Source organism: Tinamus guttatus, unplaced genomic scaffold (assembly GCF_059628265.1).
Source record: "Tinamus guttatus ecotype Peru unplaced genomic scaffold, ASM5962826v1 Tinamus_guttatus_pri_ptg000187l, whole genome shotgun sequence".
Taxonomy (NCBI): domain Eukaryota; kingdom Metazoa; phylum Chordata; class Aves; order Tinamiformes; family Tinamidae; genus Tinamus; species Tinamus guttatus.
Genome location: NW_028288721.1, coordinates 972942 through 1044015, shown reverse-complemented (window position 1 = coordinate 1044015; position 71074 = coordinate 972942). Strand labels below are relative to the sequence as shown.

General features: G+C 52.3%; 1 pseudogene; it reads left to right on the top strand.

The window, feature by feature from the left end:
* The first annotated feature begins 33100 nt into the window (after window positions 1–33100).
* Window positions 33101–34082, top strand: LOC148594925 (olfactory receptor 4E1-like; annotated as a pseudogene).
* Window positions 34083–71074: the final 36992 nt, after the last annotated feature.

Genomic DNA, 71074 nt, shown 5'->3' with positions numbered 1-71074 from the left:
CTAGGAGAGTCATAGTTACTCTCACCATTTACCTGAACTTCTTTCAATTTCTTCCGCTTTACATTCATAATGCTGGGCAGAAATCACATTGCATCAACATCCATCATGGGCCTTCATGATGCTTTGTTTTAATTAAACAGTCAGATTCCCCTGCGCCACACCAGCTCTAAGTCCGCTGCCAGCCACCAACCAAACTGGGCCACCAACCCAGGGACCCTACTTTCCCACTTGACTGGCAGCCACGTGATCAGTGGAGCATGCCCAGCCCCAACAGACATTTTACACACACTTTGTGTCACACCTTATATTCACACAGGGCCTCCCACTTATTCTACAACTCTCACGACTCTTCACACCAGAAGAGAGTCAAGTTCAACAGCGTCTTCATTCCACACTCATTCATCCAATGCCCGTAACCATGGATGTGGTTTTCCTGGATAGTAGGGAGGGACAGTGACAAGGACTTTCATCCATGCATGCATGCCGCTAGTTAGATGAGATGGCATATGGCTATGTAATGAAACCTGATGAAGCAGGGTACCTTGCCGACCTCCTCAGAATGTCCACCTAGAGTCAAGCTCAATAGCATCTCTTCCTTCCCTGATCATTCCACCCAGCACCTTCATGGTTGTGGCATTGCAGGATAGAACATAGGGAGAGTGGGAATCATAGAATCATAGAACCATAGAATGCTTAATGTTGGAAGGGACCTCTAGAGGTCATCTAGTCCAATCCCCCTGCACACGCAGGGTCACCTAAAGCACGTGGCACAGGACTGCGTCCAAGCAGGTTTTGAAGATCTCCAGTGAAGGAGACTCCACAACCTCTCTGGGCAGCCTGTTCCGGTGCTCTGTCACCCTCACTGTAAAGAAATTTTTCCTTGAGTTCATGCGGAACTTCTGATGCTTCAGTTTGTGGCCTCCATTGGCACATCCATTCACGAACCTCCATAAATAATGAGCTGAAATTCGGATCTTAAATGAACCCTGCACAAAGCAGAGTACCTTTTCTGGTTTTCATTTGGAGGGTGAGCCTTTCCACAGGTCAAACCTAACTAAGCATGTGTCATTGGGGAACACTTTGCCCATTCCACCTTCAAGTTCCACCACAAACAGAAAGAAGGCAAAGCAAAATGGAAAGCTCATGAAGAATGAGCAAGCACCCTTTGTCTGCTCCGGGAATTTTTCTCTTCTCTTCACAAAGAAGGACTTTGTCTAAGAAAGGTGCTTCTTAAAAGGGTCCTTCTAGAACTCAACCATGCAGTTTGACACACTGAAAGTCCCATTCAAGCTCCACAGCTGATGCTCTCACAGGAGCACTTTAAACCAAGAAGTGGGGGGCACTTGGAACCAGAAATGAGAGGCCTTTGAGGTTCTCCTCAGTCATATCTCCTGCCTCATCACAGAAGTGAAAAAATGATCAGAGGAGCGGTATTTCCCCTGCAGGAGGGCTGCAGCACACATTGCACCACTCAGGCCTCCCCCTTCTTCTATGCCACTCATGTCTCTTCACAGCATCAGACTAGAGTCAAGCTCAAGAGCACCTTCTTTCCACACTCCTTTTGCCTACCCCATTCCCTTGCTTGTGGTTTCGCTGCATAGCAGGAGATGAGAGTGGGAAGCTCATTCAGCCCTGAATGCACTTCCCTCATTTGCTGGTGTCACAGCTGTGCACTTAATGAACCCGGGGAGAAGCAGGGCATCTTTTACAGGTTTGGAATGGAAGGCGGTCCTTCCAGACAGCTCAGATTCAAACAGGTATTAATCATTTGGGACCACATCTCACATCCCACCTACAGGCTCCACCACAAACACAGAGGGACTAGAGCAAAATAGAGCAGTACAGAAAACAGAGCAAGCTCCTGTTGTCTGTGTGAAGACTATTTTGCTTGCCTTCATGAAAGTCAGAGACTGCTCCAAGCGGATCACCTTCTCTGACAACGTGACCCGCCTAGTGGATGAGGGATAGGCTGTGAGCACGCTCTACTTAGACTTTAGTAAGGTCTTTGACACAGTCTCCCACTGCCTTCTCATGTAGAAGCTCCTAACTCCATAATGGGATTCATCAGAGGGGTGATGGCAGTGAAGAAGATCGACACAACTTTGCCTGCCACTAAACTCTTGGCTGGCCTGAGATAGATGAAAATGTAATGTCCTAGGAACAGTGTCACAATTGTCAAGTGAGCAGCTGAAGGGGAACTTGACAGGCCTGTAGTTTTGTTTCCCGTGCTCCTGCAGCTCTCTGCTGAGGGTAAGGGCTTTGGGCGCTGCTGCAGCAGGTGCCGCAGACCATGTTAGTTGCCAAAGCAGCTGGGGCTCTGGGGCTGTAGCCTGCAGAGGGCTGGGGGCTGTTGTAAGAGCCTGGCCCAAGGACCCTATCCTGCACAGAGTGTGCATGAGGTTTTATGCCAGCTGCATCAAGAAGCTGGAAAAAACGGCAAGCTTAATTGCAGCCCTTCGCAGTGGGAATTGTGCTGCTTTCCAGGCCTACTTCCATTGCTCTGGGAAGCCTCAGTGGCTTCCTGCTCTTGGAAGGCTAAACAAACACCTTCTCCAAAGCTTGGTCCCACCAAATTCTCCACTCCCCAGGAGAGCGTCCCGCCCCACTTCCCTGCATCCTGGTCTCTACAGAATGACTCGCATGGATATTCGAGTCATTCAAGAGCCACTCTCAAGGCTCCCTCGTGCAGCATCTGCTTATGGGGCTTATGGGCACGGTTGGGGCTGAAGAGTCAGCTTTGTAGCGGCAGGATCCTCCTGCAGCAGCAGCAGGGGCTGCTGCCTTTGCCAGCAGGCAGGAAGCTGCCTCGGAAACCTCCCAATGGGCCTGTGCTGGCTTGCAGGTCCCTTGGGCAAAGGATCCCAGCAAAGAAACTGGGAGGATGACTATTCCCGGGACCTGCTCTCGCCCCATGCGCGTCTTCCCCAGGTGAACACGTTTCCTTTGCAGCCCTTGGCTGGCGGACAGGGTGCCCTCGCAGCTGCTACTCAGCCGGGTGCACTGCCGGGGCTCAGTGCTCACAGGCACTTACGGCAAGTTCCCAAGCTTTTGAGGGACACTGCCAACCCCCCGGGGAAGTGTGCACGGAGGCAAAGCATCTGGTAAATGAGGAGTTCTCCTAGGGCAGGAAGAAGCATGAGTCCTGGAGCAAGAGGCCAGGTTCAGACAGCCCCCTGTCTTCAAACCTGCCTCGTTCTCTGCTTTCCAGGTTTCGGCTCCTGGAGAAAGGCAGCCCAGAAGCCAGGGCTGTCTCCACCGGCTCCAGCTCTGGGAAAAAGAAAGCCGAAGAGCTCAGGAGCACCAGCCCCACCAAAGGTAAGGCCAAAGCTGCCGGCCTGCGGGGCACGTTGGCTCCCTGGCCCCCCATGCTGCCTCACAGCAGCCACCTGGAAAGGGGCTGCTCAGCAGGCTCTGCTCAAGAGCTTCCTCCCTTCCTCCCTGCAGAGCAGCAGCCTGGAAAGCGCCTGCAGCAGCGCCAGGAGCTGTGTCTGCCCGCGCTGCCCAACGCAGGCACAGGCAGCAGGTGGCAAGGCCCGGCAAAGCAGCCTGCTGCCAGGTGAGAGCCTTGGCGGAAGGGAGGAGGCTCTGTGCTCCAGAGCGGGCCCCTTTGTACATGCTGGGCCTAAGGCCTCCAAAAAGCCTCCAACACACCCCACTTAAGGCTGTTCTCCTGCTGGAAGGCAAGCATGTACCACTTTGCGTGGGAGCCTACCAAGGCCTTAACTTTCCTTTCATTTTGGGGAGCCAAAAGGAAATGCCTAGTGCAGGAGTGTTTATCCAGGAAGGAGTCACTGGAGATTGCAGGGAATCCCATTCTTTCCCTTGTGGGATCAGATGCTCCCTGCCCTCAACCTCTTGCCTCCCACGGTGTCTTCTCAGCAACTTGATTAAACAAGTGGGGCACATGAAGGATCCTTTGGGGCAGAAGGAGGGGAAAGTGGAGCACCGCCCACATCCTCCATCCGCTCCTCGGACTTCCGCTGCCCATGCTGCTCCCAGGGCTGCCGCACAGGTGTGTGATGGGATGTCATGGAAAGGACCGTCAGGGCAGGCTCCCTGCAACCCCCAGTGGCCTCTCTGAGATGTGTCCTGCAATGATGCAAGTTTGGCTCTTTTTTGCGACACAAAATGCCTGCAAACCTTCTTCTGGGGTTTTTTTGATCACAGAAGAGGTTTTGTTTGGCTTTGAAGACTTAGAGGACAGGTCGGTGCCTCTTTGGTCCCTGCTCAGTTAGGGCAGGAGAGAACAGTATTCCCGCTGTGACGACAGGGGGCAAAGAGCCCGTGAGGCTCAAGAGCAGGGCCAGAAGAGATGGTGAAGGACAAAAACCCTGATGAGAGTGCATCAACTCTCCTTCCCAACCGCACAAAAGTGTGATCGGGTTGCCTTCCTGTGCCTTCACCAGGAAATGGCTCACCCTTCCGTGCAGTGCGCTCCAAAGGCGGCCTGCATCTCCGTCTTCAAAGGGAGGCAAGGGCAAGCCGCACAGAGGAGACAGCAGGCTGTGGTGGCAGAAAGGGCCCCACATCAGGAGAAGCTATGGGATGCCGTGCAGGGCCCTCTGAGAAAGGGGCATCTCCTGCCTGCCGGGCAGGCAAGGGAGCTTTGCAGGCAGCCAGGGCCCAGGAGGAGGATTCCTGCCTGCCTGGGCCAGCAGCCAAGTCAGCTGAGCCTTTCCGAGGAGGGAGATGGCTGCAGCCAGGGGAAATGGGCGAGGGGGTGGCAGCCTCTGGATCTGTGCCTGGACCAGGTGCACCCCCTGCGAGTGGGCCAGTGCCATCTCCCCTGTTCACTCCTCCCTCTGAACCTCATCTGGAAGTTTGTTCTACTTCCTCTTACAAAACAGACGCAAAGGGTCAAGAAGCCACAACACCTTGGCCAGCGCTCCTCCGCAGACAGAGGCATGCCAGCAGACAACTGAGTGTGCAGAGGCACGCGAGTTGCAAGCTGTGGCCTGGGATAATGGTGCACCTTGACCCGTCCCTGTCCCCAGATGGGCTAGCACCTGAAATCCCTCTGCTGCGGGGCACGCAGCATCCCCTATACCTACCGGGATAGACAACATCCCCTGAATTCTGCTGGTGGGGGTGTGCAGGAACTGCAGAGGGGAAAAGTGCCAAGGGTCCCCAGGGAGCAGGAGAAGGACTTTGTTCCTCCTCCTGCAGATATCAGCCGCCAGAGGCAAATGAGAACGCGAAGGTCAGCACCGCGTACAAACTGGTTCAGGACCGCTGGAAGGAAAGGGTGGAGGAAATCCAACAGAAGCAGGAGGAGGACAAGTCTCGCCGGTAAGTAACTCCCAAGGCAGGCAGGCTCCCTGCTCCTGCCAAGCCCTTTGTGCCAAGGCCCGGGGAAAAGAGGGTCTTTGTGATGGAGATGACATCATGTCCCCAAGGCCATTGTGATGGCATGGTGCCCATGGTGCTGTATTTATGCTTGGGCAGTGTCCTCGCCCTGGCCCACTCTGGATGCGTCCTCTGAGCAGAGCAGCTCCGCCCTGAGGGAGCAGCGCTTCTGTGAGTCCAGAGCAGCCAGTCTCCTGGTGCACAGCCAGGAGATGGAGAAGGAGGGGCAGGTGAACGCTTGCTCGCAGCCTGTGGACGGGCTTTCTGACACACGGGAAGATGGCAGTGAGGTGAGCGGTGGCTCTAGTGGGAGAGGCGGGCAGCAGGGATGGGAGCTGCACCGGAGAGCATGAGGGTGGTGGGGAGGAGGAGTCGGGGCAAACCAGCCCAGCAGGACCTTCTCTCATGTCGGGGTACTGCCTGCTGGACTGTCCACACAAAGCACAGCGAGCAGGACCATCCAAGGTGCTGATGGAGCCCGTGAGCCTTGCCCTGATGTTCAGAGAGCATCTGTGGGGCCAGCACAGCGGGCCTGGTTCAGCTGTGAACATCCCTTTGACAGGGGATGAGGCTTTCTGTGCCGCAGGGGCCACTTGTACCAGCACAAGCACCTCCATCGTGTTTCTCCTTGTCCGCGCAGGGAGCCGAGCAGGATCCACGTGCTGCACTGCATCACAGCGAGACCCTGGCTCCATCCCACACAAGGGACAGGTTGCGTTTGCTCCCTGCCCCACCGAGCTCACAAGACCTGGCAAACATCATTGCACAAGTACAGGGCCCATCTCCTGCCCCGTGCTGACAACCCCCTCCCCACCCTGCCTGTAGGAGCAGGGCAGTATCTTCCTAGGTGGGAGAGCACTGCTGTTGTTCAGGCCCTAGAAGGGCAGGGAATTGACGGGAGGGGAGGACGCAGACTGGGAGGAAAGGACTGCACTCACTTTCCTAATTACGACCTTTGGAAAAGGCACAGGGGTTGGACACGAAGGTGCACAGCCAGGACTCCGTGGGAGCTAAGCCTTCAGTGTCCCCAGAGCTTGTGATGTGGCCTCCACGAGGCCAAGTGTCCGCTGCGGAGGCTCCCCAAAGGGAAACAGCCTGTGCTGCGAGAGAGGATGCCCTTCACAGGGAGGAAATGGAGAAAAGCCTTTCAGTGGAGGCTTGCCTCAGCAGTAGCTACTTCGCAGAGGTGCCACCAAGCTCGGCACAAGCCAGCACTGCTGGCACCCAGGGTGCAATGGTGCCGTGGGAGGCCCCATTCAGCATCATCTGCAACCTCCAAGGACAAGCGCTGCGTGTTCGCCCTGACAACACCGCGCAGTGTCTGTCCGTGCTCTCCATCAAAACGGAGCCGCTGGAGGAGCGCAAGAGGACTTTCCTGGCATGCCCTGGACAGAGCCTGGGGCAGCTGTGAGAAAGCTTCCTCGAACCACCGTGCCCCGCAGCAACACAGCGATTGCACAGGGGTGCGCACGGCCGTAGGGGGCATTTGCTGGTGGAAAAACGAGCTCCTTTCACCAATCCCCCCCTCTCCCTTCAGCTCCACACCAGCAACTCCTTCTACAACCTGTGGCAACCGGAGGTGACGCAAGTGGAGCTCCTCAAGGATGCCAGGTCCAAGTGGGAGGTGCTGGAGAGGCTCTACACCCATGCACCCAAGAGGGAGAGTGAGATGGCAGCCAGGAAGAGAGTGCAGAGAGCATGGCACAAGGAGCAGGAGGAGTGCAGTGAGGAGGAGGTGGAGGATGACGGAGAGAGTTTCCAGTGGGAACAAATGGAGCATGAGCTGGGTCACCCCAAGCCGCAGGAGCATGTTGGGTGATAGAACAACCTGCCTCAGGTTTGCCTGCCTGCAAAAGCATTAACGAAGGAGACGATGGGAGGGAGGCAGCCAACGACGTGCAGAGCTCGCCCTCCATCCCAGCACTGCTGCAGGAAGTCGAGGCAGGAGCACCTCTTTTGGCTGCACACCTGCCTCTCGTGGGGGACAGCATGCCTCTTGTCCCATCACACAGCACCACAGCAAAGGCACACACCTCCCTGCTAACTGGAGACTCTCGGGATGCCACAGAAAACGGTGTTCTTGCTCCATCTCTTCCCACCCTGCAGGAGACACAGGTTCCTCCTGTGCCTGACGGTACTGGTAGGGAGAGCAAGAGCCCACCTCTTGAAACACAAGAGCCCAGAGACACTGCACCAGGCAGCTCTGAATTGGCTGCAGGACCTCCTCAGCACGGGAGCAAAGGACTTGTCATCAGCACTCAGCACCAAAGGGAGCTGCCCTCTGAAGAGTGCTGTGGCACTGTGGGGTGGCTCTGGAGCACTGAACCATCCCATGGTCCCCTGCCCACAGTCACCATCACCCCCAGCTCTTCAGCCCCTGGCCTGTGTGCCCTGGGCAAGACGCCTGCTGCTTTGTGCTTGCAGGCACGGCTCCAGGCCCTGCTTGCCCTGCGCTGAGCGCAGCCCTGGGGCACGGATGTGGAGTCAGGAGGGAAGGGGCAGCCCCAGCAGCAGCCCCCAAGCACAAGCATCCCCCGGCCTCCTCGGGACACACATGGGGCGGCCTCCAGTGCCCCAGGCGTGGCGTGGCCCCTGCCACAGCCCTGCTGCTGCAGCCCCAGCACCAGCCTCTTCCCTTGCACAGGCAGCTGCACAGCCCTCCCCTTGCTGCTGGCGCATACCCACAGCACACAGCCACCCCAAACCCTTCCCGCGCACAGCCAGGGGCAGCAGCGCGCTGAGAACTGCCAACTCATAGCACCTGCCTCTGGGGTTTGCTCTGCCCATGCAGGTGTCCTCTAAGCCCAAGGAGCAGGAGAAGACACCGTCTGCCCTCAAGAACACACCAGAGGCAGAGGCAGGTATGTACTAACTGCAGAGCCATTGTGGGCACGGCCAGCCCGTCCCGACACAGCGATCGGTGCTGAGGCCAGCAGCAGGATGCCCTCGGGGACCGGCTGAGCCCAGGCCAGGAGTCCTTGGGCAGCCCTTGGTGTTGGGGAACAGGCACCTGGTGCTGGCCCAGACCATGCCCCGCTGCTCTGCTTCCCCCAAGGCACCAGCGCCCTCCCTCGTGCTGCAGCTCCCGCGAGACGGCCCTCGCGCCTCCGGGCAGCGCTGCGAGCTCTGCGCAGAGCTTTCTGCTGCTGCCGCGTGTCGGCGCAGCGAGAGGAGGAGCGCAGAGATGCCTCTGCCAGGCAGCTCCCCTGACATGGGAGATGGAGGCTACCACGGAGCCACTGTGACAGACACTCCCTCCCGGCTGCTCCAGCAACGCAGGTGCATCGTGTCCCACACAGCACATCCCCATCAACAAAACCCTTGTGAGCCCTTTAGCCTGTGTTTCCGGGAGGAGAACAGCCTGTTGTCCACTCCCAGCCCCGCTGCTCTCATTTCAGTGGCTGTCCTGCGCTGTGTCCTTACAGCAGGGCTGGCACGTCCTGCCCGTGCAGCCCCAGGAGGGAAGAGCCGGAGCAGCAGCCCTGAGCACTGGTCACTGCAGAGCCGACGCCGCAAGGCCCAGCCCCGGCTGCAGCCAGGCCACAGCCACGGCCAGCGGGAACCGCTCGTAGGGCAGCAGCGACAGGGGCAGCGGGGCAGATAACCCTCCCCGAGTGCCCCTCCAGAGACCCCTCCAGCAACAGGCAGCCCATGGGGCACCAGGACACCAGGCCGGGAAGTCGCGGGATGGGTTATCAGGAATTGGGCTATGGGGGCGGGAGCGGCTGCGCTTGGGCTGCAGCCCAAACCTACAACTAAGAACGTGGGGATTGGAGGTCCCTGCTTGGAGGCGCCCACCTCAAGTGGCACCTTTATTCTGCAGAATAAACCTTTCTTTTAGCTGGGAAAATGATTCGCTGTTTAATTTGGGAAAGTACCAGAGACCTGAGCTGAGCTGAAAGAGTGAGGAGGCACCAGTAACATTTCTGTGGGGAAAGGTGTTAATTGGGTCATTCCTTCCACCATCCCGTGTGGCAGCAGCCTAATTCCTGGGGGAATTGTGGCAACCATGTCATTCCTTCCACAATCCACGTGGCAGAGGCATAATTCCTGTTGGAAAAGTGGCAGCTACAGCAAAAGCCAGCACTGCCGGCACCCAGAGTCTTGGCACCGCTTCACACTTCCCTTGGCAGCCTCACTCCAAATGGGGCTCTAGGCTTCCTCCATCTGCTAACTTCACCCTATCACCAATGCTCAACACCAGCATTTCCTCGGGAAAAGACTCATGCTTGGCCCACTTGGTGGTTCGGGTGAGAAACAGGGTTGTTGGTGTGGAGGCATCTTCCCAACGAAAGATCCAAATGCGGAACCTTCCCGCCCAGCTCCCCAGCACTGCTGGTTTCCTCATCAGCCGCTGGGCGCTCGGATCCCTCTGCTTCCAGCCAAGCTGCTTTCCCCTCCTTTCACTGAACGTTGCAGCTCCTGCGCACCCATTGCAGAGCCCGTCCCCATGGGGGCCATGTCAGCCCCCATCCGTGCCCATCTGCCCAACGCAGTGCTCTGCACTTCCCTTTCTGGTCAATGAAGTTGTTTCCAGTCGATCCCGTCCCCTAGAGCAGCCCACGCCATTGTCCACGGCCATGAGATAAGGCAGGACGCGCATTCGCACCTCAGGCCCTCTGGATGCTCCGTGCTCAGGGCCCCTTTGCTCTTTCCTGGTCTATTCCCTCTATCTCCAGCACCGTGGTGCACGAGATGCCTGAGGGACTGCGGAGCAGCGAGCCTGCCCTGGTGCCTGCAGGACCAGGACTGGCTCCTGTCACAGCCTGTCCTACATCGGGCCAACGAGCAGTACACAGGAGTTATCCCACCTACATCCCCATCCTGTTCAGCCGGGAGCCCACGTTTCCCTGCTCTAATCCCAGGAGCAGGGAGACTCGGCTTTCCCCAAACCCACCTGCTACTGCCGGACGGTTTTTCTGCCACCCTCCTTTGCAGCCTCTTCCTTCCTCCCCTTTCCCGTGTTTCCCTATTGCCCTGAAGGCCCCATTCCTGTTCCCTGGTTAGTCCAGCTGGGCTCCAGAGGGCTTGCCTCATTTTACAAACCGTTTGTACGTTTGTATGCAGCATTCTGCTGCTTGACAGATGCTTAATTAGCAGCTGCCTTTCCTGAGCTTTCCAAGCCACTTCCCTTTCGCCCATGGTTTTCCCCCCCAAAGATCCCGCTTGGAAGCAGGAGAGAGAAGAAGAAGAAACAAAAACAAAAACAAAAACAAAACAAGAAGAGGGGATCATCACTGCCCTCCCCCTCAGACAGCTTTAGGGGCCGTTTCGGCCATTTTTAGGGGCCGGTTCTCGGCTCGCGGCTGCACGGGCGCCGCCTCATGGCGAAATGGTGGCACTGCGCGTGCGCGGGGGGGCGGGGGGAGCGTGGCGGCGCAGTACGCACGCGCTGGCGGGGGGGGGTGCGGCTGCGCCTCCGCACTGCGCATGCGCGCTGCTCTCCGGGCGGGAGGGGGCGCGCGCGGCTCCTGCACACTGTGCATGCGCCGTTCTCCGCGCTGGGAGGGGGGGAGAACGCAGCTCCTGCGCACTGCGCATGCGCGCTACTTGTAGCCGCGGGAGGGGGGTGGGAGGGCGGAGGTGAGAGCTGGACAGGGAGGGAGGATTTTGGGGTGAAAAATCGGGATTTTGGGGAGGCAGGAGGGGCCTGGAAGGGGGTTTTGGGGGAAAATGTGGGGATTTGGGGGAGGGCTGAGGGATCTGGCGGTGGGTTGGAGGGAGATTGAGGGGTCTGGGGGGGAAAAATGAGGACGTGGGGCAGGGGGGTCTCAGGAGGGTCTGGGGACCTTGCGGGGGGGTCCTAGGCGAAATTGGGGGGATTTTGGTGGCCTTGGGGTGTATATTGGAGGATCTTGGAGGAGGTTTGGGGGGATATTGGAGGTCTCAGGGGGATATTGGGAGGTTTGGGGTGAATTGGGGGTATCTTGGGAGTGCATATTGTGGCTAATTGGGGGAATATTGAGGATCTTGGGGCAGGTTTGGGGGGATATTGGGGGTCCTGGGGTGTCTCGGGTGCTGAGGTGGGATTGGGGGGCAGGTTCCAGGGGAGGAGGTTGTTTTGGGGCAAAATGGGGCTGTTTTGGGATAGCACTCATCAAGGGGGAAGGCATCGGAACCTTGAGGAGGCCACTGGGGGCGGGGCCTGTGTCATGAAATGCCTCCTCCCTCAGCAGGGGCACGCCTCCCCAGGACATGGCCACAGTGAGGCCACGCCCCAAGGCCACGCCCACAGTGAGGACACGCCCACATTTCCAAACCCCCTCCCGCCCCCCCCCCCAATTGGCCGCAATGAAGCGCGGGGGGGGGGGGGTGCTGTGTGTGGCCAACTCCCCCTGCTGCTGGGGCGCCTCCCCCATTGCCTGAATCCCTCCTCCATTGACCCTCCTTGACCACATTGAGCCCCCCTGGCCCCATTGAGCCCCTTTAGCCCCCTTGACCCTCTTTGACCTCTTTGAGCCTCTGTTGGCCCCATTGACCCCCCTTGGCCTCATTGATCACTGCCCCGGGCCCCATTGAGCCCCTGTTGGCCCAGTTGACCCTTTAGGGTCCATTAAGCCCCCCCCCCCCCAATAAAACCCCTGCAATAGCCCCCCTTGACCCGCTCTTGCTCCACCTTTGGCCCTACTGACCCCCCCATTGACGTAGTTGCTCCCCCACACGAGTAGTCCCCATTGGCCCAGAGAGCCATAGCTACACAGAGAGCCATAGCTACCGAGCAGGTCCATCAACCACCCCCACCCAACTATGGAGTTCCTGCAGCGGCCGTAGCTCCTCCTCCTTACCCCCATAGGCCCCACCCTCCCACCATGTGGGCGGCCCTGTCCATCCAGCCCTTGGCATGGGGCTCCATGTTGACCAGCACCAGCCCCTCCATGGCCTTGGGACACATCAGCTATGGGGCAGGGGACAACACGGGGGTCACAGGGGGCAGCCTGACGCCCGGGAGCGCCCCGGCCCCATAGATCCTCCCACCAGCTTCCCCGCCAATGCCAATGATGCTGCAGCTGCTGCAGGGACACGCGATTGGTTGGGCCTCAAGCCCTGCCCCATAGGGCTCCCCCCAGCCCCTATAGCCCTGTGCATGCCCCATAGGGCACCCCCGACTTGCTGTAAGTGCTCCAGGACACAGGGGCCGGGCTTAGCCAGGTGCTCCAGGGACAGGGACTGGTACCTGGGGGAGGGGGTGGGGTGAGGGGGCAGGGTCAAGGGGGAATGGGAGAGGCCAAAGGAGGGTTGGGGGGTCAGTGTGGCCAATGGAGGGTGAATGGGATCAAAGAATATATAGGGCCCCCCAGGGCTGGACCGGGGGTGGCAGTGCTCACCCATGGGCCCCCCATCGGGCCAGGCCAGCAGGGCCAGGTGCCCTAGGCAGGGAGTCCCCAGGGCAGCGAAGCTCAGCGCCCCATAGGGCATCTCCAGGCACATCTCCTGCACCTTAATGAGCCCCTCATTAGTGTTAATTAGCATCTCATTAGCATTAGTTAACTCCTCTCTAGCCCTAAGGAGTCCCCAAGGGCACCAAGTTGGCCCTTGATTGTGCCCTTTGCAGAGACCCGACCCCCCAGCACCGCCTTTACCTCTTAATTACCACTTAATTATCCTCAACTACCCCTTAATTACCCCTTCATTTACCCCCAATGCCCTCCCTCTTCGCCATACTCAACCCCAAAGTGCTCCCTAATTAACCCCATTTTACCCTCATTACCCCTTAATATACCCCCCCATCGACCCCCAGTTTACCCCCATTTGCCCTAATTAACATCTCATTGCCTTAACGATGACCACCATGACCCCCCCCCCCCCCGAGCTCCTCAATTAACCCCTAAATATCCCCTCATTAACACCCCGACCTAATTAACACCCCCTAATTAACGATGCCCACCCCATCAGTTGCCCTCTCACTTCCTGCCACAGGACCCCTAATTAAACCCTTAATTAAATATTAATTAAATGTTAATTAACAAATTACCATTCGGGGTGCCCTGGGAAAGGGCCCTGGCACCAGAGCTGTCTTGTCAAATTGTCCCCCTCCCCTGCCCCCATATAAAAGAGGCGGAGCTGTGTGGTTGTGGGAGGTGGAGTCTTTATTGGGGTGGAGCTTGGGGGGGGGGGGGGGGGGGGGGGTGGTGCGCGGCACAGTCCCACCACATGAGGATGACCTTGTCACTGCTTGGGGGGGAGAAAAAGGGTGTGGGGATAGAGGAGGGACCTGGACACCAGGGCCCTTTCCTGGAATTGGGGGACATTTCCAGATGCAGAGGCCCCTCTCCTGGATGCCGGGGCTCCATTCCTGGATGCTGGGGCCCCAGTGTCTGGGAAAGGGGGCCCTGGGGTCTGGGAGATAAAAAGAAAGATATAGAATAATAACAACAAGAATAAAAACAAGAACAATCTAATTAACAATAACAAAAATATCAGCAAGAATATAACCAACAAAAAACACTACTCTAAAAATCTAGAAAGATAATTTCTATACCAGGTTCATGACGGCGTCCTCTGGGCCCAGCGCTTGCTGGCAGCAGCCAGGCTGAAGGGGCCCGTGGCCTGCAAGGGCCAAGGAGCCGTTGGCATTCGCAGCCCCGAGAGCAGGGCTCTCTGCGCAAGGAGTCTCCGAGTGTCTCCGTGCACGGGAGCGGTGGGCCCGGCAGGGGCCGCAGCAGGCAGTGCCGGGCCTGCCCCTTTGGCAGCCTCCCTTCCCCCGCGGCAGCCCCTTTGGCAGCCAGGCAGGCGGGGAGCCCCATTGCCAAGCAGAGCAGGAGCAAAGGACAAGGGCAGCGGTGCCCAGCGCCAAGGGGCGCGCGGCGGCTTTGGTGGCCTCCCCTGGGAGGCGTCGCGTAGGCTGCTCTGGAGCCCTGCACCCACTGGGCACCACGAGTGGCCCCTGGTGCTGCGCGGGCCCTGCTGCTCACCTGGCCTTGCTGCTGCGTGGCCCAGCGCTGGGGCCACTGCTCCACGGAGCCCTGGGAAGCATCGGTGTTCCCGTGGCGATAACTGCCCCTCTGGAACGTTCCGTTCTTGTCGGGGGATGAAAGCAGCGGCAGGGGCCAGGGAGCCACCGTGAGGAAGGCTACTGCTGTGCTGGGCTCCCCCTGGCACGGATGAGCCCGGGCGGCACAGAGCAACGTGTGGCCTCGGGCTTGCTGGCTGCCAAGGAGGGCTCCTCGGGCAGTGGCCTGGCACGGCTGGCAGCTGCCTGCCCAGAGGCCGGGCTCCGCTTGGGGGGCTCTGCTTCAAGCCCTGTAAGCAGTCTTAAACATCTTGCTCTTTCTTCCGTGCTCTATTAGTGCACTTCCTCCCAGAACGAGGCAGCTGGGAAGGGGCTGCAGTGAGAGGTGCGTGGAGGGGTTTAGGTGTCTCCCCAGCAGGCGCAGGGCTGGTGGCGTGGGGAATTACCAGCAGCCATTGGGCTGTTTCCTGGGAATGCTGGAGTGTAAAGTGGAACAGTGTTCATAGAATCACAGAATCATAGAATGCTTAAGGTTGGAAGGGGACCTCTAGAGGTCATCTAGTCCAACGCCCCTGTACACGCAGGGTCACCTAGAGCATGTGGCACAGGGACTGCATCCAAGCGGGTTTTGAAGAATCTCCAGAGAAGGAGACTCCACAACCTCTCTTGGTAACCTGTTCCAGTGCTCTATCACCCTCACTGGTAAGAAATTTTTCCTTAAGTTCCTGTGGAACTTTCGATGCTTCAGTCTCTGGCCATTACCTCTAGTTCTGTTGGTGGCAACAAGGGAAAAGAGGCCAGCACCATCCTCCTCACTTTCTCCCTTGAGGTACTTCTAGACACTGCTCAGGTCCCCTCTCAGCCTTCTCTTCTCCAGGCTGAACAGGCCCAGCTCCCTCAGCCTCTCCTCGTAGGGCAGATGTTCCAGGCCCCTGATCATCCTTGTAGCCCTGCGCTGGATTCTTTCCAGCAGGTCCATATCCCTCTTCTACTGTGGAGCCCAGAACTGGACACAATACTCCAGATGTGGCCTCAGCAGGGCTGACTAGAGGGGGAGGATCACCTCCCTCGACCTGCTGGAGACGCTCTTCTTAATTCACCCCAGGATCCCATTGGCCTTCTTGGCCACCAGGGCACACTGCTGCCTCCTGGTCCATCATAGAAGGCTAGTCAGGTTAGTCGAGCATGATTTCCCCTGGTGAATCCATGCTGACTACTCTTGAGTACCTTCTTGTCCTCCATGTGCCTAGAGAAAATGGCCAGTATGAGCCATTCTATCACTTTTCTAGGGACGGAGGTGAGGCTGACTGGCCTGTAGTTGCCTGGATCCTCCTTCTTGCCTTTTTTGAAGACTGGCGTGACATTGGCTTTCTTCCAGTCCTCTGGCACTTCCCCTGTTCTCCAGGATCTCTGGATACTCTCCAGATGATGGAGAGTAGCTTAGCTATGGCATCCGCAAGCTCCCGCAGCACTCTGAGGTGCATCCCATCAGGGCCCATGGATTTGTGGATATCAAGCTTCCTTAGGTACTCTCTGGCCCAATCTTCCCCTACCCAGGGCAAATCTTCCTCTCTCCAGGCTTCTTCTCTTGTTCTTAGGGCCTCGGACTCCAAAGGGCTGCCCTTGGTAAACGCTGAAGCAAAGGCGGCATTCAGCAACTCTGCTTTTTCTGTGTTATTCGTAACCAGGGTACCCACCCCGTTCACCAGTGGACCCACATTTTCCCAGATCTTCCCTTTGCTGGTAATATATTTGAAGAAGTTTTTCTTGTTATTTTTAACATTCCTTGCCAGATTGTGTTCCAAACGTGCCTTAGCTTTCCTTGTCGCATCTCTGCATTCCCTGACTGTGTTCCTGTATTTCTCCCAGGGGGCCTGTCCTTTTTTCCACATTCTTTATACCGCCTTCTTTTGCTTGAGCATTACCACAAGCTCCTTACTCATCCACGCAGGTCTCCTCCTTGTTGGATCCCGAATTCCACCAACTCATGGTCACTGCAGCCGAGGCTACCCCCCACCTTCACATCTCCTACAAGTCCCTCTCTATCTGATAGCACGAGGTCCAGTAGCCCACCTCTCCTCGTCGGCTCCTCCACAACTTGTCTCAAAAAGTTATCATCGACGCTCTGCAGGAACCTCCAGGACTGTTTGTGCCTGGTTGTGCTGTCCTTCCAGTTGAAGTAAGGGTAGTTGAACTCCCTCATGAGAACCAGGGCCTCTGACCGTGAGGCAATATCCAGCTGCCTATAGAAGGCCTCATCAACCTCCTCATCCTGGTCAGGTGGCCTGTAGCAGACACCCACTACAGTGTCTCCCACATTAGCCTGCCCTTTAACCCTTACCCACAAGCTCTCAACTCGCTCATCATCCACTCCCGGGTTGAGCTCCATGCATTCCAGTTGCTCTCTCACATAAAGAGCAACTCCCTCACCTCGCCTTCCCAGCCTGTCCTTCCTAAAGAGCACATAGCCTTCCATGGCAGCACTCCACTCATGTGAGCCATCCCACCATGTGATTCTAATGAGATCATGACACTGGGACCGCACACAGATGTCCAGTTTGTCCTGCTTTTCCCCCATGCTTCGTGCATTGGTGTACAGGCATTTCATGGAAGTAATTGAGCCTGCAGGTTTCCCAGGAGGGGTGAAAGAGGACGCTCTATAATCACTTCCTATCCTCACTTCCCCACTAGCATACTCCCGCTGGAAGCCATCTGACCTTGGCTGTGTGGTACTGTTCGCCGTGTCTGTGTGACACTCCCCTTCCCCCTTCTCGTCTAGTTTAAAGCTGTCCTAACCAGGTTGGCCAGCCTTTTGGCAGAGACGTGTGCCCTTCTTGCTGAGATGGTTCCCATCATTCCCCACTAGCTGGTGGTCATGAAACAGAGTCCCATGGTCATGGAAGCCAAAACCCTGTATCCAAGCCCAGCAGCGCAGCCAGTTGTTAATCTGCCATATCCGCGTTCTCCTCTTTGAATCCATTTCCCTCGTTGGTAGGATAGAGGAGAACACTACTTGGGCTCCCATGCCTTTGATGGCCATCTCTAGTGCTCTGAAGTCACGCTTGACATCCCTCAGTTTCCCCGTGGCATCATTTGTGCCCATGTGAAACAGTACCAGTGGGTAATAGTCAGACTCCTGGACAAACCTTGGGAGCTTTTCTGTAACATCCTTTATTCGGGCCCCTGGCAAGCAGCAGACATCTCTGGATAAGGGGTCCGGTCTACATATCGGTGCCTCCGTGCCCTGTAGCATGGAGTCACCCACGACGATCACCCGCCACTTCTTCCGGGTGCTCCTTTTCTCCTTAGGGGGAGCAGCCTCAGGGCTTGGGCCTGTCTGCCTCTCTGTAGACAGCCCCCTAGATGCGCCTTGGTTCACTACCTCCTCTATCTGATCCCCAAGTTCCAGGGCCTTGTACCTGTTGGATGTGGTCACTGGTGGAGGTGAGGCAGGCCATGGAAGGGTTCTCCTGCCACCTTGAATAGGGACCTATTTCCATTGTTGATTGTGCCTTGATACTGTTAATTCTGCCCCCTCTACCCTATGGCAAGAGAGTACTGGTTTTACAGACTGAATTGGGGGGTTCTCTGAGTGTCTTTCCTGGGAAGACTGCAGAACACAGCTCCACCAGTCTGTTTCTCTTTCACAGTCCCTGATGGCCCTCAGCCTTTCTATCTCCTCCTTTAGGTCCACCACCAGGCTGAGTAGCTCGTCCACCTGCTCGCACCTAAGGCAGGCTGTGTTTTCGCTACTCCCCGGTAACATGGAGAGGCTCAGGCATTCCCCACAGGCAGAAACCTGGACTGCTGCATGTTTCTGATGTTTCTGTGGTGGTTCAGTCTGTGTCACCACAATCTTCCTGGTGGAAGCTCTCTGCTGAGTGGAGACCATGGCTTTACCTGATCTCCTGCTGCTGGAAGAGTCTGTGGAGAGAATTCTTTTCCACACCTGGCAGGAGACTCCCTGCCCCCTGCCTGCACCAACTGCTGTGCCGCGCCACGCCCTGTCTGCCAAGCCATGCTGTGACGCGCCACACCCTCTCTGACTTGCTGCACTGTGTTCACCAAGCTCCTGGTCGCTCACGCACCCTGGGGGCAGCTTTTGAAAACCCCGCCTGCCCTGCTGGCTCTGCCCCCGCTGAGTCAGAGCTGCCTCTGGCCAGGAGCTCAGCACTGCCCGCATAGGGGTCAGCGCTGGGGTTGCCTCTCGCTCTCTACACTTTCTCGTTCAGCGGCTTTTGCCACAGTTTTTTGCCTCTGGACAAGGAGCTCCAGCAGGAGCATCCGCTCCAGAGCCCTTCCCTTCGAGATCATACACAATGAAGAGGTGGGACTTACACAATGAACAGGTGTGACCCATGCAAATGGAGGGGCCTGAAAAGGGTAGGAGTGAGCCTGGTCACTCTGAGAGCTATTTGGGTGAGTGCAATTGCACAGATAGAGGTTCTCTGGTTGAGCTGATTTGCACACTCCAGAGATAGTCTTCCAAGGAGGATGGTCCTGGGGCAATGGAACCAAGAGGATTTCCGGAAGGTGCTGGATGCCGAGCAGGTAAGGTTCCCTCCCTAGAGAAGGATATTCTTGTAAGAATTCCTCCTGAACTGAAGTGCCGCAAGCTGGTGAGAGTTTATGAGGCATCGGCCTCCTCGCTCACCTATCTCCTAACTAGAAGGTTGAGAAAGAAGAGCAAATGAGGCCAATCCAAGAGGCCGATCAGAATATGTGGTATTAAGAATGCTGAAAAGCTAAAGATTGGTAAGGATGGGCTCATTCACCACCCCTGCATTAACCCCACACAGCTGACACCGCCATTACAGGTCTAGCTGCCTCCAGGCCATGTCTATCCTCGTAGGGAGGATTTGATAGGAGGGCTGAGGGAAGGGCCATATATAGCCCTATATCATCAGCAATTTGTTCACATGTTAGCAGATGCTGGCGTGCAGTGCAGAGCATGGCTGGGCGAAGACACAGCAGATCCTAAGTGGGCTGGTGGGTGAAGGGGAGAAAAGGGTGGGGAAGGGTGGTAGATGTAGAGCTCAACGTTAGGGTCTTTAGCAAGAAAGGTTGAAGGCAGACTTGGTGAAAGGAAAAGGCCTTGGAGAAAGAGAACGGATGTTAGTGTTTGCCCTGAAAGTGTCTTGTCATCCATAGGTAATGCAATGGCAGAAAAAAGCTGGAGAGAAGGACCTCTTGAGGACCCAGTGTTGGATGTGAGTAAAAGTGGAGTTGCTGGGATTCCCAGTGAATGCCAGAGGTAAGGAGTGGAAAGGACGGGAAAGGAAAGGAAGGAGTCCCTGCCGAGCATGGATTCTGTGGTAGATGCAAGAAGAGGGCAGCGATGTCCTTCTCATGGATGGCTCTCGTATCCCCTGTGGCCTTCCTGCTCATCTTTGCCAGTCCAGGTCAGCAGGTTTAAATCTTTTCTAGGCGTTTCATGTAAGATGGGACTGTGTCAGGTCAAGACCTTCCATGGGAAGGCAAGCAAAATAGTCTTCACACAGACATCAGGAGCTTGCTCTGTCTTCTCTACTGCTCCATTTTGCTCTAGTCCAATTGTGTTTGTGGTTAATACCTGTTTGAATTTGAGCTGTCTGGAAGGACTTCCCTCCATTCCAAACCTATAAAAGATGCCCTGCTTCTCCCCGGATTCATTAAATGCGCAGCTGTGACACCAGCAAATGAGGGAAGTGCATTCAGGGATGAATGAACTTCCCACTCTCACCACCTGCTCTGCAGCGAAATCACAAGCAAGGGAATGTAGTAGGCAAAAGGACTGTGGAAAGAAGGTGCTCTTGAGCTTGACTCTAGTCTGATGCTGTGAAGAGACATGAGTGGCATAGAAGAAGGGGGAGGCCTGAGTGGTGCAATGTGTGCTGCAGCCCTCCTGCAGGGGAAATACCGCTCCTCTGATCATTTTGTCACTTCTGTGATGAGGCAGGAGATATGATAGAGGAGAACCTCAAAGGCCTCTCATTTCTAGCTTCAAGTGCCCCCCACTTCTTGGTTTAAAGTGCTCCCGGGAGAGCATCAGCTGTGGAGCTTGAATGGGACTGTCAGTGTGTCAAACTGCATGGTTGAGTTCTAGAAGGACCCTTTTAAGAAGCACCTTTCTTAGACAAAGTCCTTCTTTGTGAAGAGAAGAGAAAAATTCCCAGAGCAGACAAAGGGTGCTTGCTCATTCTTCACGAGCTTTCCGTTTTGCTTTGCCTTCTTTCTGTTTGTGGTGGAACTTGAAGGTGGGATGGGCAAAGTGTTCCCCAATGACACATGCTTAGTTAGGTTTGACCTGTGGAAAGGCTCACCCTCCAAATGAAAATCAGAAAAGGTACTCTGCTTTGTGGAGGGGTCATTTAAGATCCGAATTTCAGCTCATTTCTTTATGGAGGTTCGTGAATGGATGAACCAATGGAGATTCCCACTCTCCCTACGTACTATCCTGCAACGCCACAACCATGAAGGCGCTGGGTGGAATGATGAGGGAAGGAGGAGATGCTATTGAGCTTGACTCTAGGTGGACATTCTGAGGAGGTCGGCAAGGTACCCTGCTTCATACAGGTTTCATTACATAGCCATATGCCATCTCATCTAACTAGTGGCATGCATACATGGATGAAAGGCCTTGTCACTGTCCCTCCCTACTATCCAGGAAAACCACATCTATGGTTACGGGTATTGGATGAATGAGTGTGGAATGAAGACACAGTTGAACTTGACTCTCTTCTGGTGTGAAGAGTCGTGAGAGTTGTAGAATAAGTGGGAGGCCCTGTGTGAATATAAGGTGTGACACAAAGTGTGTGTAAAATGTCTGTTGGGGCTGGGCATGCTCCACTGATCACGTGGCTGCCAGTCAAGTGGGAAAGTAGGGTCCCTGGGTTGGTGGCCCAGTTTGGTTGGTGGCTGGCAGTGGACTTAGAGCTGGTGTGGCGCAGGGGAATCTGACTGTTTAATTAAAACAAAGCATCATGAAGGCCCATGATGGATGTTGATGCAATCTGGTTTCTGCCCAGCATTATGAATGCAAAGGTGAAGAAATTGAAAGAAGTGCAGGTAAATAGCGGGAGTAACTATGACTCTCCTAGAATGGGACCATAGTTAGTAACTGGGCATTGCTGCAGAGGCAACACCTCCTCGCCGGTCCCACTGGAGCCCAAGTTTTGGGTGACTAAGCTTGCCTCTGCCCCAGTCTTGTTACTCTCTCCCTACTGACCAGAAATCACCAGCTGCTCAGTAGTATCTCAAGGTGACTCCAAATTTATCTGAGCCAAGATTATTCATATCTAGGTCATAGCCTTTTCCCTTGGGGCTTCAATTTGGCATCCCAGTTGAATTTGAGGGATTGATTCCTCTGAGTTAATCCAAACGTCTACAGACATGTTTTCCAAACCAGTGAAACCCCGGGTCATAAAGTTTGTATCTGGGAGCAAGCAGACAGAGGAATTGCCCAGCGATACTGCAAGGACACATCCTGCGGTCGTTAGAGCTGAGCCTGTGTTCCATGTTAACCCAGAGGTCTATGCCTTGTCGGCTGCCGGAGGCTCATCTCTAAGAACAGTGGTGCAATCACTCCCCGAGGAAGAGGTGAAGCCCAGTGAACTAGCATCTGCCTCTGGGCCTGCAATCTCTTTGCCTGATGCTGTCCTGGGTGCCTCAGACCAGGCAACTGAGGTGGGAACATCAGTTGTCCAGCTACCACAAGACCACCCACTATGTCCATGCTGTGGTACCAGAGTGGGGAAGATGGCAGCCCTAGCAGAACATTTAACGAGGACCCATGGCCATCAACGAGTCCTTTATCAGTTCTCCTGTTGTGGGAGAACAAAGGAGAACCATCATAGTATTGCCTGTCACTTCCCAAAGTGCCGTGTGCTTCCAGCTGAACCAGAAGAAGGACCCTCGGAAGTCCCAGTGTGGCAGTGTGAGGAATGTGATCGCAAGTTTAAGACCAAGAGCGGCCTCTCTCAGCACAAGAAACATGTGCATCCCGTCAGGAGGAACCTGGAACGATCGAGCAGTCTCTCCCTAAAGGACAGGGTTTGAGAGGTATGCATAAGAGCTGCTGGTCTGAGGAGGAAACAGCGCAATTGATTGAACTTGAAGAGAGATTTAAGAATATGTGCTTTATTAATAAGCAGATTAGTGTCCACAAAAACGCCAAAGCAGATCAGTGATAAGAGACGGCAGCTGGTGGCAGCAGGGAGGGCATCGGTGCTGCCAATAAGAGCTGATCCAGCACATGGAAGGGACACACACACTGTGATGGAGAGAGTGGAGGGTGTGAAGAGGAAATACAGGTGAGGGATTGGGGAACAAATCAGCCCTGGCCTCTCCTATCCTTGGTGGATATTCTTCTATACTCATGAGTACAGATAAGAATTTTACATTTCCTGTTTTTTAGCAAAGATTGGAAGATCAAGCCTTCCCTTGGAGGGGAACAGTAAAAACCTTCACGCAGACAACAGAGCTTGCTGTATCTTGTGGAAATGCTGACTTTTGTTGTTGCCCTGCTCCCTTGTGGTTGATCTGGAGGTTGGGACAGTAACATTTTCTTCCCAAATGATGCTGTCACCCGGCTTTGTCAAGATGGACGGAGTGCCTTTCCAAATTCAAGGGGAATTCAGCTGTTTAATTAAAGTTAAAAGCATTGTGAAGGCTCATGGCAGGTGTTGATGCAATGTGATTTCAGCCCAGTTCTCCAACTGCCAAAGTGAAGAAATTCCATGAAGTGTGGCTAAATGGCAGGAGTAACTGTGACGCTCTTAAGAGGGGATCTAGTTACTAGGCTTAGCTGCAGAGGCTACACCTCCTCGTGGTCCTGCTGGATGCCCATTCTTGGGGAATTGAGTTAGCCTCTGACCCAGTGTTGTTTTTTTTTTTTTTTCTTTTTTGGCATTATAGTTACTTCCATCCTATCAACTGGCTTCACTGAGCACTCAATAGTAATATGAGGTGAATCAAAAGTGACTCAAGCAGGAGAAAACAGCATATTTGTGTGTGCAAAGGCCTTTGGCTGAGGGCTCACTAAAGCCATAGCAGTTGAACTTGGGGGCTGGTTCTTCTGGTCATATCCTGAACCCTTGCAGACATGTTAACCAATCCTTCAAGATCACAGGGTGTCCGTTCTGTCTCAGTTGCCACCCAGACGGGAGAATTATCTCGTGAAGTCATAAGGGATATCCCTACAGCTGTCTCCTCTGAGGAGGTATATCATCTAACTCAAAGCTTGACATTCTATAACTCGGACTTTGTCAGTTTGGATGGGAGTATTCCTGAGTCATCCCATGATTGCCTTAAAGACCTGCCGGAAGTTTACGAGGTGCTGGAACCTGCCAGATCACTTCTGATGACTGGAGACAAAAGCCCTCTGGAAGACAAAGTAGAAGATGGGGGGCTGATCTCTCCCCCTGTGCCCACAACCACTTTTTCAGATGTGGTTAGTCCCATTCTTCGAACCCCAAGGAGAACAACTGATGTGGGAACACTGGTTGTGAAGGTCCCTGATGAACATCCAGCATGTCCATGCTGTAGTTTCAGGACAGGAAAAAATAGAAGCGTTAACAGAGCATCTGAACAGGAGCCATGATCAGCAAAGAGTCCTCTATCAGTGCTCCTGATGTGGGAGGACTAAAGAGAAATATCACAGTATTGCCTGCCACTTTCCGCAGTGCCAAGGGGCGCCAGTTGACCTTGAAGAAGGAGCTTGGGAAGAGCCTGAGAAGTGGCAATGTGAAGAATGTGGCCGGCAACTTAAGACGAAAAGTGGCCTCTGGCAGCATCATAAGAGATCTGTGCAGCCAATGGCTAGGAATCTGAAGCAGCCTGAGATGTCTCCTCCAAAGGAAAAGGGAATGAGAGAAATGCATAACAGCTCTTGGACTGAGGAAGAGACGACTCTATTGATTGAGCTTGAAGAATGGTTTAAAAATATGCCCTGCATTAACAAACTGATTGCAGAACATTTGCCCTTAAAATCGGCAAATCAGATCCGTAAGAAGAGACGCAAACTCAGGGAATTAGCACCGCTGAGAAAAGCGGAGCAGTTTCACAAAGAGGACAGACCACTGGAGAAGCAAAAGGCAGAAATGGTCAGGAAGGTATATAAAAATGTGGCTGAAATGATGAGAGCGGGAACCCTTTCCTCCACGATTGCATTTGAGAAGGTCCTGGAAGATGATGAAGACCTCCTGGAGACCATCAAAGAAAAGAAGAAAAAAGAAAAAAGAAAAGAAAAGAAAAGAAAAGAAAAGAAAAGAAAAGAAAAGAAAAGAAAAGAAAAGAAAAGAAAAGAAGAAAGGAAAGGAAAGGAAAAAAGATAAAACAAGCAAAGGAATTAACTAAGCCTTGGCTTATGAAGGGATCAAAGGAATGGATGTTAAGATAGAGAATTTAACAGGTTATCTGTGTAGTTGTATCAGAAGCAATGAAACCATGATACCTATTCAACTTAGTATACCTGGGAATATCAAAAAAATGTCACACACTTCTTCGAAAAAGCCACATCAAAAATAATCTTTCTGAGAATTAGGCATTATATCCTTGCATATTTTAATATTTATATATTTTTATTCTACATCTTCCTCCTGTTTATGGGAGCTTGCTGTACAAATAATCATTACCAGTATTAATAGGATGTGGCTAGAGGAAAACTCATTGTTATTTTATCAGTTCAACTCCCCACAACATCATTAGCTTTCTATGCCCCTGAAATGCTATGCCTTGGTGTTTTCTGAAGTAAACCCCCTAAGATTCAGAGGCTTGATCCCAAGAGGAGTTAGCAAAGAGACAGGAATTTTCCTTGGCCAGAAATAAATGTGATTTCTTCAGTGGCAGAGAGTACTATATAAAGAAGGAAGGATGAAAATTAATCCTCTTTGACAGCAGTGCATTATATGGGATCTACTCCACTGCTATAGTTCTTTCAGCTTTGGGAAAGATACAGTTTATTCAGGTAGGAACTGGAATGAAGAAGAAAACCTACTGCAGGACTATTCTTTGATTTCTTTTTTATTTTTTTAAAAAGGAAAACCTACAGGATTTCAGAGTAATCTTCATGCAAACATTAGGTAAACAGCCTTCCTTTTTCCATTCATCGCTGCCTGCCTTCCCCATAAATTTCTTTGCTTGCTGTTTTCAAATATGCCATTCCTTTTAGTGCGCTGGTACACAGGTGGCAATTACAGCGTCACTATCGACCCTAGAGCTTACAGCAATTCCAGCATTTGTTGAAGGGTCTGGAGTGGGACATCAAGTAATTATTTGTGCCCTTTTCCACAAGATCTGATACAAATCTGTGTCTCAGATTGGTATCTGATCTTTTTGATTTATGAAGCAGCATCAGCTGCTGATGCACCTTCTAGAAGAGGGCTCTAGGGAATGTGCAGAGTAGCTCAGGATGGAAAGATAGCAAGCTACTGCTAAGTTAGTGTCTCTTTCCCTGCAGGCATGGAGAACCAGACAGAGGTGAGGAAGTTCATCCTCCTTGGCTTGAGCAATGTTCAAGGGCTGCAGCAATTCCTGTTTGGTCCATGGATGGAAGGAGGAAAGCCTTCTCCACTTGCATCTCCCATCTCACAGTAGTCGCCTTACTTTATGTCCCTGTCATTTCTAACTATGTGCCACCTCCCTCAAGGAATTCACCCAAGAGGGACATGATAGCCACTCTTATGTATAATGTTGTCACATCAGTGCTCAACCCTTTGATTTACACGCTGAGAAATGTGGAGGTGAAATGTGCCCTAAAGAGAAGACTGGTGCAGAACATGTTTTGCCATGCAGCTTCTGTGGAGTAGTAGGCAGTGGGAAGTCTAAACAGAGGAGCTTTTGGCTCTAGACTGTGTTATGCAGAAATCTCCTTTTCACTCTCAATGGCTGGAATACCTTCAGAAACAACCTACATATTGGATGTGGTCTCATGTCACCTATCTTGGGCAGTATCAATGCTGAAAGATGAATATACATTGGTGGAATAGCCATTCCCATTCATCTGGCTGGAAAAGAGAGGTTGCAGAGAAGGATACTTAAATAAAAACAGCTTTGTTGGAGTGGTTTTCCCTCCAAGTCATCTGATCATTTTTTTTCAAAGAAGTTCATCTTTTCATAAAGCCATTTGAGAAGGAAGGATTCAGTTCTTTTCATGCATTTCAGTTGGCCATATATAGAAGTGTAAGTCATGCCACTTGAAATGCTACAGGCATCTCTTAGCTGGTGTCTCTCTGATGCTCCAGAAAGGCAAAGGCCTCCCATGGGCTCTGCACCACATCTACCAGCCCTGTATGGATGTCAAATATGCTGGGGCCTCTAAGGTGATGCTAGGCACCTTTGTGTAGGCAAATTCACTTGCCGGTAACTCACATAATACATTATGTCTTTCAATACTGGCATTTGATACAAATGGACAATAATCAATAATACAGCAGCTAGTTTTGCTCTCCACCAAACAATGCCTGATGATATTTTTAGGGTTTCGCCTTTTCCTTTAGGCAAGAGTTCTCCGGTAGCATTTACACTGGCTTGCAGTCACTCTCTGTAACTTTACTGCCCAGTGTTTTCTGATAGATTCATTTTCAAAGTTTGAAGTAGCACCACATTGACAATGTAACTTGGTCCATTTCACAAATTTCTCCTCTCTCCAAGTCTGTAGACTTGGAAAAATAGCTTTTGGAAAAGGGTCTCTCATTCTAAGACCACCTCGCCTTCTTCACATGTGACTGGGATCACTCTGATCACTGTTTTATCCAAAACTGATGGTTTCTAATGTTTGTTTCCCTCAGCTACGATTCACAGTCCTTTAAAATCTCTATCAATAGCTTTCTTTAGTTCTACTGATAAAATAATGCCATATGGGGTGTGGGGAACTCTATGCAGCCTGCCAGCCTGCCGATTTGGAATTCATACCTGCCAATCGAGTGATTCCCCAAGCCACTGTCTTTAGTATTTGGGTGGAATGTGGAATCACAGATACAGACAGGAAAATGACAGCAGCCTTTAGCTGCTGACTGAATACTCAAGGCTGTGGAGGCTCACCATGGTCCATGAAATAGCTTGACTTTGCAGTTATTTCACCCTTCAAGATATTGAGCTTCTGCAATGGTTTTAGTCCAGCGGTGGCTTTCCATCCACCTTAACCAGGACTCGGTTTGTTTTCTTACACCTTGAGTTTTCATATCCTTTTTGTGAGTACTGCAAGATCTAGGTGGAGATACAAGAATGAGTGGCCTGCGTTCAGAAAGTGGAGTCAGACCCCAGGTGATAGTGGCTCCTGTTGTGCTCTTAAATGGGGCAAGAGAAGGTTCAAGCATCACTTACTGGAGCAGGATCATGGGTCGCTGTGCCAGCGTATGGGAATGTAGGTTAGTGAGGGGATCGTGGGAGAGGGGAGTGAGGGTCTGTGTCAGCAGCTGGAGCAGGGGATCACAAGTCATAGTGCCCATGTACCTTGGCAGCAGCTGCAGGAGGAAGGGGACAAGCTGTGAACCCAGTGACCTGGTGTGTGTGTGTGAGAGAGAGAGAGATACACACTGAGTCTCGCTACTGGTGACATCTACTGAGAGGAGAGCATCAGCTGTGCTTCGGCTGGAGAGGCCTCCCCTAGGTGCACCAGGCTGGCCTCCAAAGGCCAGACAGGAGTCTTTGGGTCCCAGAGCCACTGGGGGCAGCAGCTTTATAACATCCCTTAGCAAAATTGCATTTTGGTAAGGGGATGGGCCGCAGAAAGATGTCTTTTCCATTGCAGATACCATTATGTCAGTCAGGTACCATTATGTCAATAAAGAACCACATAGCCAAGACACAGTTACTAGTTGAAGCAGCATTTTTTCACTCATGCAAGCTGCATAATAATAAATATTTGTCTGCTTGCTAATTCTAATCACAACGCAACAGCCAATAAGATTTTGCACCATAGAACACGAAAAAATATAATCCTGAGGAATCCAGCAAACCCAGAAAAAAACAAACAAAAAAAACCACACACATATATATATATGTTCTTCTCCACTATAGACACCAGACATTATCTTGGATTTGGCAGTTGGAACTTTTGCAGATTTCCCAAGGTACATGGGTTATGAAAGTGCTATTCAGACACAAACATCACAACGATGAGGATGTTCACAGACATGATCACCATGTAAATCATGAGGAACACTAGAAAGAGAGGTATTAATATTTATAAATGTTGCCAAATGCCCAAAGAATGATTTTCCTGACGTGTTTTTAATGTCCTCAATATCCTCATTCTTTTTCTTCTTCTTCTCCTTCTTTCATTTTTCTTTCAATGAATTGCAACTAGAAAAATGAATAATGTTAAAAATGAGGTCAAAAACATTAATGAGAGCAGTTCTACATGTATTCTGTATTTGAAACATACTCTAGTGTGCTTCATTCAGCAAAGATCAGACCCAAAGGGGAAAATTTTCTGCCCTCTTCTAACACTCATTTTAAAACAGGTATCTAATGGGACTGATGGAAGAGTGTGAATTGCCTTCAAGAATTTTCTCCTTTTGCACTTACTGCAGGTAGCGAGAAGACCTGTGGAAGATCTGGTGAGGAGTCATTGACTGGTAGAGTACGTGATAGCTGACCCAGCTTGTGAGACTGTACACTGACCAAGTTCCCATCAGAACCAGACATACATATGACCGCTCCATTCTTAGAACCAAATGTGTCTTCCTCGGCAACACTGTTTTTCCCTAAGATCCACCATTTATCTGTTACAAAGCTTGAAATTCTGGGTGAATTTCTCTGTGCACAGATGAACATCTCTTGGGTAGAATGGGTGGCCCAGATGTTCTTCCTTCATCTCTGGCTATACAGAGATCTGCATCCTTGATAAAACAGCCTATGAATGCTACAGGGCCAGCTGCAACCCTGGGCACTATCTCATACGTATGGTGTGGGTACAGTGATATCCTGTGGACTGACTGGTATGATGATCAAACTGTCCCACTTCACAGAATTTGACAGCTTGATCTGTAATGAGTTGCTAGTGATTGAGCCAGCTCGCACGCATACCAACAGCTAGCTAAACCCCATGATCTTCATCCTGGGAAATGAGTACATGGGGTGGGCACTCCCTAAGCTAACTGGGAGAAAAGTAGCCACAGAGGAGAAATAAAGGCTAGAGCAAAAGCAGTGGCAGTTTCCAGGGTCAGTGTCTGGTGTTTTTCAGCTTTATCAACAAGAGATAAATTTCACTGGGACAAACTGGCATCCTAATCTCCTTCTGTGCGGATAATCCTGGTACCTCCATTTGTGCATGCAGATGAGACTGTTTGAACTCTCTTGCCTCGCTGAGAAAAAGGAGATTTCTTCCAAGATTAAGTTACCATACAAAAGATACCACATTTTACCTTTATTTTGGAAGTGTGTTCAGAGTAATGTGGAAGTTCCATTTTGAGCTAAGATTTTAGCAAGCCAAGGCTTAGTTAATCCCTTTGGCTTGATTTATCCTTTCCTTTCCTTTCCTTTCCTTTCCTTTCCTTCTTTCCTTTCCTTTCCTTTCCTTTCCTTTCCTTTCCTTTCCTTTCCTTTCCTTTCCTTTCTTTCCTTCCTTTCCTTTCCTTTCCTTTCCTTTCCTTTCCTTTCCTTTCCTTTCCTTTCCTTTCCTTTCCTTTCCTTTCCTCTCCTCTCCTCTCCTCTCCTCTCCTCTCCTCTCCTCTCCTCTCCTCTCCTCTCCTCTCCTCTCCTCTCCTCTCCTCTCCTTTCCTCTCCTCTCCTCCCCATCCTTTCCCTCTTCCCTTCCCTCCCCTTCCCTTTCCTCCCCTCCCTCTCCTCTCCTCCTCTCTTCTCTTTTTTTTCCCCTATCACTGTTCAAAAGCAGTTTTAAATCTTCCATACTTCTTACTGACAGAGCAATTAAAGATGAAAATGAAAAAGTGGAGAAAATAACCCTGCTCATGCTTGATTTTTTTTCTGTTGCTATGGCCAGGAGATAATACACATAATGCTTGAAGTCATTAGCCATAGTGTTTATTAATATTTCTCCCTTTTAAAGCAAAATCCCCTAAGATGAATGCTTGAAGGAACAATCTTTTGCCACTTCATGGGACCTTTTGATTGGCAATAGTTGCAATACTTGCAGGGGGCAGATTTTCATTTCTTATGCAGAGGCCTTCCTCCACATTGACTTTATGATCCCTGTCCTAAGTCCAAGGCATTTGGACAGAGCTCATGGACTGCACTGTGTTCTCCCTGTGTGGAAACTTGGTATTAGCTCACCTAGAAGACCTTTAAGAAGGCAAAGTGAGTTATGTGGCTTTATGGGTGAACATTAAAATGGACTCTGAACCTCTGTGCAAGGTGTAGCCACACAGATTTGCTGGGTGACTAAGTGGACTCACAGCTCTACTCCCAGTGGACTTATTAAATCTATTCCAAAGCTCATGCTGTCAGCTGCCTAGGATGATTTAACAAATCCCTTTGGGACTCACTAGTAAAGCAGGAATTTAACATTCCTTGAGTCTCAGAGATGACTTTATACAAGCATACAGCCGCAGCTTTGTCAGTTCTCTATGACTTTATCACAGCACAAAAGGTTCTGCATTGGGTGTTGAGAGTAATTGAGTACCACAAGCCCTGGCTCTCCAGAACTAGCTGTTATAGGACAGGGTTGAAGGTGTAAGTCACTTCTACATCCTTGCGTATTCTGTCAGTGTTGAACTTCAGCTTCTGATTTAGGGCTTATCTTCTTCACATTGGCAGGAATGCTTTGGAAGTAGGCAGAAAGTTCAGCTTCTATTTTGTTTTTTTACAATGTTCATGACCTATCAAGATTCTTTTCTGTTTGCTTGTATTTGTTCTGTTTTAAGTAAAGTCTTGTACTACTTAAATATCAGAACCATCCCCCAGTATGAGGTGACCATCTGCTCAGGATAACTTGGGTGTATTAGGGGGACCATAAAAATTTTTATTCTCTTTTTCAAAAAAGTAATAGTAATAATAAAAATTAAAGCAAATACTTTCTGTTCTGTTGTCAGACTCACTAGTTCCTTTGGCTAGAAGAATTTACAGATGCTGATAAAAAGGAAGAAATTTATTTACCCATTTTCACTTTTTACACCAAAAATTACTTTTTCTTTTATGGAGAGAAAAGACTTCATTTCAGCTCATTCAAGTCACAACCATTCTTTTTCCGGATACTACTGGAGACTACGTAAGCTCATTTTTCCTACTCTTTTTCACTTTGGGTTTCTTGCAGAGAGAAGGGGCTGAGACATTGACTAGAAAGAAAATAACACTTTGATTTGGTTGATTTTCAGTTGTTTTTGTAAGATCTTTAGTGCAGGAGAAAAAAAAAAAAAGCATATGATTAGAGACATCAGCATCTATCTCTCAGCAGACTCGAAGAAACAGAGGAGCATCCGTGCATGTCCTTGGCATCTTTAAAGCCCTACGAAAATGTCAGTCGCGGGAGTTGTAGCAGAGTAAACTACCAATGTAATTTCACACTTAACAGGCTTGTGGCTCCACTGGTAACAGCTGTCGACCACTTTTGGGGTATTCAGCCATTTCTGGAGCATCTACCTGCTGTTAAAAATGTAGCGATCATCCAGGTGCTTGGTTAGACCTGCGCTCAGAAGCTCAGCATTAGCTGCAGCAAGGAAAACACAGTACCGTTGATTTCCAAATACAAGAACCCTGGGTTCATACTCAGACATGGCTTTAGTTTAGCAAAGTGGGGAATTTTGACATGTCCTGCCACTTCCCACATCATTGTTTTTGTTGTTTGACTGTCTTGAACCATACATTGTAAACAAGCTTCTCCTTTGTTGGACAGGGTTCCGATTTGATGTCCTCCTATTTCTCTGCTATTTGGAAGATGAGAATTTGTGTTTGTGTATTTTTGATTATTTTGCCAGTGTTTCCAAATTTTCATTTCAGAATGAAAATAAATAGGCAGGAATAGTGAAATACAAAATGGGGATAGATATTCAAGCTCTGAATTTGTGACTGCTGATTCCTCATAAATATGCCAGATATCAAGCCGCTAAGGTTCCTGACTGAGTGAAACACAGGTGAATCTGTCCTCCTCGAACAAGTTCACAACCGGGAAGGTGAAATCCACACACAGCTGAATTTGCAGAGCGCTCTCCATCAGGGAAAGAAAGTGTCATAGCATTCTCAGAGTCTGTGATGGGAGTTCTTCTTTAGGGAAGAGGTTAGAAACTCAGACAAGATTTAGCAAATAGTAGCAACAAGTATGTAGGGCTTTCAAATGATCTTGCAGTTGTCTAAACCTGTAATCTGTGAGATCTATGAAGAAGTTGTCAGCTGAGATCTCTGAAGCCTGTTCAGATGTCATCTCACTAAACGGCAATGACCAACACAGAAGTTTTCCACTAAGCATTTGCTTTCCTCTACAATGAAGGAAGAGAAATATCTATAGGCACAGATTCATGCATTTCATGTCTGATAATTGCAGAAAGTAGCTTAAAGTAGACTCCTGAAATCAGGAAAGATGGTTCATGAGATTTATTCTGCCAGGAGGCAAATCCTTCTGCTTACTGATAGCTCCTGAATAATTCAGAGAAATAGATCAGCTTGCACTGCATTGTCTGGAAACGGAAGAAGTCCAGGTATCTCACTTGAAAGCCTGTTCTGGTACTCACTGTGCTCCAAACTTGAATACTTCTGCTAATATTAGGCATCGCCTTTTGGGTGAGACTACTAGGCTCCACCCTGTTTTGTCTTTTGTTCCTCCGTACAGCTCAAATTTGTAAGGCTGCCATCATGTTCTTTCCTCTCATACCATCAATTTAATTCTCCTTTCACTGTGTCCTTTCTCCTAGGTGCAACACAGCAGAAGACATGGTGTGGCAGAATCACACTAGGGTGAGTGATTTTTTCCTCTCAGGCCTCACCACCAACCATGCTGTAGAGCTGGCCCTCTTCATCTTCTTCATGATGATCTATGTGCTGATTATTTTGGGCAACAGTCTCATCATCTTCACAATTACGCATGATCAGTGTCTGCACACTCCCATGTACTTCTTCCTCAGTAACCTCTCTGTCATTGACATCTGCCACTCCTCGGTGGTGATTCCCAGGATGCTAGCTGACTTCCTGGCAGACAAGAAGAGCATCTTCTTTGAGGAGTGCATGGCACAGATGTTCTTCCTCCACCTCTTTGCCTGCACAGAGATTTTTCTCCTCACCATCATGGCCTATGATCGCTACCTAGCCATCTGCAATCCCATGCATTATGGCACCATCATGAGCCGGAAGATGTGCCTCCAGCTGGCCACAGTCATGTGGATGGGAGGGCTGATACATCCTGTAGCCTTCACTGTCCTGACTCTCAACCTCCCATACTGTGGTCCCAGTGCCATCGACAACTTCTTTTGTGATGTCCCCTTGGTCATTAAGTTGGCCTGCACAAACACCCATGTCTTAGAAATGCTGATTATCTCCAACTCAGGCCTCATCTCTGTGGTCTGCTTCCTGGTGCTAGTGACTTCCTATGTGGTCATCTTGGTCTCACTGAGGAACCATCTCTCGGAAGGGCAGCACAAAGCACAAAGTGAGCCACCTGTGCGGCTCACTTGACAGTTGTGACAATGTTCCTAGGACACTGCATTTTCATCTATCTCAGGCCAGCCAAGAGTTTAGCGGCAGACAAAGTGGTGTCAATCTTCTTCACTGCCATCACCCCTCTGATGAATCCCATTATCTATACTTTAAGGAATGAAGATATGCAAAATGCTTTGAGAAAGCTATGCAGGCGACAGATTGATTGCCAAGACAAGTGACACAAGTGACACTGCTGGAGGTGACCGTGAGGATTCCAATCCCTGGGTATTGTCTGTGCCTATCCCCTTCACACAGGGTATTCTCCGGTCATTAATCTTCAGCTTTTGCCTTCTCTGCACCCAGAACATGGACTTGAAATCAAACAATGATATTAGGTTCAATGACATCTTATCTTAATCCTATCTTCTTCTTTTTATCAAGAACAGAAATTAATCATAGATGCATTTATGGCGTTGAACGTACTTTGGAGGCCACACTAGCTTCTGCCCCCTCCCAGCTTGTTTTCAACTGTATTTCTTGCAGCATATTAAAGCATTTTGTACCTGAGTGAGAGATTCCCCTTGCTTGGCGCTTCTACTAAATCTATGTCATTGAACGAGTGGTGGAGGGGGTGAGTGACACAATGCACATCAGTCGTGTGAAAGAGATAGTAATTGGTTTTATTGATGTGGACAATGGTTTCATGAGATTCTGTGGCAAGGTCACTTATTATTTACTGCATGGGGTACAAGATGATACACAGAATTACCAAGGAGACCCTCGCAACTCAGGAGCCTGCTGATCAGACCCCATACCTTCAAAGAGCTCACACTCTACCTGTGCTTGATGGAGATCACTCCCTGCCCTGCCATCATGTTATTCACACTCTTTCTCTGCCTCTGCCATACTATCATATAAATTACAACTCGAATAGTTAGTTCCTCTAAGACCTGCTGTAAATATTTCACTGTTTTTTTTTTCTTCATAAACATGCAGCACACATACAAATTAATAATGACGGGGATCAGCGTCGTCTGTGTTTTCTGTTAGGAGGGCACATATAATGATCTTTCTGCCAGCAGGAGGGCAGGTACAAAGTCTGTGCATGCTGCAGGTGGCTGCATCCCCACTATGGCCATTAGGGACAAAACTGGCCTTTGAGAGCCAGCATGACCCAAGGAAGAGAAGCAACGTAGGAAGTCACTATGAGGTCAGCTCATGTCCATGGGCCCAAAGCAGGTAGTGAAGTAGTGAAGCTCCAGACCCAGGAGGGGAGGAGGGGTTCACAGGTCTGTGGAGGTGATACTCTTTCTGGGAAGGAGTGTGCACTTCGTGCCTACCCCATCTTCCCCTCTTCTACCCTTGGGTCCCTGACAAGGGGGCCTTGAGGTTGGAAGGGAAGTGAGCCTCTCCTTCATTCTCCATGGGGTGGCACTGGAGTCCAGTCCCCCAGCATCAGGGAAGATGGGGAAGGGCAGAGCTCCAACCAGCTACCTCACCATTGCCAAGTAATAGGGAACAGAGATGATCCCCAGGATGCTCAGGCCTGTAAGATCAGTGGGCTCCTCCACAGCTTCCCAATGTAGACAGCCAGTAGGTTCTCCGCAGTGTCCTGGTGGGCAGAGGCAGCACAAGGATCTGCTCTGGGGTAGGTCTGGGCTGGAGCCCTGGGCAGGAAAGGGTTCGGAAGGGCAGTGACAGGCCTCCACAGAGAGCAGGTCTGTTCCCCTCCAGGCCAGAGCAGGTGAAGGGCCTCAGCACATTGACTGCACTGCAGAGTGCTGTGCGGAGCACATGAGCCCGGGCCCTCGTCCAGACAGCCCACAGGACATTGTGTGCCAGAGGGCAGATACTGTGTGAAGTTGGAGCCCTGCTCCGGCATCTCAGGTGCAGTCCTCTAGGACAATATGGGTTGCTGGGAGTGGTCTGACATACAAAATCCTGCAGTAGGGTGATGTAGAGCAGGTAATGGGGAGGAATGTTCCTGCAGTGTTCCTTTGCCTTTTTCAGGATACAGTATTCAATTGCCAATGGATGGGTTTTCACTGGCTCCAGAATCACCACACTGAATGTGTGAAGTTCACATCTGGGTGGTGGCAAGCCAAGCACTACAGCAGAGGAGGGTCCTTGTAGTTAAGGCTCTTCTCCACATTAAAGGCTAATTCCTCGTGATTTCTGCAATTTAGAGATTTTGGATTTGTGAGGCAGAGAAGAGACCCAGGTTCACCTAAACATGTCTCTTCATCCCTCCCTTGCTTCAGATGGAAAAGGGGCCAGATGACTGCTGAAAGGATTTAGTGGGGTGCTGCTAGGTGGAGGAAGGAGAGAGAAGGTAATGATGCTGCAGGTGGCTTGGGAGAATTTGGCTTTGCAAAAAAATTTCTGGCACAATCTGTGAATGTTTTTTGTTGCTGTTGTTGTTTTTTGCTTGTACATAGTTTTGTATATAGTTCTGTGAGGAGGACCACATTTGGTCCTCAAGGAACCCCAGATCAGCAACAGAATTTTTACCCAAGATCAACGTGCCAGTAGCCCAAGGGGCAAATCTGTTCTTCATGGCCTGCAAAAGTGCTGCATTTTGATCTACTGCACTATGCCTCCTAGAGACTCACAGCAGTCTTCACTGCATAGCCTGGCAAGTTCCTCCATTTCCCAGATGTCTGAGCATTGTATAGGGAAAGGAGAATAGAAAATCCTATACAACTGTTCACCATCACCCTCTGGGGGTGGACATCCAGCCAGTCTTTCACAAAGGGAAGAGAATGGGTGTCTAAGCAATGAGCTGCCAGGTTCTCAAGGAGAAGGCACCCTGTGAGAGCTAAAAGCAGGCAGTAAGGAGTGTGCTGTGATGCTGATGAGGAGGTGCTCTGTGTTGGGGAGCAGAGCATGAGGAACTAGAGGTAGGACCGTGAGGACAGCAAGGACTCCCAGAAGGTGTCCGAGAGAGAGCAGATGTATTGGGGAGGTAAGGCAGCTTGAGGTAATGATGCTGCGAGTGGCATGAGGCCTGGGAGAGCCCCTAGTGGAGAGACTAGCAGGAAGGCCCCTAGGCCAAAACGAAACATGAGGCAGAACCCCTAAATTAGGCCTTGCCTCCTGCCTTTCCTCTCTTTCTGAACACCATAGTCACAGTGCTGTGCACAAGGAGCCATCTCTGCCCTCTCTCCCAAATTCTTCTCCTATGAACTGAAGCCAATCCCTACTGTTCCTTGCGTGCCTTGAGGTACTGGACTCTGTTAGGCCCTCCGTCGCAGGACAAACATATGCTCTAGGGACCCATGCAAGGCTCTAACTAAAACCTGAGCACAAAATGCAATGGCAAGCCTGAGATACCATGTCAAAGCTTTCCCTGATGCCACAAAGGCCAAACTGCATCCATGCTTGAAGCCTTGGGACAAAGTGGTTCCTTAAGAGCCTCTAAGCATGCTGGTGTCTTTTAGGCAAATCTGGAAGGACTTTCGGAGGTGCCCCGGCCATCCTTAAACACTAGCTGGTGGCCAAACGGCGAGATAAGGCGAGACACCAAACACAACGAGTACGTAGGTATCAATGTCCAACCTCCCTGCACATACAGGGTCACCTAGAGCACGTTGCACAGGACTGCATCCAACCAGGTTTTGAAGATCTCCAGAGAAGGAGAATCCACAACCTCTCTGGGCAGCCTGTTCCAGCGCATTGTCACTCTCACCGTTAAGAAATTTTTCCTTAAGTTCCCGTGGCACTTTTGATGCTTCAGTTTCCGGCCATTTCCTCTAGTTCTGTCGGTGGCCACCACTGAAAAGAGGCCAGCACCATCCTCCTCACTGCCTCCCTTGAGGTACTTCTAGACACTGCTCAGGTCCCCTCTCAGCCTTCTCTTCTCAAGGCTGAACAGGCCCAGCTCCCTCAGCCTCTCCTCATAGGGCAGATGTTCCAGGCCCCTCATCATCCTTGTGGCCCTGTGCTGGACTCTCTCCAGCAGCTCCACATCCTTCTTGTGCTGTGGGGCCCAGAACTGGACACAATACTCCAGATGTGGCCTCACCAGGGCTGAGTAGAAAGGCAGGATCACCTCCCTCGACCTGCTGGAGATGCTCTTCTTAATGCACCCCAGGATGTCATTGGCCTTCTTGGCCACGAGGGCACATTGCTGCCTCATGGTCCATCATAGAAGGCTATCAGGTTAGGCAAGCAAGATTTCCCCTTGGTGAATCCATGCTGATTACTCTTGAGCACCTTCTTATCCTCCATGTGCCTGGAGACAACGGCCAGTATGAGCCATTCCATCACTTTTGCAGGGACGGAGGTGAGGCTGACTGGCCTGTAGTTGCCTGGGTCCTCCTTCTTGCCTTTTTTGAAGACTGGCGTGACATTGGCCTTCTTCCAGTCTTCCGGCACCTCCCCCGTTCTCCAGGATCTTTCAAAGATGATGGAGAGCGGCTTAGCTATGACCTCTGCCAGCTCACGCAGCACTCTGGGGTGCATCCCATCAGGGCCCATGGATTTGTGGGTATCGAGGTTCCTTAGGTGCTCTCTGACCCAATCTTCCTCTACCCAGGGCAAGTCTTCCTCCCCACCGGCTTCTTCTCTTGTCCCTAGGACCTGGGGCTCTAATGGGCTGCCCTTGGTAAACACCGAAGCAAAGAAGGCATTGAGCAACTCTGCTTTTTCTGTGTTATTTGTAACCAGGGTGCCCATCCCGTCCGCCAGCGGACCCACGTTTTCCCTGATTTTCCTTTTGCTGTTAATGTATGTGAAGAAATTTTTCTTGTTATTTTTAACGTCCCTTGCCAGATTGCGTTTCAACCGCGCCTTTGCTTTCCTTGTCACATCTCTGCATTCCCTGACTACATTCCTGTATTTCTCCCAGGGGACCTGTCCTTTTTTCCACATTCTGTATACCGCTGCCTTCTGCTTGAGCATTGCCACAAGCTCCCTGCTCATCCACACAGGTCTCCTGCCCCCTCTGCCTGACTTCTTACACACAGGGATGCACTGTTGCTGGGCGTGGAAGAAGTGCTGCTTGAAAACTAACCAGCTCTCTTGGGCCCCCCTACCTTCTAGGGCTCTAGCCCATGGGATTCTTCCGAGCAGGTCTCTGAAGAGACTAAAGTTGGCCCTCCTGAAGTCCATCGTCGCAAGGGTACTTACAGCCCTGCCTCCTCCTCATTGGATCCTGAACTCCGCCAACTCATGGTCACTGCAGCTGAGGCTACCCCTCACCTTAACACCTCCTGCTAGGCCCTCCCTATTTGATAACACGAGGTCCAGTAGCCCACCTCTGCTTGTCGGCTCCTCCACAACCTGCGTCAAAAAGTTATCGTCGACACTCTGCAGGAACCTCCAGGACTGCTTATGCCTGGCTGTGTTGTCCTTCCAGTTGATGTCGGGGTAGTTGAAGTCCCCCATGAGAACCAGGGCCTGTGACCGTGAGACAATATCCAGCTGCCTATAGAAGGCCTCATCAACCTCCTCGTCTTGGTCAGGTGGCCTGTAGCAGACACCCACCACAGTGACTCCCACAATAGCCTGCCCTCTAATCCTTACCCACAAGTTCTCAATCTGATATCCAGATGAGCCCACCAAGAAGATCTTTCTCCCTTCCTGTTGGCAGATGATTGTGCAGCAGAGTGCACGTGCCCTAAGACATGCATGCCCTCCATTCAGAGCAGTTGCGCAGCCAGTTGCAAGCAAGGGAAGGAGACTGGTGCCCTGCACGGAACGGGGACCTGTTACCTCGGTGTGTAGCCACACAAATCCTGCGGTGCTCGGGCACAGGCATTTTGGGCCCTCTCTCTGCACAATGCACGAGCTCTCCCTGTCTCACAGAGGGAGGAGATGCTGCTGGCTGGAACCAGGTGCTACGTCAAGGAAGTCAAGCAGTGTCAGTGCTGCTTCCCCTTGCCACCATAGCCGGGCTGGGAGTGTGCACCCTGTGCTTTGCAGGGGCTGCCACAAGCAGGCAATGCCCTCCACAGCTGGGGGAACACACAGAGCTCCCCCCGCGCAAGCCCCCACACAGAGAGCTCTTTCTTGGGAAGGACCTTCTCTGGAGTCTTCTGCTGCAAGTGTTGCAGCAAGTTGGGCTCTCTTGCCCTGACCTGCCCCCACTTTCATCTCTCTGCCACTCCCATGTCTTTCTCACCTAGTCCTGGAAATTGCGCCTGCTGGAGCACTGACATTGTTTGACTTCCTTGCAGACGACATCCAAATCGAGCCACTGAACTACCAGCTCTTGTCCCTGGTGCCGTCCTTGCCACGGCGTGTGGTGGAAGCCTGTGTGGAAGAGACCATCCACTTATTCTCTTTCCACTTGGAGAACAAGCAGAATGTGGCCTTTGCCTTCCGGGACATTGGTGTGCTGAGTCGCCAGGGAGACACGCTCTGCATGATGTTTTACGCCAGCTGCATCCAACGGCTGGGGAGAAGGGCAAGCCTCTTTGCGGCCCTTCGCAGTGTAAGTTGCTCAGCTTCCCAGGCCTACTTCCATTGCTTTGGGAAGCCTCCGTGGCCATCCTCCATGTGGCGGGCTACACAAACACCTTCCGCAGTGCGTGGCCCCCACCAAATTCCCCACTCCCAAGGAAAACACTCCTTGTCTTCCTGGATGCCTGTCTCTACTAAATGCTTGGCATGGCTATTGAGCACTTGCAAGTCTTTGCGGTGGAGCATCTCCACTCCACAACTAGGGCTAATGTGCATGGCAGAGGACTCAGAAGAGGGATTTGCAGCGACAGGCTCCTCCTGTAGCAGGACGAGGGGCTGCTGCCTTTGTCAGCAGGCAGGGAGCTGCCTCAGAAACCTCCCAACGGGCCCGGGCTGCCTTGCAGGTCCCTTGGGCAGCGGATCCTGCTGAGCCAAGCGGAAACATCGTTACTCCTGGCACCAGGTCTAGCCGAGTGCACGTGTTCCCGAGGTGAGTGCGTTTCCTCTGCAGCCCTTAGCTTTGCTGACAGGGCCGGCCCCTAGATGCTGCTCGCACTCTGCACTGCCCATGCTCACTGCTCTCAAGAATTTAAGCCACGTCCTCTGCCTTTGGACAGACACTGGCAAAAACCCTCCAAGAAGCAGATGGCAGGCAAGGTGTTCTCCGACAACAGGGAGGAGCATTAGTGCCAGCAAGAGGCCAGGGGCAGACAGCCCCCTTTCTTCAAACCTGCCTTGTCTTCTGCTTTCCAGGTTTCAGCTTGTGGAGGAAGGCAGCCCAGAAGCCAAGGCTGCTTCTGCTGCCCCTCCACGCACGCAGAAGAAGCCTGAGGTGCCCCAGTGTCCCAGGGCCAAGAGAGGTAAGGCCAAAGCTGCCGGCCTGCGGGGCATGTTGGTTCCCTGTCCCCCCACGCTGCCTCACAGCAGCCACCTGGAAAGGTGCTGCTCAGCAGGCTCTGCTCAAGAGCTTCCTGCCTTCCTCCTTGCAGAGTGGCAGCCTAGAAAGCTCCTGCGGCAGCGCAAGGAGCTGTGTCTGCCCATGCTGCCAAGCTGGGGGGCAGGCAGGAGGCGGCAAGGCCCCGAGAAGCAGCCTGCTGCCAGGTGAGAGCCTTGGCGGAGGCGGAAGGGACGAGGGCTGCGCTTGTTTGGACCTCTGCACCAGAGCGGGCCCCTTTGCACATGCTGGGCCTAGGGCCTCCAGAAGGCTCCCGACACATGCCCCACTTAAGGCTGTTCTCCTGCTGGAAGGCCAGCATGTAGCACTTTGCATGGGAGCCTCCCATGGCCTTAACTTTCCTCCAGTGTCAGGACGTTTTGGGGAGCCAAATGGAAATGCCTAGTGCAGGAGTGTTTATCCAGGAAGGAGTCCCTCGAGACTGCAGGGAATCCCATCCTTTTCCTTGTGGGATAAAATGCCCCCTGTCCTAAACCTCTTGCCTCTCATGGTGTCTTCTCAGCAACTTGATCAAACAAGCGGGGCACATGAAGGACCCTTTGGGGCAGAAGGAGGGGAAAGTGGAGCACCGCCCGCATCCTCCGGCTGCTCCTCGGACTTCTGCTGCCCGTGCTGCTCCCAGGGCTGCCTCACAGGTGTGTGATGGGATGTCGCGGAAAGGGCCCTGAGCGCGGGCTCCCTACCACCCCCAGTGGCCTCTTTGAGATGACTCCTGCAATGATGCAAATTGTCTCCACACTTGCAAGACTCTGGCTACTCATATAACTTCTGCAACACCTCTTCTGGGGTTTTGTTAATTGCAGAAATGGGTGGGTTTGCCCTCGAAAGCATTGGAAAGATCCCGGTGCATCTTTCGTCCCTGATCAGTTAGGGCAGCAGAGAGCCATATTCCCACTGTGCTGACACAGGACAAGGAGCCAGGGGGGCTCAGGGCAGTGGTGGAAGAGAGGGAGAAGAGCAACAGCCAACAATTCCCCAATGTCCCAGTGTGGACCCTGCTTGAAAAGAGACCCTATGGGATGCCTTTGACAGCCCTCAGAACAGGGTGCATCATCCAGGAAGCCAGCTTTTGTAGCCCGTTGCATCAGCTGCTTGTATAGCCTGAGCACGGCTCTGGAAGGCTTAGGTGCCTCCTCTATGAATGGGCTAGTGCTCTCTCCCCCGTTCTCTCCTCCCTGCTGAAACCATTTCTTCTTCTTGCTCTTGCAATACAGATCCGAGTGCTGAAGCCTGCACGCCACCCTGAGCAGCACTGTTCCCCAGACAGAGGGGTGCCCCCTGACAAGTGAGTGTGCCCTGGCACGCCAGCTGCCAGGCAGGGCCTGGCACCATGGTGGCTCCCGACCCTGTGCAGGTGCTGGCACTCAGCTGCTGAGCACGGTAGACGACAGGCCCTCCTTTGAGCTGGTGGGGATGTGCAGGGGCTGAGGAGAGAAGAAGCCCCAAGGGGCCCCCAGGGAGCAGCAGCAGGACTTTGTTGATCCTTTGCAGGTATCTCTCGCCACGAGCAAAGCAGACCTTGCAGCTCGTGGAATCCTACAAAGTCCTCCGGGATCGCTGGAGGGAGCAGCCTGCGTCACTGCGGGCAACGCTGCAGCGACCACCCCTCGGGAACGAACTGGCCCCGTTCTTGCTGGACTCATTCCGCCCTCTCTTCAGCTTCCCACAACAAAGCTGCCGTGGTTCTTCGGCCTCTGTGCATGTCTCTTGCTTATGGATTCAGGCCCAGAGGGCAGCCTGACATCCTCCAAAAGCCACATTGTCCTGATGAGGGGCAGGATGTTCTCTCCTTCCAGCAGCCTGGAACACAGGAATAAGGAGCCAGGAAAAGGAGACAGAGGAGAGGATGAGGGCAGCTTTGGCCCAAAGCGCGCTCTCCTGAGATACCCCAGGGCAAGAAAAGGACCCTACACTCTGCAAAGCTCCAGCCCCAGCTGCGCTTCAGCTGTGAGTGCATTTTGTGCACACTGAGGCCTTGTGCTAGTTTGCCCATGAGCCAGGCCACAAAATGTGCTGTGGGAAAGAGGACGGGCTCTGCCCCCATCCCCTGCAGCCCCTGCCCTGGCCTGCTGGCTCCAGGCTCCCTGCTCTTGGAGCCCTGGGCTCCAACCTGGGGTTCTATTTTCTTCCCAGTTAAGAGCTTCCCATCTACAAAGCCATTGTGTGGCACCAGCCCACACAGCCTAGGAGCCTACACAGACAACCTTGCTCCATTTTGTGTAGCTAAAACTACTGCTCTTAACTCTCCTACTTGGGCACTCCCTTCACTTTCTTCTATTACTTCTTCACCAGTGGTAATATTTAATGCAACAGTATTTTATAGCCATTTACCATTTAAACTTTTTGCCGAAGCATCTCTAAACCACATGTTTTCTGTCGGTCTTCCATTGATGACCGATGGTACATTCAGAATTGATGAAGGTTTAAGAGCTTGTCCCAATGCTAATGGATCTGTTTTTACAGGCATTTGTGATTTGGGAACCTTAGTATGGCCTTCAGTTAGGTGCATATTTTCTGCAACTCCTGATAGGTAGGCATACCATTTTGTGGTAGTGGGGTGTTGTGCAATTCCTTCTGGGGGAGCAGTCCCCTTTAGGATTGCTTCTAGTAAATGAAACGGTCCTCTAGTTTGCACAGGTTGTCTTTGATGTGTTTTCTCAATCTGTTTAACTGCTCAGACTTTTTCTCCCATTCAGAATGTTGTAGTTCCCTTTCTTTAAACGCAGTCAAGCTAAACAATAAATATCTTTTTGTTCCATCAGGGCTAGCCTCTAAGTAAGTTACAGTAAGTAACAGTAAGTTACTGTACCTCAGTAACAGTAAGTTATTTACTGTAACTTACTGTAAGTAGCATGTTCAGGGAAACCCCATTCAGCTGTAAGAGGGTTGTGGGGGTGTTCTGGTCCCAGTGACTGAAATGTTTCTAGTTCCCCACTGGGAGTTTTGACTGTCTCTTTGTGTTCTAATTCCAAGGTTTGTCTTTCCTTAAGAGCGAATATAATGGACGGGCAATGATAGAAAATCCAGGTAGGTGCCTTCTCCACTATCCTAAAGTTCCCATCTATTGTTGTAATTCTTTCCTTGATTGGGGCATTTGCAGCTCTTCAATTTTTCTTAAGGTATCTGCAGGAATCCCTTCACTGCCAGCTATCCACCAAGTCCCTAGGAATTTTAGCTCTTTGCTTGGTCCCTGGCATTCCTCAGGTGGTACCTCAATGTCAGCCTCAAGTAGGATTTGCCATACTGCTGCGGCTACTTTCCCAACCTTTTGGGGAAAATCACCCCCAATTAGGATGCCATCTATGTACTGGCATATGCATTGGCATATGTATATGCATTATAAAATATAAATGGTCACATACTACTCTACCAGAAGCAATAACTGAAGGAAATGCTATTGCAGACAAATTGATGATGGCAGCAGTACTGCCGCGCAGTTTGGAGCAAGCCCGATTATCTCACCACTTCTTTTATCAAAATGCCTCTTCCTTATGTAAACAAGTTGCTCTGTCCAGAGAACAAGCCACAGAAATTGTCTGTGCATGCCCTGATTGTCAATGTATTACACCAGTATCATCATACAAAGGAGTGAACCCTCAATGTTTACAAGCTAATGAATTTTGGCAGAGTGATGTTACACATATATCAACATTTGGCTGTCTGGGTTATGTGCATGTTAGTGTGGATACCTTCCCAGGGTTTCTGGTAGCCACTGCACATACTGCAGAAAAGACACGTGATGTGAAACGCCTCTGGTTAACAGGTTTTGCCACTATGGACATTCTGAAAGGAATTCAAGCTGATACTGGTCCTGCTTATGTTTCACAAACAGCTTCTGTCTTCCTACAAGACTGTGGTATACAGCACGTTACAGGTATACCGCATTCCCCCACTGGACAAGGCATTACTGAACGTGTCCATGGGACTCTCAAGGCTATGTTAAATAAACAAAAAAAGAGGAAATCCTATGGACAGTGTTACCCCACAGGAACAGTTAGACAAAGCATTATATGTGCTTAGTGTTTTGAATCCTTCTGATCATCTGTTATTTACACCAGCAGCTGACCGACAATTCGAGATGGTGTCTGCAGTTGTGCCCCCATCAAAGGGATGGTATAAAGAATTGGGAGAACCACCAGGGAGAGGCTCCATAGAACTAATAACATGGGGAAGGGGATATGTGTGTGTTCTCCTTCCCACAGGTGCTCGCTGGTTACCAGCAAAAGATGCAAAGCTTCAACTGGCGACAGAGCAGTCACAGCCATGGAAGAATTCCAGCCAAGTCCAGGAGTCAAAAACCATTGAGCTGTCGGAGTGAATCATGAATCATTTGTAAACATTTGGTGCAGCAGGGAATAGATGTAGTGATGTTTGCAATTCTATGCTTTTATGTATATTGATCTTAACCTATATAATTAAGAGTTTATGTTTCTATGTACTTTGATCTTCACCTATATCCTCTCTATATATAACCTATATATGTTCACTTTATTCATCAATGTCCTGGATGAAGGCACAGACTGCTCCTTCAGCAAGTTTGCTGATGATACTAAACTGGGAAAAGTAGCTGATACCCCAGAGGGCCGCGCTGCCATCCAGAGGGACCTGGACAACCGGGCCGTGAAAAGCCTCATGCAATTCAACAAGGCCAAGTGCAAGGTTCTGCACCTGGGGAGGAATAAGCCCAGACACCAGTACAGGCTGGGGACTGACCTTCTGGAGGGTAGCTCTGCGGAGAAAGACCTGGGTGTCATGGTGGACAACAAGTTGACCATGAGGCAGCATTTGCCCTCGTAGCCAAGAAGGCCAATGGGGTCCTGAGGTGCCTTAAGAAGAGCGTCTCCAGCAGGTCGAGGGAAGTGATCCTGCCCCTCTACTCAGCCCTAGTGACGCCGCATCCGGAGTATTGTGTCCAGTTCTGGGTTACACAGTCTAAGAGGGATGTGGAACTGCTGGACAGAGTCCAGCGCAGGGCTACGAGGATGATGATCAGGGGCCTGGAACATCTGCCCTATGAGGAGAGGCTGAGGGAGCTGGGCCTGTTCAGCCTGGAGAGGAGAAGGCTGAAAGGGGATCTGAGCAGTGTCTGTCAGTACCTCAAGGGAGGGAGTGAGGAGGATGGTGCTGGTCTCTTTTCAGTGGTGGCCACCGACAGAACTAGAGGAAACAGCCAGAAACTAAAGCATTAAAACTTCCACAGGAACTTAAGGAAAAAATTCTTAACAGTGAGGGTGACAGAGCACTGGAACAGGCTGCCCAGAGAGGCTGTGGAGTCGCCTTCTCTGGAGATCTTCAAAACCTGCTTGGACGCAGCCCTGTGCCATGTGCTCTAGGTGACCATGCGTGTGCAGGGGGGTTGGACTAGATGATCTCTAGAGGTCCCTTCCAACCTTAAGCATTCTGTGATTCTGTGATTCTATGTAAGGGGAAAGCTGGAGGGTGGGAGAGGCTTCACTGACTGCTGCGAGGAGTAGCAAGTGGTCAGGTTATTGGCTGCAGCCTGCTGCAGAGAGCGCGTACCCATCTCCTCTAAGAGGGGGACCCCAATCCCTTCACAACCTGCGTTTGCTGCTGCTTGGTTTGCCAAAGAAAAGACACGACACACGGTGAAGAGACAGGAACGTTTCTTTAATGAGGCCTGTGCACAGAGCAGCCTGGCGTCAGGACGTGGCCGAGCACCAGCAGCACAGACTGACACCTTGCAGAGGGCAGTGCAGCCTCTCCCACGCTCTCCTCAGGCGGTTGCACAGGCCTTCCTGGGCGCCCATGGATGCAGCCCCCTTCCCTGCAGCTCTCAGGATCAGCATGGTTTGGGTGGCCAGGGAGGAGATGGATGGGCTACTGTCCTCCTGCAAGCCTTTCAGGGCTGACGGGGGAAGCACGAGCTCAGATGAAGCCCCCATATCCCCGCGGGCCCCAGGCCTCTCCTCCTAACACCACCAGTCCCACCCAGCTCTTGCCACAGCCAGGATGGAGCCAGGGGCTCTAATGGATTAGCTGGCAGCTGCTGCCCAGGAATGTGCCCAAGGTGCCTGAAATCTCTCTCTACTCTCCCCACACCACCCCTGCTCCGCTCCTCTCTCCTCACCTACACAGGGATGGGAGCTCCTTGGACAGGGTCTCTCTTTGTCCCCCCAGCCCCGTGTGACCCCCCGCTTGCCCTCACTCACTCTCACAGATGACCTCCACCGTCTCCTTGCTCTGCTCCCTGCTGCGCTGCCCAGCATGCCCTAGGCACACACACAGCGCCCCATAAATCCTGCTCCTCAAAGCTGTTTCCCCCAGTCCTGCCCACCTGGCCAGGCACCCGCCTCCCCTCCAGCAGGGCTCACCCCAGTCCCCTTTCCCCAGTGTAACCCCCAGGGCTCCTGCTGCGAGGGACTCCCACCAGCCCCACTGCTGCAGGCGGAGATGGCTGAGGGTGGCACGGAGCCTCCAGGCGCCCAGGCGCTGCCTCAGGCACGCGGGGCTGCAGCAGTCACAGGGCTGCTTTTGCTGCCAGTGCAGCAGCCGGGGCTGAGGCCAAGCTGTCCCAGAACAGCGATGGAGCCCAGGGCTCGGGACTCACCGAGAAACCTCACGGCCGCCTCGCGCAGGGACTCCTGGCTGCTCTCCAGGTAGGACAGGCTCTGGCGCAGGTATTCGTCCGCCCTCCTCCTGCCCCTGCTCCCGGCCAGCTGGGGAGAGCACAGGGCTCAGCACACAACATCCCCTCGCCGTCCTTCCCCCAGGAGCAGCCGCCTCCCCCTGCCACCACACTCAGGACCCCCCGCAGAGGCCAGGCAGCGCCAAGCCGGCGTTGGAGGCAGCGGAGGGCCGGCTGCTGCCCCGCGTGCTGAGGGGCCCTCCTGCTGCAAGGCCCCGCTGGGACAGGGGCAGCTTCAGCATCCCAGGGCTCAGCAAAGGCAGAGGAGCCTGCAGGAGAGCCCGCGAGGGCTGCTCCTGCACCCGGAGCCACCAGCCACACGCACTGGGCACGGAGGAGGAAAGAGCTTCTCTGGGCTGGGGCTGCGGCCTGGGGACTGTCCTTACCAGGCACTTGCTGATCAGCCAAGTCTGCTGGCTCTGAGCCAAGCGCCTCAGCTCCTTCCACTTGAGGAGCTTGGCGGCACCAAGGAGGGCTTCCTGAGCAGCCTGCACAGGGAAAAAACGGAGAGATGCCACCGCAGCCCATGGGACAAGAGCCTGTGCCCCCCACCGCACTCCTCTTGACAAGACTCAGGGCATTTGCTGGCCCTTCATGGGCAGCAGCAGGGCACTGAATCTGCTTTGGGGTCCTTGGCCCCCCTCGCTGGGCAGAAACATGGAGCAAGCACCACCTCAGCCACCCTGTCCTGAACAGGCAGCACAGCAGAGACTCCCGAGAGCTGATGAGCTGCAGCCAAGGCCAGCGGGAGGCTGAAGGGCTGCAGCCCCAGAGACATCCAGGCAGGACTCAGCCAGGACTACCTCCCACAGCTATTCCCAACGTGGCTACTCGGCTCCCCAGCATGCCCCATTGCTCAGCCGTACCTCGACCACACTGGGGCTCTCATCCTGCAGGTGGAAGAGCAGTGGCAGCGTGCTTGTGTGCACTTGCTGCTTCATCTGCTCCTTTGCAGTGCCCGCTGCTGTCTCCACGAGTTTGCTGAAGAGCTGCATGGAGAGCTTTCGTGTGTGCTCGCGCTCCTGGTGGCAAGGAAGAGAGAACTCCTCAGCCCTGGCACCGCACGTGGCAGCTTCCTTCACAGGCTGCATTGGTGCAATGCAGCCCTGCAGCCAAGACAGCACAGGCAGCACAGGGCAGTATCCCAAGAGCCCCAGGCAGAAAGGCTCCTGGCAGCCTCCCACACACCAGCCAGCCCCACGGCTCTGCCCCCCGCCTTACATCCTCAAAGAGTGGCAGGAGTTTCTCAGCCAGCTCTGGAGCCATGTCCGTGAGTGTTGGTCTCTCCAGGACACAGACCACATGGCTGAGCACGAGAAGGGCCTGGCTGCTCATGTCCCTGTCCTCGTCCTGCAAGTGTCTCATGAGCAGAGGCATCAGGACGTGCATTTTTCTGACCTGTGGGAAGTACAAGTTCAATTTAAAAAAGAAAAGAAAAGAAAAAAAAAAACAGAAATAAAAGGCTACCCTGGCACCTTATTAGACAGCAGCTTCCCTCAGTCTCACACCCTTTCAGACATGGCTTGCTAGGTGCTGGGCTGAGATCTGCAGCCCCCTCAGCTCCCGAGGCCCAGCAAAGTCCAAGCCAGCCTGTTCCCTGGCACCCAGCGCCCAGATCACACAGCTTCCCCCAGTGATGCCCTGCTCACCATCTCCTGTCTGCTGCACAGCACGAGGAGGCTTCTGAGTCCCAGCTTATGCATTACCCTGCTGTGACTCTTCAGGGAAACCACAGAGATTCCCAGGAAGACATCTTCATCTGCCTGAAGGTCACTGCAGGCCATAAGCTGCAATGCACAGCACAGAGAAGGTGGCAATGGCCGCAGCACTGCCTGTGTCGGACACCACTGGATCCCAGCAGTAGCTCACGGCAAGGGCAGCGGGCTCAGAGGAAGGCTGGCCCAAAGGCAGCAGTGACTGCAGGGAGCCCCTGGGACCCCCCTCCCTGCCTGGGGCCTCAGGGCACAGCGCAGGGCACAGCCTTGGCCTGCCCCTCCCCTCCCTGCACCAGCCTCCTGTCCTCATGCTTTGGAGGAGCCCTTCAAAAGAGACGCGACACAAAGGAGGCATCAAATACACGTGGGGACAAGAAGGAGCCCGCTGCAGAGGGGTGAAGGCCGAGGGGACTCATGGCAGATCACCCACTGCCCCACTTGCGCTCGTTGCCCTCCATCCCACTGCTGGGGCTAGCAGAGAGCACTGGAGCTAGAAGCACCCCAGAAGGGCAGTGTCCACAATGAGGCTCACCTCCACTAGGAAAGCCATGGCAGGGATCTCCGTGCAGGGCTCCTCGCCCAAGAGCAGCACTGCCAGCTGTTGGACCAGCAGCAGGCGCAGCGCTCTTGGGCTCTTCCTCATCTCTCTGGCGGAGGGAAGAAGGCTCTGTGAGGCCTGAGCAGCCCAGGCAAAGCTCTCCTGAGCCTGCACCCTCACTTCCTCCCATCACATCCCTTGGGCCACCACGCACAGAACAAAGCCACCTTTGCGTAGAGAACTGGGCACCCCCATGGGCTCTGAGAGTCACCCTGTGCGCAGGGGTGAAATGCTGCGGCAGAGCGGGGAGACAGGGGCTCTCACCTGGCCAGCAAACCCACTCCCTGGTGATGGGTCTCAGCGTGCAGGAGCATATCCCAGCCGCCCTTCCTTGCCATTGCCAGCATCACGTTCTCGTAGCCAGCCCGGCACAGCAGTGCTTTCACGGTCTGCACTGCAAGCCTGTGTGCAGAGAAAACACCCACTCACACTCGCAGCCCTGGCCCTGCCTGCAGCCCTGCCTGCCAGGGACGGCGGGGACGTGATGGAGCACCTCACGGGGCTGCTGCACGTGGACTCCTCCCTTCGGCATTTCCCCCACAATGCGTCCGACTCATGCTGCTCCAGCGCTGCCATGAAAGAGCTTTGGAAGAGCAGCGCCAGCAGGAGCTGGGGGAAGAACGCCCCTAGTACGTGCAGGCAGTGGGGCTGGTGGAGGATCTCCTGGAGCGCACGCGTTGCCTGCAGAAAAAGCCCAGAGACAGCCCTTGCTGCTGACATGTCCCTCCTGTGCTGCTGGAGCTCGGGGGTGAAACTCCTAGCAGTGCCCTGTGCCTTGGGAGAAGCAGGAGGGGCTGCCTGGCCTGCCTGGCCAGAGCAGAGCCATGGCAGCTCCTGGGGCTCGGGTGCCACAAAGCCACCATGAGCCTTCCTGGGCAGTGAGAACATCCCCCTGGAGGGCCACACGTAGCCTGGAGGGCACCCTGGTTCCCCCGACTTGGCCCTGATGACGTTTCTTCTGCCTGGAACCCTAACGTGGCCCTGGCCCCTAGTCCTGTCCCCAGCGCAGGCTGAGCGCGTGCCGCACGAGGCAGGGCCATGCAGAGGCGGAGGGAGACAGCCAGCCGCTCAGGCCAGCTCCGTGTGTCCGGGTGTGCAGAGGGCCCAAAGCAGGCCCAGCAGCCCAGCAAGCTGGCGCTGGCCAGGGCCCTGCCAGCCGTAGCCCCCCTCCCACGCTGGGCCTGTGCATCCCGGTGGAGGCCCCAGCTTGGAGAAGGGCAGCGGGAGCCCTGCCTCTCGCCCGCAGGGGCAAGGGCAGCCCGAGGAGAGAGTGAGGCTTCCTCTACAAACTCACGGCCAGGGAAGAGGCAGCCGAGGCCGCTGCCTCGGGCAGCCGCCAGTCCTGCAGCGCAATGAGCAGCTCCTGCAGCACCGGCTCCGCGGCGCCAGGCCTGGACAGCAGCACCTTCCACATGGCCCCGGCGGCGCTGCGGGCCCAGAGCGCTTTGTCAGCGGCTGCCGCGGCTGCAGCCCCGTGGCCTGCGAGGCCACAACCCTGTCCCTGCCCCTGCCCCGGCCAGCACAGACCTGTCACATGAGGGGCAGCAGCTCAGCAGGCTGGCGACCACCTTGTCTGGGCATGTGCTGCTCAGCAGGAGAAGAGCTCTGTCCAGGCTGAGCCGTGCAGATGCATCTCGCACGGCCAGGATGTTTTCCCATATGTTCTTTACCAGCCTTGGCGCCTGCAGACCACATGGCAAAGTGTGAGGCTGCTGCCGCACTGCAGCCCTTTGCACAGCTCCCGTGTAGAATGCCTGCCCTTGCCACCACTCTGGGCTGGCCACAGAGGCAGTTGGGTGCCTGGTACATGAGCACTCAGGGGAAAAACAAGCCCCCAAGGGGCCTGAACCCCAGCTGTGCCACACGCAGGCTACTCACATGCTCCAAAAGGCACGCGTCATCCATGACGAGCTCGTCCAGCATGTGAGCAGCCGCCTGCGGGTCGTAGTTGCTGCAGGTTCTCATGCCCCGGATGGCTACGAGGATGGCCTCTGCCTTCTCGTCTGGATGGAAGTGTTTCCCAAACATCTAAGGCACAAAAGAAGGCAGCCCTGAGGGAGATGTCACAGCCAGGCTCCCAACTGCGTTGCCTGGCTGAGCAGCGCGTGGCCCTGGAGAGCGACACGGGGCAGTGTTGGCACAGTGAGTCCCTCCGAGCCAGGAGCCAGGGCTCTGCTGGCTTGGGAGACGGCACTGGGATAGGGCTGGGTGCTTGGGGTTAAGGTCTCCACCCGCTGCTCCTGCAGGGAAGCAGAGCTTATGGGATGCAGGAAGGAAGCCCCTGGCTAGTCCTGGCCTAAGGAAAGTGCAAGCCCTCTCCTCAGCCCCACCTGGCAGCCGCCCCTCTCCGCATCCACGTTGCAGGCTGACCCCACAGCTGGAAGTCCCAGCCAGGGAGGTGCTCCTTACCCTGCTCATTTCCCTGGTGTCCTTGGACCGAGAAAGCCTCAAGGTGCCTGCAGTTTCCCACTCCTCTCGGAGCTCTTGCTGCCAGGCACTCTCCTGCGACGGCTCCCGGCCTGCACGGGAAGGGAAACACAGAACACTCAGCATGAAGGCTGCACAGCTGGACATGGCCCACGGAAGGCGTCAGGGACAAATCTCCCCTGGCAGGGGAAAAGGCCCTAGCAGGGAAGAGTGCACAGCAGGACACCCAGGGAGGCGCTGGGCCTATGGCAAGGGGTGGGCGAGGGGAATTGCTTGCAACCACACAGGAGTTCTTACTCTCTCCCTGCAGGAGGAACTCATAGAGGTGCCACAGGGCGTTCGCGGCCTCGTCACTGCGCCCCTCGTCCTTGCAGGCACCGCACAGGGTGAGATGTCCCACCAGCTGCCCCAGGACCGGCACGCTCTTCTCCAAGAAGCTGCCACAGCTGGCACCGCCTACTTGGAAGCATTCCCGGACCTGGGAAAGGGAGGCAGTGCTGACACGAGGCCAGAGGGCAGCGCTCAGGATCAAAGCCCTGGGCCGACGCTCCTTGCAGGCTTGGATCCCAGCTGAGCCAGAGCCTTGGTGGCTTCCCTTGGAGGCAGCCGGGAGCTCCAGGACACGGCTGCACGCTGACAAGGGACAGGCAGTGGCTGCAGCTTGCCTGCACCATAGGCTGCTTACCGACACCAAAGAAGAGCTGGTGAGGAGATCCCCCAGCTTCACAAGGCGTCCCACAGCCCTCTCGTGCACAGCTGCTTGCTGGCACTCGGTGTAGGGCAGTAGGAGCTGCAAGGAGAAAAGCTGCTGCTCTGTCCTGTGTCCCAGAAAATGCCTGGCCACGTCTGTGCCTTGGAGCACCGGCAGAGCCCAGAGAGGGGATCTTGTGTCCAGAGTCCTTTGTGACTGTGGGGCAAATCTCCCAGACAGGCCTGATGTGACAGCAGGAGCCCATGGGGGTTGTAATGAGTGCAGGAGCAGGCTGAGGAGGAGGGGATGCTGGTTGTAGCCAAGGGACACTGGGCTCACACAAGAGAACTGTGGGGATCCCCATTCCCATGAGGGAGCTTGTCCCCTCTCAGCACTGGACTCTCTCCAGCTGCTGCTGGACAACTCCCCCCATCCCACCACAGAGCCTGGAGCTGGCAACTCTGCTCCTGGCAAATAGCAGACCTGCAGGATGGTCTTCATGTCCAGCACGCTGGAGGAAGGGCTGCCAAGCATCAAGGCCTTCAGCATGCTGTCCATGGCGTCCAGCATCTGCAAGGGGACAGAGGGTTGAGGCACTTCTTCCTCAGTGCCCCACAGCTGTCAGAGAGGGCTTTGAATTCCTCTTGGGCCAGCGGGGCATGTAGAGTAGTGCTGAGGGCAGGAGAGCCCTCAGGCCAGGGGAGCTGCTGCTGCTGCTGCACAGGGCACAGCCTGGGGACACTGCCCATGGCCCTGGGGACACTGCCCATGGCCCTGTCCAGGGCAAGGGGGACAGGGCATGGGCGAGGGAGAGGCAAGCGGGGAGCCTGTCCTGAGCCTCACTTCAGCAGCCAGCACCCACCTGGGAGTAGAGAGCAGCATCCAGATGCTCCCTTGGAGGCAGGGAGAAGACGCTGGAGAAGCAGGCTTCCAGCAGGCTCTCCAGCTCGCTCTCCAGCAGCAGCCCAGCTTTGCTGCAAGCAGAGAGAGGGACCTTTCAGTCCGTGGGGCTGGCAGCAGCCAGCAACACCCTTATGTCCTTGGAAGGTGGATGCACCCAGGGCTTGGGAGGCCCATGAGCGATAGCGACGTCAGGTGGGGAGGGAGCCCCATAGAGTCACCTCTTCTCGCCAGCATGCTGTCCAGGGACAGAGGACACAGCTGGCAGGGGGGGCCCAATGATCTCCCCACCTCACCCCTGGGGAAAGGCCCGCACCCATGGGAGAGCTCCAGGGCCCTCTCTGCTCTCCCGGCTCCAACCCTCTCTGTCCCACTGGATGCCAATGAGAGACTCCCGCAGGATGAGGGAAGGCTCCCTGCCAGGACTGGGGCCCTCTGGGGTATCTGCTGGGGAGGCTGTGGCCAAGCCAGGCTCTGGGGCAGCTACCTCATGGCACTGATGCTGAGCATGACTTGCTGCCGCACTGCCGTGCCCAGGTGGTTCCTGGGCTCCTCTTGCAGCAGCACCTGGGGAGCAAAAGCAGGAAGGCTCGTAGGGAGCTGCCAGGGCCCCACAAGTGGCTGTGCCCACCAGCCAGCACCCCACACCTTCCTGCGCTTACACAAGCCCCTTCTGCTTGCAGAGCTGGGCCAGTGCCCTCCCGAGCAGCCCCCGGAGCCCCGCGTGCCCTCACCTCCAGCGCCTCTGCCAGCTGGGATTTGCACTGCCACAGCTCCTGGCGCAGCAGCAGAGCAGGCAGGCTAGGCGAGCAGGACGCTGTGCAGAGGGTGCAGATGCAGGCCAGAAACTGCAGCTTCTCGGCCTCTTCCTGCTGCCAGGAGCAGAGGGACAAGGAGAGAGCGTAAGAGGGGCAGGCACACGGCCAGCAGCACCAGCGCATGGCAGGGGCTGCAGCGACACGTGGGTGCCTGCAAGGGAGCAGCCCCCAGCGCCAGCAGCCCCGTGGGGCCGTCTGAGCGTGGAGCGCCCCGAAGGAGCTGGCAGGAGAGGTCGGGCAGCCCCGAGCGGGACGGCAACAATCACCTTCCCTCCACGCCGGAGAAAGGCGCGCACGTGCTCCAGGGCTTCCTCTGCCTCCTCCATGGGCAGATCCGCACTGGGAGCTGACGGGGAAAGAGAGCGGGCAGAGCTGCAGGGCTGCCCGGAGCGGGCAGGAGGCAGCGGAGCGCTCTGCCCTGCGCACGCTGCTGCCAGCCGCACAGCGAGAGCTCGTGGCCCCCGGCGCGGTCAGCGCTGCCCCCGCACTCACCCGACGGCACCTCCTCGGGCGCACGGCTCGAGTGGGGCTCCAGGTCGCACATGCTCGCTGCAACCGTCCCATCCTCCTCCTCCTCAGCAGCCACCGAGCGGTGGCCGGGGAGTCGCTCCGCCATCCTGGCCGCGTGGCCAAACTCCGCGGAGCTGCCCGGGGGCAACGGGGAAATTCCTGGGTGCTCAGGGGGCTTTTTGGCCAGCACCTTCGCTCCCGTCCTCTCCCGTCGCCGTCGTCCCGAACACTGCGGGCCGAGCCCGCCGGGCCAGGATGTCACAGCAGCGCAGTCACAAAGGGCCCCGCTGTCACCTGAGGCCACCTGTGACCCCGCTGGGGAGGGGCAGCGGGTGTCCCCTCGGGGCGCACACCTGTGGGGTGGCTGCAGCAGGATGGAGAACTTCTTGCCCGGGCACATGCTGCTCGGCAGCAGAAAGGTCCGTGCCCGGCCACACAGACGTGTCCGTGGCAGTGCGGACGTTTCTCCACGCGCGCTGCACCAGCCTTGGCACCTGCAGCCAGGATGGGCTGCTGAGTGTGGGGCTGCCACCAGGCTGCAGCCGTTTGCACAGCTCCCACCGCCAACGGCAGCCCTTGCCACCCCTCTGGGCTGGCCTCGGAGGCTGCTGCGGGCCTGATATTCTGGGCACCAGCTTCAATGTCAAAGTTTCTGAAGCGACAGGTCAAAAAAAAAAAAAAAAGGAAAAAAGGGGTAGGAGTGGATTTTCAATCCTGGCAAAATAATCCAAGAAACTGAAGACCCACCAGCTGACTATTCCATGCATGAGTTGAGAATGCTTTAGAATCATAGAATGCTTAAGGTTGGAAGGGACCTCTAGAGATCATCTAGTACGAACCCCCTGCACACGCAGGGTCACCTAGAGCACATGGCACAGGGCTGCGTCCAAGCGGGTTTTGAAGATCTCCAGAGAAGGAGACTCCACAACCTCTCTGGGCAGCCTGTTCTGAACACAGATAAACAGGCATTTATACTACCTACCTGAGTTCTGCATCCCCAGAAGGACCTGCTGCCTGTGAGTCATAACCACGTTAGTTGGTGCCCTCCTGTATTCAAAATACAGCCAGAGATCAAACACGGCATTCAGGCTGAACAGAGATGCAATTGCAAGTTCTAGAATAAAAAAAAAAAGGTTTTGTAATGCTAGATGATATGACCATGCGTAATAACTTATTTTCAATATCAAAAAACAGCTTTAAAATACATAAACAACTGTTCTTGTAAGTGCCAGTCTGAGGACAGAGGTAAGGCTTCTTCAGGGGTTATTTTATTCAAGAACCAGTTCAGACCTTTCTACATCAAAATTCATTTATGTGGCTAAAACTCATTTATGCCACTATAATGCCTATTTGCCAAAGTGCAAGGTATTTTCCAGGCAGAACACAAACTCTACAAGGAAGTTTCACACTCCATTGCAAGACTCTTCCACCAAACCTTCTGTCCCTCATCTTCACATTTGCCTCACTCCTCCTCCTTTCCATCCTCCAAGAGGATTTGATACAGCTCCTTCGGAGTCTCCTCCATTGAAAGGATCTTTCATTACCTGGAAATTTCACGCAGCCTCACAACAGGGCCGCCAAGAGACTCCTCCCTGTCACTACAGTGAGGAAATTCCCACAGCTTTAACAGGGGTAAAATAAAATAAAATTAAAAGTTCTGCCTTTCTTTTTCCAAGCTGTCTTTAAAACAACTTCCCCAGGAAGAAAACAGAAGCACGAAATAGTCCCCTCTCCCCAAACTCATTGACGGGCAGTGACAATAAACCAGAGAGGCCAGAAGGGGATATTGTAGTATGTGCTGAGAAGTTTTCCAGTCCCGGTAAGGAAATACAATAAAACAGGAAAAGTTACCAACGGGCAGCAATGGGGTTCTGGGAAGTACCGAGGCCTGCACAAGGCAGGATGTTTTCTGTAACGCAGTCACATTCGCAGCCAACATACATGTCCACGCAGATCATGCCGGCAGTGCAGATATTCAGGAGCCCCCAGGCCCAGAGCACCTTTCGCTCTCCAGCCTCTCTCCTCATCCTCATGCTCCTGTCAAGGAGGGCACCTGCCGAAAGCCCTGGGGCTGCCATGGTCTGCGGCAAGAGGGAGACAAACACCCCACAGTTCAGACAGCCACATCCTGGCTCAGCACCACGCTGAGGAGAACAGCAAGAACCAAGAGCAACCTGGACAGAGGGACTTCACCTGAGGAGCTCCCGGTCCCGATTCCCGAGCGGGGAGCAGGGCTTTTGGCCAGCAACACTCTCCTGCAAAGCCTGTGAGCGCCGTCACCCTCTCCAGGGAGAGCACGTCCGTTTTCCCCAGCGGGCTGCAGGGCACAGGGCCCCCTTCCCATTCCGAGGGCACTTCTGAAAACCAACATTCCGCAGGGGGCCCAGGCAGCGCTGCCTTCCCCTTTCCTGCTCATCATCCCCCCGCTCCGGGAGGCCCCGTGAGCGACACGTCCCGCCTGCACCGCTGCCTCCTGCCCCCTCTGCACCTCCACGTCCCGCCTCGGCGCCCCCACAAATTACACACGACGGCCCCGACGCCGGGGACTTTTCCTGAGCCTCCCGTCCCCACAAGGCCCTCCCGAGCCTCCTGCCAAGCCCCCGACAGCTTAAAAACACCTCAAGGTCCCCAATGCCGAACAGGAACATAAACCTGTAAAAGTGACTTCAGCAAAATAATGGGGCTTTGAGGGGAAAAAAGGGGAAAAATTAAAGAAAAAAACTAAAAATGAGGGGGAAATGGAATAAAAAGGTGAAAAATAGAGGGGGAAGGAAAGAGAAAAGCTGAAAGAGGGAGAAAATGAAGGAAAAAGCTAAAACAAGGAAAAATGAAGGAAAAAATATAAAAGAGGAAAAAACATGAAAAAAGATAAAAGGGAGAACGAAACTAAAAACTGAAATAGAGGGGAAAATGGAAAGAAAAAAAAGATAAAAGTGGTCAAAGAATGAAGGAAAAATAAGGTAAAACAGTGGAAAAATAAGGAAAACATAATAAAGGGAGAAGAACAAGGGAAAAAATGTAAAAGGGGAAAAATAAAAGGATGAAAGGCTTGAAAACAAAGGAAAATGAGGACCATGAAAGAAAAAAGCTTAAAAAGGAGAAAACTAAAAGATAAAAACGCAAAAAACAAAAGGAGAAAAATCGGGAAAAAGAAATCAGAGGATGGGACGGGATAGGGTGGGACAGAATGGGAGGGGACGGGATTGGATGAGTTGGGACAGGATGGAATGGCATAGGACGGAGTGGTGTGGAATGGGATGGGATTGGATGGGCCGGGACAGGACAGGATGGGGTCCCCCCGCAGCCGCCGCCCTCACGCAGCCCGTCCCGTCCTGCGGGCAGCGGCGCCCGGGCTCGCGCTGCCCTCGCTGCCCGCGGCACCCGCGCCACGGCCACGGCCACGGCCCTGCGGACGACTCCCAGGAGGGTGTCTGCTCCCGGCAGCGCCAGCGACACGGCTCTGGGATCCCTCCGCAGGGGCCATCGGCTCTCTGGCCAGCCGGGCACCGCTGCCCATTCCAGCGCAGCGAGACCGGCCCTCCCCGCAAGACCTCCCGCTTCCCCGTCTCGTCCGTGGGAGCAGCCCCCAGCGTTTCCGCACGGGCACAGCTGGTGCCAGGGGGCACTTCCAGCTGTTAACTCTTTCCTTCACAGAATCATAGAATCCTTAAGGTTGGACGGGACCTCCAGGGATCACCTAGTCCAACCCCTGCACACGCAGGGTCACCCAGAGCACGTGGCACAGGGCTGCGTCCAGGCGGCCCTTGGAGATCTCCAGAGACGGAGACTCCACAGCCTCTCCGGACACCCTGTTCCCGTGCTCCGTCACCCTCACTGCTAATACGTTTTTCCTTAAGTTCCTGCGGAACTTTCGCTGTTTCAGTTTGCGGCCGTTTCCTCTCGCTCTGTCGGTGCCACCGCTGGGCAGAGGCCGCCCCCTCCCCCCGCCCCCCGCCCCCCCCCCCCCGCGCCCCAGGAGCGGCGCCGCCACGTGGGGGGGGGGTGCGCGCATGCGCAGTGCGCTCTGCCGCGCTCGCTGCTGCCCCCGCGTGTCGGGGCGGAGGCACTGCAGGAGCGGGGCGCGTGCGCGTGCGCAGTGCGGTCGGCGGCCCCGCGTGGCGCGCGGCGCATGCGCGGGGCCGGCAGGTGCGCGGCGGCGCCGGGAGCGCGCGGGAGGGGCGCGGGGGGGCGGCGCTCGCGGCCCGTGGGGCGGCCGCGGCCGCGTCCTGCCGGCGGGGGCAGCGCCGCGCGGAGGCGGCGGCGGGGCCGGGGGGCCGGGGCGCGGGGCCGGCCTGCCCGTGTGCGGGGTGTCCCGGGAGGGCTGCGGGGGGAGGCCGGGGAGCAGCGAGAGTGGGGGCGGCGGGGGAGGACGTGGCCCCGGCGCTCGGCCTCCTTGGGCCGGGCGGCTCCTGCCGCTGCAGAGCGCTGGGGGCTGGTGACAGGAACCCGAGCGCTCGTTGGGGTGGGTTTGCAGGGCAGCTCCGCGGAGGGGGCCGCGCTGCAGAGAAGCGGCCGGGGCGTCGCGATGCCGTCGCTGCTGCTGCTGGTGGCGGGATCTGGGAGCTGCTGCCTTTGTAGAGGTGTTGATTGAGCAGACATTGGAAATGGAGCGATGTATTAGCTGGTAAAGTGGCTTTCATGGACGTGTTCATGTTCATTTGTGATTCCCAAATGCAGAGGACGGAAGCGTGTCCGAAGAGGATGTCCTGTGTGCAGCGGGTGGGAGCGTTTCTGCCGTTGCCGTTGCCCTGGGCTCAGTGCGGGCTCAGGGCCGACCTGCCGGCAGCCCCAGTGGAGCGGAGTGAGCTCGGCCGTGGGGCCACAAAAGTGGCCACCAAAGTAAGTTTGCTCCAGCAGAGAACGGGGCTGGCACAGATCCGAGCAGCAGCTCCGTGGTCAACAGGGCTGTTTTCTGAAAAAAGGCAGAAGGAAACATTTGGGGGGAAACATTCCTTTTCTTAGAAGGCATATTTTTTGAGGGAATTTTTGAACTAGGAATGGGAAAATGGATTTTTTTTTTTTGGAGGGATGTTGGGAGATAATTATTTTGGGATGGGAGGGAAGTTATTTGGGGGAAGAATTTTGGTGGGGATTTTTTTGCTTTTTCCTGAGAATTGGGTCTAAGAAAAAGCTCCTGATGATTGGCCATATAAAGGCAATATAAATGATATAGGCTCTATAAATAATAATTTGAAGCAAAGAGATCAAATTTTAGAGATGGCATTTCTATGGCTTTGTTTAGTATTCCCAACATCTAAAGCAGGCTCCACTTAAGTGAATGTAGCAAAATAATTTTGGAGAAATATATAACTCTCCTTAAAAGTTATTGGTGTGTACTAGGCAAATATCCGAATTTGGGTATTTTTTTTCCCCTTTGGTATGACTCTTATCAAAGAGAAGCCAGTAACTGCTGTTCTTCTTCTTGTGGCCCAAATCAAAATAAAAGCTTTCTCATGGTTCTTTCTTGCAGTAGTAAGGGAGCGGTATGTTCTTGCTGAAATGAGTGGAATTGTTGGAATGAGTGTCCAGGCAGTGACATTAAGGAGGAGACCCAAATGTGTGATCTGCTGAAATGAGGGCTGGGGGGCAGCATTGCTCTGGTGAGTAAGTAGACGGTATTTCCTACCTCTGGAGTTAGTGGAAGAAGTTCCCTGTCCTTGTCCTTGAATTACTAAATCCCATGTCTCAAAAATTCTAATGAAGAAAAAGGTAATGAAGACCTTTTGAGTTTGGACATCCTTCAGTGTTCTTTAAGTGTTTCCTTTAGTAGGTCTGGGTATTACTTTGAAAGAAAAAGTAGAAAAAATACCGATGCTTCCTCTTGCAAAGCTGGCACAAGCTGCAATGTTTAAATAGCCATGCTGAGGGTGTTAGTAATCTTAGAGCCTTGAGTCACTTTGTTTTTCCTTTACAGAGCTCCTGTAGCCACCAGTAAATTCTGCTGGGAGGATCCGTCAGGGAGGTTTCCTACAGAACGGATCAGGGAAGACTACTTTGGGAACGGGAGGAACGCGCCGTTGTGGCCTGCTCAGTGCCAGGACGCAGGTGGGGCCTTCGCTAGTTTTCATTTTCGCATGGCCCAGTTTGAGCTGCTGCTGCTGATGCCAAAGGAAGTCGTGCGGGTGGAGCCGCCAGCTCAGCAGGGCCGGTGAAGCAAAGAGCAGGAGAGAGCAGGTGAGAGCCGGGCACGGCTCGGTGGGGGTCAGGCCCCAGCCCACGGGGAGGAGGTTCTTCCAGGTCTGCAGTGGGCATGGGAGGCAGGGGCTCCCCTTAGAGTGGGCCGAAGAACTGGATGTGTTAATTTTGGAGAATCTCTTGGTGAAAGTCGTCTCTCTCTTCCTGTTAAGGTAAGGTGTAAATGGGTGCATGCTTTGGGAAGAGTTCCTGTTAGTGTATTTGGTGAGGGGGCTTAATTTCCCTGCCTAGCCGAGGCGTCCGGCCTCGGGGAATTCTGTGTGCGTGGGTGAGCTCAGCTCAGCACTTAGTGCCCAGCGTGGCCTGCAGCGGTGCCGGCAGGCTGGAGTTAACGCTCCGCTTCCCGCTACTAAGCTAACTCTTACCTGAAAATAAAGTTTCTCTTTTCCTCTTTTGACTTGCTTACTTTTGAGCTTGACTTGCTTGTGCGAATGACAAGAAGTTCAGCATCATCTGCTTTCTAGCAATTGTCTTTCTCTGTTACAGTATGCAACCTGGACCAATAAGGAGACTCTAGGATTTATGGAGGGATGTCTCTCCAAGTTAAAAGCAGCAGATCCAAGTTTTAATGAGTGTAACCTCTACTTCTTCAGTGTGATTCTACTGGATGATGCCTTAAAGCCTGGGACTGCTTTCACCTACATGCCATGGCTCATGGTTTGGAGCTGCTTGGCACTGCAAGTTGAGCACAAGTGCAAAGTTACAGCACAGAGACACCCTAAATGGGAGGAATAAAAAAAGGAGTATCCCCAGCTGCCTCTGGGTAACAAAGGGAGGGCTTTACTTCAAAAAGTGCTTAATAGTGCTCTCCTCCCCCAATACCGAAACTGAGGAAAACCATATTCCAGTGATAAACAGCTTTTCAAGCCTCTCTTGGACTCAAGGTCACCAACCCATGTCTTTCCTGAGTCTGCCGCATGCAGAGGGTTTATATGGCTCATCACAGAAAAAGAAACCCATGAGCTCCCCTCACAATGGGATGTTATCGCAAATACCCTGAGCATTAGCTCAGGAGCATAACACTCCATAGGAAACTAAATCACTGAAATGAATAAAACAAAACAAAAACAAATTTAAAGCCCCCCCCCTTTTTTTTTCCTCAGATATCACTTTCTGATTAAAATTAAGCTAAGTGCAATCCACCAGCCCTGAATATATTTAATCAAAGAGAGTGTAGCTGAAGATGTTTCTGGCACGCTGCATGACATCCCAGAGGTGTGAGTGCAATGCAGGGTACTGATAACCTCTGTCAACTACTGTTCATCCTCTGGCTGAATAGCTGACATCATTTATACGGGCTTTGTGCTCATATATAGCACATAAGAGTCGTTTCCATTGTTGCAGCTGAATTATAGATAAACAGTGGAAGGGAACAATAACCTTATAATAATAGAAGATGTGACAAATCTATTGCGGAAAGTCGTTCAGTTACTCTAGCAAGGAGCACAGTTCAAAGCCTGTCTAGAATAGGCTTCCACCTTCCTAATAAATATTCAGAAACTTCTTAAATCTTCAGGAACATAATATTGAACATCTGACATTTAGGAATCTGAACTGATTTTTTAGTGTTTTTAATTACATTTAATGAGAAGAAGATTTCATAATATTTTGTAACAAGCAGGATCTTTGCCAGAAGACACAGAACTCCCTCAGCTAGAGAAGTCATAGGTTGACTGCAAGTCTGTGAAATAAACACAAGGCCAATTATGATTCAAGTGTAGCATAAGTTATATTCTATTCAGTGAGGAAGAAATGATTTTCCCAGCAGTGTTACTTGCACTATAATGATTATTGAATGTAAGCCAAGTTAAGGAAATGATGGAAAAACAAATTAGATGGGCTGCAGATCTGTGGCTTATCTTGATTGCTCACCTTGAAGACACAGTTTGGAAAACATAATATACAGGACCAGGAGCCAGGATATTTGAAGCCTCTACTCTCCTTCCTTCCTCCTGATATTTCATATTAAAATTTCTCAACAGAAATAAACATTTCCAGCAGGGATAAACACAAGGCAGCACGTCTTGCCATTCTAAGGACGTTTGCTTAATTAAAAGCAATGATAACTTTGGTTTTAATGATCTTCTGGCAAAGATAATTAAGGAGGTATAAATGATATAAGAACTTACCTTTGTCTGATATTCTCATTTTTATATGCAGCTGTTTATGAGTCATACGAGAAAAAAAAAATTGCCAAGGCTCCTTAGTTTTTATTAGGGGACACTTCAGTACTAATGACCAAGTGCTAAGGCAACGCAATAAAACACAAGGCCCCATATTATGGCACAATCTAATGGAAATCAGTAGGAATTCTTCCACCGATTTCCAGCATGCATTGTGTAAACTTTTTACTGCATGCATAAGCCTGAAAAATGGGAACAGAGGTGAACTATGTGTGACGTAATGATAGTCTCTTTATGCAGAGATGGAACTGTCCTGCTCAGAGCTTTTAACCAAAAAAGATGAGCTGGCCTCACATTCTTGGACTACATCCACAATCAGCAAATGTTCTGTACATTAAGTGCTGCGTGTCTTATCTAGCTGATAGAATCCACTACAAGAGACTTAGTTAACTATGTTTGGTTTTGCTTTGGGCCAGTAAAAATGACAGTCAGCGTTACCACCAAAACTGAAACGTCATTACAAAAGGTTTCACACGGACCCTTCCAGAAGCAGGATTTGAAACACTGATGTGTTTCCAAGATCAGTCTTACTTGGCAAAAGGTCACTTAGGTTTCAGAGATGTGTTGGCCTTGCAAGGAATAAGAGACTGCACAATTTTTGTAGTTCATTGCTATGTTGAAAAAGTATGCCATTAATTTACAGCCCTTGAGCTGTAGGGTTAGACGTGGTGCTTGGTATTTCAGCACTTTTGTTTATTACCTTTTAGCCCTCAACCATTTTTCTTTAAGGTAACATCAATATCTGTTCTTGCAAACAGATCATTCAAATATTAGGCATGATACTGGCTATTCTCTCTCCTTTCTCAGAATAAGGCATGCTTTGCAGCAATGAAAAAAATGAGCATTTGCTCAGAGTTCGACAGTTGTAAAGGATGTTTATCTCCTAGGGCTTTGTTTACTGCATTGCAGTTTTTAAAAGATTATTTTATGCTGCAAAAGTAACGGTCTGCATAACCGCTCTTATTGTACTCTAAGGCAATATTCAAGGCACATACATTGAGTTGCAGAAGAGGAAATAATACGCAATGAAAGTACAGAAAGACCCAACTAACTTTGTGCTTGCGTTTTGACTTTTCACACCTCCTTTACCCCAGGGTAATCCTCCGCATCACACACACGCTTTCTCTGCTCTCCACTTAATTCAGTGAATCTGTGATCATGCGCACTCACAGTAACTACTGGGCCAGGGAGGTCTGGGAGGTGGATATTGAGTGCATCATTTTTCTGCCCGAAAGTCATTCCTTAGATGGAGTCTGCAAGAAGAGACAACACTGATGGGAACAAGGTCTTTTTGGGAAGCAAAGCATTTGGAGACACATCCGTGCTGCCTTTCCCTGCAAGACCAGGACACCAGAGTCCATCATTGCCAGGCAAAGGCTGCAACCTGCACATGGGCCTGGCCATGATGGATCTTAGGTGCCTTGGGCTTCTCCTTGCAGTGCTGGGCAGTGTTGGTGTTTGGGTGATGACAATGTCAGCACAGCACAGGGGCATCACTGGGCCCAGGGATGTTGCCGGGACGTCTGCATCACACAACATTCCAAGCCCTCGTGTGTCACCAGAGTCAGGGATGTTGCCATGACGTCGGCATCGCATCAGAACCCCTGCCGTGTGGCCCAGGGCTGTTGCTGTGACACCGCTATTGCATCACAGTCCCAGACCCGTTATAAAGGTGGTGCTGGGGTGGCCTTGGCTCACTTTGCCCGTTCGCGAACGGGCAAAGACTTGACTTTGCGGTCAAGGAGTGAGGCTGCGGGGTAAGAGCCACTCCAGGGTCCCCTCTCCAGCCTCCCTTTGCTCAGTGACCTCCCAAGGGCCCCCAGCTGCTGCCTGGTGCCAGGGAGGGCACATGGAGTGAGTACAGGGTGCCCTTCTCTTCCCAGATATGCTCTCGTCAGCCTTGGGCTGATTTTGTTATTGGATTTATTCTGCTGCGGACGCCAGGCGCGAGGGTGAGCCCAGAGCAGAGGGGCTGGGGCCAGGAGCGGGTGCAGTGGGTGGGAAGGCAGCTGCTGGGCAGGGCTGTGGTGCCGCTGCTCAGCCTGGGGCTGGGCTTGCGGGTCACTGCTGGGGCCACTAACATGAGCTGGGCCGTGTTTTCCTCTGCAAACAGGACTTGGGAGAAGAGCTTGGCGCCGGCCGCACGTGAGGCCCTGTCACCTCGGTGACATGGACTCTCGCGTGCGAGCCGCGTGCCAGCTTGTGGCCCTGAGCCTCGTGCTCCTTGCCATCCTGGGCATCCCCTCGGCCTGCCGCGTCCTGGCGTCTTTTTGGATGGCCTTGATGTTCATCCCTGGAGGTGAGCAGCCCTGTCCTGAGCGTAGCCACGGTAGTGGCTCCTGGCCAGCACCCCGGCTGCCGGCGCCCACCCCTCTGCTGGCTGGGGTTGCGCAGGGGCTGCCCCACGGCGCTGACAGCCTCTTGCCTTCTCTCCCCCAGTCTCCGTGTTCCCCTTTGAGCTCCCGGAGAAGCCTGCTGGGAGGGGGCTGGAAGGGTAAGTGGAGCCCGGCCCTGCCAGGGCTGCCCTGAGGCGCTGGCTTGGTCCCACGAGCAGGAGCAGGGTAGGCCAGGAGGCCAAGAGTTGGGCTGGGTTCCCTCAGACCCGCCAGCGCCAGAGGGAAGAGGGAATATCATGTCAAAGACTAAGACTTCTGAGACTTGCAGACTTTTAGAATCTGAAACACACACAAACATATGGAGTTTGCACCAAACATTCAGCACTTCTACGCAACAGAAGCTGAAGCCTAAGCTGTTATTCATGAACGTACAATATCAGAATAAGGTACTTTACAGAAATGCATTAATTCCTTTGTATGACTGTAGAGACACTAGTAAAGCACTGCTAAAAAAAATAGCAGCTTCCCATCCCTCCAAAGCAAAGGTTAACAAGCTTTCTGTGGAAGGCAGAAAGTCTTCAAGGACACACTCGTGTCTCCTTGAAGTACCCCTTGCCTTATTCCCTGTTTTACCTGATAACCACCACCTTCGGCTTGGAGGACATTAAACAGATGAATCTACACCTAGAACCAAGGACGTTTCCTGTCAGCCTAAAACAAATAAAAAGATCAAAATCTTTCAAAGCCTTGAACAAAGAGCCAGCTCCCTGCTTTCTAGTGCGCTAGTGCATCTCTTCCAGAGCACATTCACATCTCTGACAGACAAGCAAAATGGCAAGTATAAGTTGCTGCTGCTCTTCCCTACCCCTGAAGCTACAGGTCTGTCCCTGCTAGACCAGGGCAGCGCCACCTCTTCGACTGACGCTTTGCGGAGACACAGATCCTCACGTTGAGCTTGTGCAGCATTTCAGTGAAGCACTGTGCAAATGTACTCTGTGATGAATGAACTCAACCCAAATTCTGCACTTTAAGCCCACACACTACACAAATACCACCAACATTATGTGGCAGTAAAACCATACAAGTGATGAAAGCCAAAAGAGTAGTATTTGCTATATGTATACACCGCTACACTGTATCTAAAAAAAAAAAAAAAAAGAAAAGAAAAAAGGAGACCTATAGATATATCATTCACATAGTTTTGAAGGAATGGAGATAACTATGGGGACACACACAGATAATAGCTGTATTTGTAAAGAGGTTAAATATTCACCTCAGCTGAGTGTAACACTACTGTAAAATACCTTTCTCCTAATAAAGTATCAGAAACTAATACAAGAGCAGAAATGAAAACAGTGCAAAAGGTGACGATGAAGAGGTACCGCGTCAATAAATATATGGTATATGGAAATGGTATATGCATGGGAATGGTATATGCATCACTTCAGCATCACAAAATAGTAGAGCTATGATTTTGTACTATATTATTTAGCAGATTCAAAAGAGCAGGCTTGAATTGTGTGCTGCTGAGCACAAAGCCTCTCTGTGATCAGAAATGGTTATTGGAAAGGAATATAAATGTGCAAGAGTTTCCCCTCCCACTCCAATCTCTCTTTGTTCTTTTGAACATGGAAATTCATTCCCATAGGAGTATGATCTGGTGAATCAGGCCCCCACCTACGACACTGATTTGTGACCCTGTACTCTTAAAAATTGCTTGTCCATTGCATCCCATAAATTAGACTTTTGTGAAATGGATAAATGTATTTACCTACATACCAGGAATGTTACAAGATTTGCTAATACTTTAGAAATGTTTTGATATTCCTAAGAAAACTGAAAGTTTTCCCAATGGTTTATTAAAAAAGTCTCCCTACTCATTTAAACAAATATGTATTTTATTTGTGCTTTCAGCAACCATTTTATTCTTCTCTGAAGTGGTTTCCTGCCTACTCCAACAGCATAAAGCCCTGAATCTTATGGATATCTGCACATATGAATCTGTACAGATGGATAGTTTGACACCTATGATCCATCCCACTGGAACTCAGTGGAGTTCCTTGGGTGGGCAATTAGGATATGCATGTTTGTGGAACCAAACCCCAGATTTTATTGTGCCATTTTACCTCACAGGGGCCACTACCACTGACTTTGGAGAACTGAAAAATGAGGTTTGGGCTTCATCTGCCATGGCAACAATACACTGCAGAGAGGAAATTATAGCGCCAGGGCTGTGAATACAGCGAGTTTTGCCAAAATCAGTAATTCCACTTAGATAGAGTTGTTGCTCTGACAGGGCATTTCTTGTTTCACTATCATTTTCTGACATAGTCTGTGCTTCTTTTCTGACACTCCAACAGCCAAAAGAAAGAACCAAAACAGAATTTCCACTGCAGTTCTCTGCGCCAAAGATGACATTAGGGACAAAGCAGATTTTTAGTGTCAGCTCTCTGCCCTCACCTAAAATAATTTTTTGTTTGTTTGTTTGTTTGTTTTAACAGCCTCTTTTTTATACCCTGTTTGTTCAGAAATTTTCATATGTCTATGAATAACCTTGCTGGAAGAAAGACTCTTTAAAATCAATCCTATCCCCGTAGCTATCAAGAAGGAAATAATGGACTTGGCTCATCAGTTCTCCATTTCCACAGGACAGGAGAGCCTGGAGATGGCAGAGAAATCAGCCCAGACAGTGTTTCACTGCTGGAGCTGCTTTTGCTCTTAGCAGGGTGAGGATCTGCAGGTGTCAAGTGCTCCCTGTCAAATATTGGGCTCTTCAAAAATATCTTTTCCTGAACATGCCTACTGAAGACCTGAAGGCAGTATCCTAATATATTTATATCATAGAGTGACACAAGTGAAAAAAATAAATCAAAGCTTAGCCTGAAGCCTGATGCTGGAAACTCTTGAGAAAACAACAACATGCTTTCTCTTCTTGTCTTCACAAAGTCATTCTGGTTCCTTATTAAACACTATTACTTTAAATTCCTGGATTTGCTGACCAGCATTTCCATATTCCACCCTACACAAACTCTCTAGAGGAAGAATACGAAGTGTTCTGGTTCCAGAGAAACTTCATGATTTTTCAGTCTTCCACATCTTATGCAAGTAACCTGAATTTAAACACAATTACAACATGCGGATGTTGTAATGTACTTCCAATGGCAAGCAGCCATTAGCAACCTCCAACATTATTTGAGTGCAGAGATCAGCACAAAGATTTAGATCCAGGCAATTTTGGCCGAACACTGAGATTGATCTCAGGCACTTAGACACGTATTTAGTAAAAGCAGAGAGAAAAGGCAATCTTGTCTCAAATTTTAAACACACAGAACCATGGATAAAGTCTATCTCAAGAAAGTTAAAAGCTAAAGTATCTGATCTGAAAGTTCCTCCTGAGATTGTCACTCCTCAGAGCAGAATCTTCTGGTATCAGGACAGACTAATGTTTGCTTCTAATTTTATACTCCTGTTCAGATCTGGGATTCAAAGCTAGTGCCATTAAAAGTGTTATGAACTTTGGAGGCTATAAGAGAAACCTAATATTCAACAAAGCATAGAAAACATTTTTTTTTCTCTCACTGCATGTTGTTCATACAATGTCTTCGGAAAAGCCCTGAAGATGCACAGATTAGTTAATACTAGATGACTATATTTGGACAAGAAATTGAATCTGAAATCATATCCTCAGCTACGTTAACTGAAATTTTATGTCAGCAAGAATATTACCAGGGCAGCAGTCACACAATAGCATTTCCAGGCGTAATATCATAAAATGCCGACTGGCAACTGCTGGCATTGGAGGAGAGGTAAGAGTGAATACAAGGTCAAAACTTCAGCTTGCAGCTCACCCAGCTGAGCCGGTTCATGCTTGAGATCTAGCCTGCCCTGTCTATAACGAGTTTTGAGAATGCTACAAGGAGACCATAGCTAGCATGGGCAATGATACAGCTTCAGAAAGCTCCAAATCCATGAAAATGCCCTTATATAAACAACTAGTTCATACTTGGTTAGTCTGAATCCTGTTTTCACTTCACTCAAACATCTCTCTGCATATAATAACAGTCTGTAAATTATCCTCTAGCTAACAAGAAGCAAATACACGGAATGGCCTGATAATGCACTGGGAGATAAGTGTGCCTGCCTTGCAGGGTGAGCCCATGGAAACACATCAGGATGTCTGGAGGAAAACATCGTGTGAAGCAAACAAATTGCAGATTTTTCTAACGGAGACCCCACACGTCAAGGAAACTGCACCTGAATAAAGAGAGCAGCTGGGCTCCTTATTGCAGCTCATGTAAGACAATTAGAAGAAATCATTTTCTATACTCACATGTGAAATTCAGTCTTGACTCTGACCTATAATTTCAAAGACGCTCCATTTTAATGACTTAAATTTCACTGCTAATACGAGCAGTCTAATCAAACCACAGGCAAAGAGTGTGAAATAATTTACAGGTTTTGCCTGGAAAGGTCAAGGTCTTAAACAATGAAAAGTGCTTTTGATATCAGACTGGTTGCCCTGCACAGTGTAAAACTAATTGACCATGATGACAAATAATGCAGGTCTTCTGTGCCCAAAGTATCTTGTTTACCACCACGCACGAATTAATTACCAATCAACTGCTATCAAAAGTAACAGCACATGGCTGGCAGAGGTCCCAAATACCAGGCAAAGAAAATGATCTTAGTTCTTTCCACTGAAGATGAGGAAGCCAGGACAATTTAAATTAAATTTTTAAATTTTTAAAATTTTTAAATAATAAAAAAAAAAGCCTGGCCTGGATTTTGAGGGAGATGTAAGCTCTATTCTCCTGTACTTCAATGGTGATATGGCTTTGCTAAGGGCTAGATATAAGAGATTAACGGATTAACGGATTCTAAGATGTCATTTAT